The following is a 72,089-nucleotide window of genomic DNA, read 5'->3' on the forward strand; positions in this document are numbered from 1 at the left end:
GCTGATCTTTTCGTTACCAATTAACAATGTTCCAGCTGAGCATTTGTTCAGCGTCCCTAAACTGATCAAAACAGACATCCAGAATAGTTTCGAGAATGTCATCTTAGCCTCATTTATTCGAGTCAATTACTGGTTGGAAAAGGAAGATAAAATTTCACCAACTGCCAGGAAGCTGTCGTTGATATCAAGACATTGGCAAACACCACATGCAATGAAGTCTTGGAGATGACACTTATTTGAACTTTTTTTAAATCTATTCTCCTTAGTTTAAAAGTATATCTACTCTCTTCAAAGGAGTAACCGTGTATGTATTTGCTTGTAATTTTTTTTTGAAAACAGCTCCATATTTTTTTTTTTAAATTGGCTCCCTGTGATTTTCTGGCCTGAAAAAACGATTTGGGTAGGTCAAGGGTTTGAAAAAATCCGTTTAGAATCTTAATTTTGGAAAAAAAATCATTTGAGTGACATCACATTAATATACATTTGGCGCAAACGATATCTGCGGCTAGATAACGTGTGACAACAAACATCACAATGATCGACGGTTAGAAGAGAAACAACAGTGAGAATCACAGCGAATCCCAGAAGAAAACAAATCCTATAAAGTGGATGATTCTTTGATGCATTAACAGGAAGGTGGATTTAAATTCACGCTAGAATTCCTCAGCTCAATTGAAATTCTCTTCTCTCTTCGGTCTCCTCTCCTCTCTCTTTTATAGGATTTAAAGAAAACAAATCCTATAAAATGGATGATTCTTTAATGGATTAATAGGAAGGAGGAATTGAATTCAGTGCAGAATTTCTCAACTCAATTGAAATTATCTTCTCTCTCTATCTCTCTCTCTCCTCTCTCTCTATTCTTGGTGCCTTGTGGCTGTAGTTACAATTGCCATCAAACGGGAATAGTAGGCTTCTACTGTTGTGCTTTGGTTACTACTGCATTGCGAGATTTTGGACAAAAAACATTTTAGCTAAGACTTCTTCTCAAAATTTTTGATCTCCACACGTCCATTGTGCAATTCGTTTTTTAAACAATACTGTATCTAAATATAAACAATAAATTGATTTTTTCAAAAGAAATCATGACAAGGAGCTCTTGAGGGGGCGCCCACTTTAAAAAACCTTGAACAACGAGCGACAAACTCGACCTATAATGAAACTGGGTCAAAAGTGGCAAAAAACGTTCCGTGTGTAGTTCAAAGCCCCTAGGGGCTTTTATTTCACCAATTATTGATTTATAACCCAGTTTTTTTCTAACAGATTTGTTAAGATTATGAATATTAAATTAGAGAGAATTGAAATTGTTTATTTTATCTAATTATCATTTACGAACGAGTTATTCAACTAGTAAAAGAGCGTTTTCGTGAGATTGACTCAGAAACAGCAACAGACAAATAGAGGTACAATATGAAAGGAACGAGAGAAAATTGTATTGGCTAGACATGATTCTTGAACAGTCAAGTGATTCTGGGAACAAAGTTTTTCCATAATTTGATAAAAAAAAATCACATGATGTATTACGATATCGGCGGTTTGAGTTGTCCCAAGACGGGAGAATAATCACGTAAACAAGTATATCGTACTAGCCAAAGAGCCTGTTGGATAAAAGGCGTATAAAATTTTTTTTGTGAGTACCAGAGAAAAATTTTTGATCTCCATTCCCCCAAATACAAAATTTTTATTTGTCCCTTATGCTCACCCCTCCCCCTCACAAAAAAATTACTGAAATTTTCTATTCTATCCACCAGCCGTGAGGCAAAACATGGTATACTCTCTTGTAACGATCAGAAATATTCAGAAACCAACTGGACTATAAAAGTATTAACTGTAAACTGCCAGTAAAACTGTAAATGTATTCTGGAAAAAATTGCCTTCAGCTATCCGTCGTATAGCTTCACGTGATAGGCTAGCTAGATGTCACTAAGTAAGATTATCTTACTGTGTAAACATAGAATTTATGCTGATTCTAAATATTCAAAATTCATTAAGTTTAATATTGCCCATCAAAAGCTACGAGCCTGAGAAAATTGTCTGATTTTCTAAAAAGAGGTGAAACAACCTAAAAAAATCAAGGGAGCATAATAAAATTCACGGCATTTGCCCCCTCGACCCCCCCCCTCCCGCAGAAAATACCCCGCTCCACGGAAAATACCTACCTCTGGAAAATAAGGCTTTCCAAATTTGAGAATTTTATTTGAGTTTTATTTATTTTATTTCCGTAGGGGGAAGAAATTTTGATACTTGTGTATTATGCACCACTCACTCAAGTTTACGCTGTGTAAAACTCGAGAACAAACCGGTTTCTTCGTTAGTTTCTTTCATCTTAGCATGAGACAAGACAAAGACAAGTGACAGAATAGATGGGAAATATATAATTTGGGCTATATACTTGCACATCGGGGGCTGGGGGGGGTAAAGTATTTGGACAGTTTGAAGTCGGAAAACAAGTCCTTCTAGGTATGGCCACTAAAAAATTACAGAAGAATAGCGAGGTATCTGGAAATTTTGTTAACTAACTAAAAAAAAAAAACAGTATAAAGTAAATGTAATGCTACATTTAAGTGTTTTTTCTAAGTGTTAAATGTGTTTATTTTCTTTTTCAATGACCGTTTTTCCAAGTATTAAATACTATTATTAGGTTAAATGTAGTGTTTCATTTAAGTGTTTTATGGTGATCGCTGATAAAAGTTTATGGTATTTGTGCTTTTCATTTATGTTATTTTACTATGCTCAGGGCCATTTGGCTTTAAATACACTTCTCTATCTATCCATCTAATATGCAGAATAATTGTACCAAACGCATTTTGCATGCAGACTCGCTATACTTTACCCCCCCCCCCCCCCGCTAATTTGCAAATCTATAGCCCAAATTTATTTCTAAAGTAACGAAAAAACGGGTGTGTTCTCGGATTTTACACAGCGTAAACTTGAATGAATGGCGCATAATACACAGGTACCAAAATTCGTTCCCTCAAACGGAAAAAAACTCAAATAAAATTCTCAAATTGGAAAACCTGAATTTCCACGGGAGGGGGGTATTTAACGGGGGAGGGTATTTTTCGGGGAGGGGGGTATTTTCCACTGGGGGTAATCACCGGGGGGGGGGGGGTAAACGCCTAGAACCCCTAGAAGATCGGGAAAGAGCTCATTCGAACGGAAATCAAAAGTTCTAGTGAGCTTTATAAGTGACCAAAAAGATTGGAGGAGAATTAGACCCCCTCCCACGCCCCATTTTCCCTCAAAGACATCTAATTGAATTTTGAGATAGCCATATGATTCAGCATAGTTGAAAGGTCTAATAACTATGTTTCTTGGGACGACATGATCCAAAATAGACCCTGGGGTAGGGATAGGACTACAAGCTACATCATTTCTCCACTGTTCCCATATAGTAATTGCTATGGGAAACATACGAGAATTTACCAGGTGTAATTTTCTGAAGGGGGAGGATTTGCCATAGGAAGGATTTTCCTTGGAGAAGAAAATTCCCAGGAAGTTTTCGGGGGATATTTTACAAGAGGGAGGGAAGGGGATTTCCTGGCATTATTTTAAAAACGGTCAGAAATTAAATAAAACAACAAGTTTTTTTCAACTGAAAGTAAGGAGCAAAATTAAAACTTAAGGCAAATAGAAATTATAACGTATATAAAGGGGCTGCCACTTCCTCAACCCTCACTCTTCACGCTAAAATTTGACTTTCTGTCACAGCTCTTTTAAGAAAGCCTGCTCAAATACAAGAGCTGTCGAATCTTAGTCAGAAGTGTTTTTGAAGAATTTTAAAACTTTAGCGCAAAGAGCGAGGGCCGAGGAGAGGAGGAGGCAGCCACCTCATATACGGAATAATTTCTGCACGTGTTAAGTTTTAATGTTGCTCCTTACTTTAAGTTGAAAATACATTTTTTTTTATTTAATTCAAACTTGAAACGAACGGAAATTCCCACAAACAAAAGCAGGACTACCATCCTCTTAAACCTCCTAAGAACCAGAGGGTGATTTGCGGCTTACTCAAAAACGATATGTCTTGAACAGTGTCCTCGTTAGAATTAAAATGTTGAAAAGCAACTTCAATTTTGGTAAAAAAAAATTTGGAAGCTTCTATAAAATGTTCGAACAGTAGTGGCTTTGTGCAATAAATGTTAATAATATTTCTAATATACAATTTCAGATAAGTGAGAGGGGGGATCATTATTCATATGGATTGAAATACATAATTTTTGGTTTTCTATAGGTTGAGGACATCCTGACCCCCGTCCTTGAATTAACAAGCATCTTTTCAAATTATATTTGATTTTATAGTAAACGTTTATTCATTTAGAAAAATATGTGTATACGTGTATATATATATATATATATATATATATATATATATATATATATATATATATATATATATATATATATATATATATATATATATATATATATATATATATATATATATATATATATATGTATATATATATATATATGTATATATATATATATATATATATATATATATATATATATATATATATATATATATATATATATATATATATATATATATATATATATATATATATATATATATATATATATATATATATATATATATATATATATGTTCTAGGTCTATAATGAAAGAAAGGTTGAGGTGGCTAGGGCACGTTGTGCGGATGAAGGATGAGAGATTGCCAAAGATTGTTCTTTTCGGCCAACCATCTAGGGCTAAACGGAAAGCAGGTCGTCCCTGTCTGGGGTGGGAGGACGTCATAAAAAAAGATTTAAAGGAAATGGGAACTTCGTGGGCGGGTGTAAAAAGGGAGGCTTTGAATAGATTGGGGTGGAGGAGGAGCGTGCGTAGCTGTGTTGGCCTCAGGCGGCTTGGTGCTGCGATGAGTTGTTAGTAGTAGTAGTAGTAGTTAAATCCTTCGTTAAATCCACTTCAGCAGAATTTCTATCGTTTCCTGGAGCTCTTCCGTTCTTCAGCTTCTTTGACGCAGAAACTATCAGTTTCTGTAGGAGGATCGGTGTTAATTTCAAGAATAAGCAAAGGATTCTCTGGTATATTGGGGGGAATGATTGGTTCTGAACAGATTAAGACACTTCCTAGCTAAGTTTTCTATTATAGGCTACCTTCTCGTAGTAGTATAATATTTATAGGCACGAATATATAGTGAATCGGAGGTAATAGGCTTGAGATTGCTTGTGCAGAATTTCAGCTCTTCTGGATATAATAACATGGCTAAGTGTGGAAAACGCGTTGTGACCCCCAGGATTCATCAAGACTTTATACAACTGGACTCAAAAGGACTCCTTGGTGTATGATTCTAAGCCAGCTTAAGCGCTTCATGTGGGCTGGAGAAGATGTATTAGTCCCTGCTCTGCACTGGCTGAGACTCATTCTTTTTTCAGAGGCTAAAATAATTGTAATGATTAAAATAATATGAAAATTACAACTTGGAATGTTACAACGTTATAAAACAATTATCATAGTGGCATTTGACTGACGGATTCAGAAGTTTTGAACTGGACTTGTTAAGAATGTCAGAAATTCGTATCTCAGGGGTAGAAAGCATGAAAATAGGTGAAATAGTATTTATTTACTCATGCAGGAAGGATGGGGTCTATACGAATACGATGGGGTCTATAGGAATACGGCTTGTGATGAATAAAAAGATGCTTAGTCTTGCTTAGGTTTGGAAGGTAATAAGGTATTAATAATAGAATGCTAGTTGCACCTTTTAACCAAAAAGTGTAACCTATTAGTCATAGTAGTATAAACCAATGTAGAACCAACTGACAGAGATAGTAGTGACTCAGATGAATTTGACTTACAGCTACATGAATAAATAGATAGGATCCCAGGCGGAAATACAACATTTTTATCAGGGGATTTAACGTCTAGGTTGGTAGAAATGAGGATAGATGGTATCCTAGCCTATGTAAATTTGGTGTAGGAAAGGAAAATACTAACGGTTACTGGCTGCTGCGATTTTGTAGATTAATTAAAAAAACTTTTTCCACAAAATAAGTTTTTCAAAAAAAAGTAAAGAACTCCATTAAACAAAAAATGAGCCAAAATAAAATCAAATAATCTAAAAAGCGTGAAACTATCACAAATCGGCATCGATAAATAAATGAAACCCAAAACGAACAGAAATTACAACAAATAACCGATTCAAACTCAAAACAAGCAGAAATTAACATGAGTAGGGCTCAAAACCCCTATGCCTTCCCAAGGCCAGAACATAATTTGCACTTTACTGAAAAAATATAAATGTTTTTACTTTTTATAACTTTAATAAGTCAAATAATATTAACATTTTGATTACTAAATATGTATATTAAACTGAAAATGCACATTCGATTGTATTTTTTTTCAGTAAAGTGCAAATTATGTTCTGGCCTTGGGAATGCATAGGGGTTTTGAGCCCAACTTATTTTAATTTCTGCTCGTTTTGAGTTTGACTCGATTATTTATTGTAATTTCTGTTCGTTTTGGGTTTTAATTATTTGATTTTAATTTTGCTCATTTTTTCTTTATTGGAGTTCTTTTCTTTTCTTTGAAAAACTTATTTTGTGGAAAAAGTTTTTTTAAATTAATTTCTGTTCGTTTTATATTGACATTGTCTTTTCAGGAAAAAAAAAATAGTACTTTAAATCTTTTCGCTTTTTTAAGAATTTATAGTTTGGCCTGCTATGTATGCTGGAGAAAAATTTTCAGCAATTTTTAACAACATACACCCTTTGACCTAGTTGACCTGAAATGGAAAACTTGATACCATTCGCAAAAAAATCTGTTTACTTTCTTTGATAGCTTGGATACACTTATGCTATTTTGATTTGGTTAAATTTTAAGAGATGAAGTAGCCCCAAAAGTTGAACATAATACCCTTAGTCGTTCTTGGCTGAGATGCCTTATTGAAAATTAGCATTAACACTGTGCATTTTGATTTAATCTTATGGCAACATTTAGTTTTTAAACATAAAGGCAAATGGGAGGGAGGGTGGGCGTGGGAGGGGGATTAGTTTCCCTCCAATCAATTTTGACTATTAAAAGTGCACTAGCCCTTTCAATTTCCAATTGAATGAGCCTTTTTTGAAGTTTCGACAACATCGCACCTTATATACCCCCAGGACATAACTTACAACCCTTGCCCTGAGGGCTGTGGAGTGAAGGGGTTGTCATTCTTAAAGACCTAATTTCCAAAACTTTCAACTACGTTGAATAAATTGGCTATCTAAAAATTTTGATTGGATGTGTTTGGGGAAAAGGTGGGCTGAGAGGGGGGTTAGTTTCCCTCAAATCACTTTCGAGACTACTAAAAAGAGCATTACCCTTTAATTTCCAATGAAATGAGCCCTTTTTCAAGTTTCTACGACAAAGATTTCAATAAAAACTTATATGCCCCAAGGGCATAACTTATAACTTTTGCCCTGAAGACTGTGTGTTCTAATCAAAGGTATAATTTCCTGAACTTTAAACTGCGTGAAAAGAAATGGCTATATCAAAATTTTGATTGGATGTTTATGGGAAACGGTGGACGTGGAAGGGGTGTTAGTTGCCTTCCAATCGCTTTTGACTATTAAAAAGGGAACTAGCTATTTCAATTTCCAATCGAATGGGCCCTTTTGAAGTTGCTACGACAACGCGTTCTATAAAAACCTCATATACCCCAAGGGAATAACTTACAACCCTTACCCTGAGGGCTGTGGGGGGGGGGGGGGATGTAATCCTCAAAAACCTAATTTCCAGAACTTTAAACTACGTTGAACAAAATGGCTATCTTAAAATTTTGATTTGATGTGTTTGGGGAAAAGTTGGGCATGAGAGGGGGGTTAGTTGCCCTCCAATCACTTTCGACGATTTAAAAAGGGCACTAGCCCTTTGAATTTTCAATCAAATGAGCCTTTTTTGAAGTTTCTATGACAACACTTTCTATAAAAACCTTATATGCCCCCAGGGAATAACTTACAACCCTTGCCCTGAGGGTTTTGGGGGAGTTTTCTCCTCAAAAACATAATTTCTATCTTGAAATCAACTACGCTGAGCAAAATGGCTATCTCAAAAAATTGATTGGATGTGTTTGGGGAAAAGGTGGGCGTGAGAGGGCGGTTAGTTGTGCTCAAATCCCTTCCGACTATTAAAAAGGGCACTAGCCTTGCAATATGAATGAATTCAGTGTATGCCAGTTAATGAGGATAGGTCTGTGAAATGTCTGCTGCATCCCATTACCTGAGCCATGGTTTGGTCACCCAATCCTTGTTGATATTGGCTTTGAAGTTTTCAATGGATGGTGAAATGAGTACTTACTTACACTTGCTGCAGGACATATTTGTACACCACACCTGGCATCATGAAGACTCCATATGGCTGAATCCCATTTGTTGTAACCTTGTGCCAGGTCTTCAACAAACTGGAGCCAACAGCTCCCCAACTTTCTACCAAACTATCAAAATCCACCAACAGTACTGAGGTTCTTTTGACAGTTGCGCACCAAGTCTTTGATTGCCTGCCAGGATGTCTGCGGCAATCTCACAAAGGAACTGCTAGAAGCACTTGCTGAATAATGTGGTCATCGGGTCTTCTCAGGACAAAGCCAAGCCAATAAGTCTTTTCTGTTTGATAATCATGGCTGTGGGCTCAACATTACAGAAGCAACAATGCACATCAGTATTTGAGATTCTCTTCTGTTGGAATATTGAATCCTTAAGATTCTATATAAACAACAGTGGTCAAAGACTTCCGTACCATTGAGAAAAAGCACCTTCAGTGGTCAAGTCTCAACTACTTAGAAAGAGAACAGATCTAACAACTACTTTGTAGACACAAATTTGTGTCTTCATGCTGATCTCCTTTTGGTTCCACAAGTGACAGCAGAATTGAGAGAAGAGAAGAATAGTGAGCTCAGCCATCTCACTTAGACCATTCTACAGGCTTATGATATAGTTGGAGGAAGAATTATTCCGTTTTCCTTTTTCTTGCAGAACAGCTTTACTGGTTCTAGACAATTGAGCAGGCTAGAGCAGATTTTTGTGGTTGGACAAGAGTAAACTTGTAGCTAATTATCAAATTATTTTTTGTTGACAGTATGTTAAAGTTAACAGGTTGAGGTTCTGCAGTCAACATGCACATTCTTTATCTTTTAGCCCCTTTATACATTTTGTTACCTGTCTTTGGATATATTTGAGAGCCAGTTGGTTTGTTTTATTGATTATTTTGTCACCTCACATGTCTAACTCTTATCTTGGTCTCATCAGGCTCTTGGAAACTTTAGTTATAACTTAAGGGGATCTACCTGTAACTGTATGTTTGATAATACCAAGGGTTTGGTTCACCTTTACTACTGCACCTCAGACGTGGTGGTTGAAATTGTTAGCTTCATCTACATTGATTGTTGACATCAAGTATTGCAGTTGTGGGTTGTTCCTTTCAAAGTGGAGAACCCTCCTTTTTTCAAGATTAAACTTGAGCCTCTATATACCTTAAATTGCAGCTAGGAGCAATCTAAGGATTTCTCCTTATAGAACTTTGGAATCATGACTAGTTGTATGCAAGGTTCACTGGTGACCAGGTGCTGTTCCATTTTCAGTAGCATCCCAATTGAGTTTACACTCTCTGGAAGACCACTCAGCATCTAGCCTTCGTTTAAAAACATCAACGGATTCAGCAGTAACTGTTTCATTAAATAGCTTGTTCTAATTATTGACAATATATGTTGAGAAGAATTGATCACAGATTCTAGATGTTGTTGACTATTTGACGAGTTTTAGGTAATGCTTTCTATTCCTAAACCAGGCATTAGCAGTATAAAACTTTCCTGATGTAGTTTTTGCTCTTAGTAATTTAAAGATTAACACAACATCCCCTCTGTTTCTCCTCTAAACAAGTGTAAGGAGATTTAGCTTTGAGTCTTATAGGTTAGGAAAGCTCTTGCATGCCAGATATTACTTTAGTAGCACGTCTCTGCACATCTTCAAGAACTTTTATGTCTTTTTTAAAATATGGAGAGGCAAGAGACATTCCAACTTCAAGCTTAGGACGCATAAGTCCCTTATAAAGAAGTCTGATGACTTTAGGGGAACGAGAGGAAATAGTACACTTAATCAATCCCAAAGTCGAACTAGCCCCTGCAGCAGACCTCTCATTATGAGTGCAGAATTTTAATTCATTATCAATAGTGACATCAAGATTCTGCACATTATTCATAAAGGAATATAGGTAATCTAAGAAAAAATAAGAGTAAGAAGGATTCTTTTTACCAGAATGATTGGCATGACACCTGGCAACATTGAAATCAAAAAGCTAGGCCTCAGCCCATTGACCCAGCAGTTGAAGATTATTTTGTTGCAGGGCGTGATCTTCACAGAATAAAGCTGGTCCAAGAAGCTTCAGGTCATCTACATACATGGGCACCCATAATGGGGGGGGGGGCGCCCGCCCCCCCTGGCTGAATGATACTGCCTTAGTGTTATATTTTTGTTCTAAGATTTCTATTATATAGCATTAAAAGTGCCAATTAGACCAGGTTTGCCCCCCTGAATTCAGCTTATGGGCGCCCATGTCTGCATAAAGAGTTCATTTACTGCTGATAATGGAAGGAGCATCATTGACGAAGATATTAAAATAGTGTAGGACCCAAGACACTTCCCTGAGGAACTCCACTCAGAATATGCATTGAGGAAGGAAGAATACAATAACCAGAGTCGTCAAATAACTGAACACTTTGATAATGCAAATAAAGAAAATCAGGATCCAGAGCAGCGATTTCTCTTCAACCTTTACTACACATCATTTAATTGCAAGTTGATTGTGACACACTTTGTGAAAAGCTTTAGAATAGTCAAGCAGAATCATGTCAGCAGGCACCCCAATATCAAGCAACTTGGTGATGTGATCATTTGATTCAAGGAGATTGGTGTCAACAGATCTTGCAGAACAAAAGTCATGTTGTGAACTGTGTAAAACATTGTTTGCTTCAAGGTGTTTAACAACTGCAGAATTGATTATTCTTTCAAGAACCTTAACAACTACTGAAGTCATGCTGATGGGTCAATAATTTTCAGCAAGGTCCTTTCTATCTTTCTTAAAAATAGGACTGATATGTGCAGTTTTCCAGTCCTGAGGTAGTCTAGAAAGATTTAATGATAATTGGAACAATAGGGAAAGAGGTTGACACAAAACTGAACGATCTGCTGAAACAAATCTGATGGAGGTTGACACAAATCTGCTGGCCAGCAGATTTATTCAGTTTGAGGGATGTGACTTCCTTTAGAACCAAAGTATATGTAATCAGAATTGGTTCCATATCATGTAATACATCATACAAAGGAGGTTTAGGATATAAAATACTGGAGTTGGACAAAAAAACAGAAGAGAAATATTGGTTGAAAATCACAACTTTCAGTTCGGGATCAGCAACTGATTTACTATCGTGCAGGATATCAGGGATTGTGCGTCTGCTGCTAAATTTTTTAGTGGCATAACGCTAGAAAGATTTAGGGTTATCCTTAACTTCTTCAGCCCTTTTTTCTCAAACCTTCTCTTCAAATCCTTTATTTGGTTTGTTGTTTGATTCCAAAAGGATTTGAAGACTAGATAATTTTCTGTGGTCTTATTTTTTCTATAGCAATTCCATGCTCTGTGTTTTCTATTGATTAATTAAACAAAACTTTCTGAAAAATAAGTTTTTCAAAGAAAAGTAAAGGCCATTAAGTAAAGTAAAGGTCATAAACTTAAGCTCAGGAGAAACAAATACCTGGTAAAATTCAAACTCAAAAGGACCAGAAATTACTATTAAAGAATAAATGAAACCCAAAACGAACAGAAATTAAATAAACAATCATAGCAAAAAACATGCAACAAGTAATAATATAAATGATTAAATAAATCTTAAAGCGAGTAAAGCTTAAATTGAATAAGAAAATCAAGCTTAGAACGAAAAAAAAAACATTTTGTTATTAAAGTATAAATGAAACTTAAGACGAACAGAAATTATATAAACAATCAATGTGAACAAACATACAATATATATTAATGTAAATGAATAAATAAATCTTAAAACGAGTGAAACTTAAATTGAATATGCAAATCAAGATTGAATCGAATAAAAATAACCACAAACAAGAGTTTGGGTATCGCCTCACTGCAATTGACTAAAACCTACTGCGTCATTGGCGCCTTACTGGAAACTATATGAGTCTTGAACAGTTTAGGAAAGCATAAACAAAATCAAATTGAATATTAGATATATATTGATATTAACTGTTGAAAGATCCATCAGTTCAAGATTTTTTTCACTGTAATTTTTATTTTCATTTTCAATGCTGTAAGAACTGGAAAAGAATAAATTTGTAATATACGAGTAATTTGTTTTCAGAGTTGTGCCAATGACGCAGAAGGCTTTAGGTTTTTACAGTTAAAGAAGGGGGCAGTATCCAAATTTTGTTTGTAGTGAAACTATAGGCCTGTTTTTTCACTCATCAATGTGCTAAGATCTTACATCTTTTGTCAGAAAACGCTTAAAAGTGAAATCTTTAAACAAAGATCTTAAATCTTTGGTCGTTTTTGTGCAAACGTCTTTCATCATTCTGCTCTGATCAGCGGTCTGAGAACAATAGGCCTGTTTTTTCACTCATCAATGTGCTAAGATCTTACATCTTTTGTAAGAAAACGCTTAAAAGTGAAATTTTTGGACACAGATCTCACATCTTTGGTCGTTTTTGTGCAAACGTCTTTCATCATTCTGCTCTGATCAGCGGTCTGAGAACAATGATGAGTAGATCATCAAAGTCCTCTCATCATTCTTCTATATGGCGAAACAGTAGTGGTCTTCACACTTTTTGCTAACATCAGTGAGCCGCAAGATTTTAGAACAAAGATGAGTTGAGTAACTATAATCTTTGCAGAAAGATTAAACATCTTAGATGTAAGATTTTGGTGCTAAAAAATGGACCTATGATGATTTTATCATCAAAGTTCTTTGATCATTGTTCTCTATGGCAGAACAGTGGCGTTGTTCACACTTTCTGCTAACTTTAGTGAGCTGTAAGATCTTAGAAGAAAGATGAGTTAAAAAACGATAATCTTTGCAGAAAGATGTAAGATCTTATATGTAAGATCCTAGATCTAAAAAACGGGCCTTATATTTGTCTTGAACAATCTTGGAAAGAACTAATAAATTAAACTGAATATTTGATGTATAATGATATTAATTGCTAAAAGCTCATCAGCTGAAAATTTTACTGTAATTTCAATATTTATTTTCAATATTAAGTACAAAGAGAAACATTTGTAATATTATTAATTTTTAGCAATGCATCGATGACGCATAAGGTTTAGGCTTTTGAAGTAAGGTGATACACACACTCTTGTTTGTAGTTATTTTTATTCGATTAAGATTGGATTTGCATATGCAATTTAAGTTTCAATTTTTTTAAGATTTATTTATTCATTTAAGAGGAAGAGGAAGAAGGATTTATTGAAAAAAAACATATCAACAAAAAATTATTGCTGCCTCCCCTACAAAGCAAAGCTTGTCCGTGGGGGAGGTAGAAAAAACAAAATCCTTAAAACAAAGAACACTTGGCCACCGACACCACTAATACCATCACACTAAACAATAAATACAAAATAATATCATATATTATACATCCTCTGGGAACATCATATCAACAAAACCCCCACAATAAATAAATCAATTAATCAGTCAAAACTCATATTCAGCAAAAAGCAGTTCCTTAATGATTTTTCTAAAAATATTGGGGTCACCAATTGTCTTAATATCACTATTCAAACTATTCCATTTCCGCGTACCTCTATAAAGAACAGAAAAACATAAACTGGAAGATATACCGCTAGGTACACAGAAGTCCGCGCTACCCCTTGTATCATGAGAATGAACAGTAGACCTAATGGACAATAAATCACCAAAACAACGAGGCTGAACATCCTGCTGTAGTCCAAAAATAAACCACAATACATAGAATTCACGAAGGTCTGCAGCTGGCAAAATTTTTAAATTTGGGTAAATTTCTCGAACAGACATACGTGGTGATATACCGGCTAAAATTCTTACTGCATGATTTTGTAGAACTCTTATTGGTTTTAGGTTAGAAGAAAAAGTAGAGAGCCAAATACTTGAACAATAAAGTATATACGGGTGTATTAAAGAAAAATAAAGATGGCGAAGGACAGACTTGGGAAAACAATGTTGGAGTTTCTTCATTATACCGAGATTTCTTGCCAGAATTTTGCTAGTTAAAGTAACATGTTCCTTAAAAGATAGAGTTTCATCTATTACAATCCCAAGGTATTTAAAAGACGCAGTCCGTTTTATAATGCCATTGGGCATATCTAATTCCTTGATCCATGGGTAAAAGTTTGATGATCATGAGAAAATAATGAAGTTAGACTTAGCCATGTTAATCCTTAATTTATTTACCCTCAGCCATGCTGTAATTCTATTAACTGATTCCTTCATGGAAATCTGCAGCAGCTCCGCAATTATATTATTACTTGTTGTATGTTTTTTGCTATGATTGTTTATATAATTTCTGTTCGGTTTGGGTTTCATTTATTCTTTAATAGTAATTTCTGGTCGTTTTGAGTTTGAATTTTAGCAGGTATTTGTATCTCCTGAGCTTAAGTTTAAAATGGCCTTTACTTTTCTTTGAAAAACTATTTTAAGGAAAGTTTTTTTTTAGTTAATTTTTGTTCGTTTTTGATTGCAAAAAAATTCAAGTTTTTACGGCATGGGGGGGATGCTTACTGTCCGATTATTCTTGACTTTAAAAAACGGATCTAGAACTTTCAATTTAAATCAAATGAGGCTTTTTTCAAAGTCTAAACGATTACCTCTTTGATAATCGTTTAGACTTTGAAAAAAGCTAATATAAAAGCATAATATTGTTCATATCATGAACAATAGACAGCTTGCATAACTTGTGGACAGCGATTGACAACAATGAATGGATTGAAAAAATAGCTCCAATAAGGGGGTTTAGACCATTTCACTTGCTGACACAAAGGGATCACGACTGTTTGGAATTGACCTTAATAGGATTTTGTGTGCCAAAGCAATTTTGCATCTATCACAGAGTATGTATTTTAACCTTATAATTGGATAATTATAAGAGATTTACTTTGTGTTCTTCCCATACAAAATTTTACCGTATTAAAGTTTTTGGGGTGGGGGCGGCGTGCATGGGATAAAGAAGATAACTTTAGCTTAGACAGTAAGAAAGGGGAATGGTGATGTTTGAGACTCATCCAATACGGGACAGAACTTGACTTATCTCCTCCGCTCTTGGTTTAGGAGATTAGACAGATTCATCGTGCTGTATAACGTTGGACTGTTTGAGTTGTGGAAGACGTTAAAATACTCAAAAATACTTTACATTTTCAGTTATTGCAGGATTGATTTCATAGATTGTGGAATGGTGAGCCCCCTGGCCCATCATTTTGGTGAGCTTCAACTCAGAATATGCAATTTTGATTAATTGTTCCGTGTTCTGTGCATTTTTTATTCTATATAGGTTATTTTGAGTTATACTTTTGAGTTAAACTGAAACCTTAGTTTAGACAGTGGTGGGGGGGGGGGAAGTCTCCCCCTAACATGCATAATTGAGCAGCCACAGAGAAAGTAATACAAATGAAAATAATCTGTCTTTTCAAAATGTCTATTTTCAAAAGAAACGAACAAAATCGTCTAAAGGAACCTGAACTGCTATCTTTGACATTTTCGTTGATTTTTTATTCCTGTTACTTTCAAATGTAAAATATCGAATATTGTCGACTGAGTGTAGTTGATTCCTTTCTAAAAAATTCAAGTTGTCGAAACCCATCTCTAAGAAATTCCTCCCCCCTTAAAATACATGGTCTTTTCCTGTTGAAAATTCCCCTGCATAAAACTACCTTCAGCAGAAAGTTATTAGTTAATTTACATTAGTATAAGCCCTAAAATTATCTATTAATTTATATTAATATCTATTGTATGTTTGTTTGCATTGATTGTTTATTTAATAATTGTTTGATTGTTTATATGCCCCCAGGGCATAACTTAAAACGCCTACCCCCGGGCCCTGGTGGGCTGTGTCGACACCGGAGTTTTTTGTTATCAGAACTTTGAACTATTTTGAGGAAATGTCTATCTCAAAATTTTTATCTGATACATTTAGGGCGTGGAGGAGGGGGGTGGACTAGTTGCCCTCCAATCTCTTTTGACTCTTAACAAGTGAACAAGAACCTTCAATTTCCAATCAAATGAGCTCTCTCTAAAGTTTATACGAGCATCCCTTCCATAAGAAATAATGGGAAGGATTTGGAGAATCCTTAAATTACAAACTTTGCCCTGAGGGCTGTGGGGGAGTTGTCATCCTCAAAGACCTAATTTCCAGAACTAAAACTACGTTTAATAAAATGGCTGTCTCAAAATTTTGATTGGATGTGTTTGGAGGAATGATGGGCGTGGGGGGGGAGGCTAGTTGCCCTCCAATCATTTTCGACTATTAAAAAGGGCGCTAGAACTCTCGATTTCCAATCGAATGAGCCCCCTTTGAAGTTTCTACGACGACCCCTTCCATATGAAGTGCCTCTGGGAAAAAAAATAATAAAACATTGGAGCCGCGGGGGAGTGTTAAAAAGGGTACTGGCCCTTTGAATTTCCTATCGAATGAGCCTGTTTTGAAGTTTCTACGACAGCGCCTTCTATAAAAACGTTATATGCCCCCAGGGCATAACTTAAAACCCTTGCCTTGAGGGTTGTGGGGGATTGTCCTCCTCAAAAACATATTTTCTATCTGGAAATCAACTACGCTGAACAAAATTGCTATCTCAAAATTTTGACTGGATGTGTTAAGGGGAATAATAGGCGTGTGGGGGGGGAGGCTATTTGACCTCCAATCACTTTTGACTATTAAAAGGGCACTATCCCTTTGAATTTCCAATCGAATGAGCCTGTTTTTAAGTTTCTATGACAGCACCTTCTATAAAAACCTTATATGCCCCCAGGGCATAACTTAAAACCCTTACCCTGAGGGTTCTGGGGGAGTATCCTCCTCGAAAACATATTTTCTCTCTGGAAATCAACTACGCTGAACAAAATGGCTATCTCAAATTTTGATTGGATGTGTTTGGGGAAATGATGGGCGTGGGGGGGGGGGGGGCTAGTTGCCCTTCAATCACTTTCGAATATTAGAAAGAGCACTAACCCTTTGAATTTCCAATCGAATGAGCCTGTTTTTAAGTTTCACAACAACGGCTTCTACAAAAACCTTACCTGCCCCCAGGGCATAACTTAAATCCTTGCCCTGAGGGTTGTGGGGGAGTGTCCTTCTCAAAAATATATTTTCTATCTGGAAATCAACTACGCTGAACAAAATGGCAATCTCAAAATTTTGATTGGATGTGTTTGGGGGAATAATGGGCGTGGGGGGGGCTAGTTGCCCTCCAATCATTTTCGACTATTAAAAAGGGCACTAGAACTCTTGATTTCCAATCGAATGAGCCCCTTTGAAGTTTCTACGACGACCTCTTCCATATGAAGTGCCTCTGGAAAAAAAATAAAACATTGGAGCCGTATGGCCTTTACTATAGGCAACGCTACAGCGTTGCCTCTGAAAGAGGTACTGGCAAAGACAGGTTTTTCTTTCGCATGGAATGATGGCCTTGGACCAACTAGTCAACAATTACAGTTGGACAGTTTTATCTGATGCGTTTAGGGCGTGGAGGAGGAGGGGTGGGGCTAGTTGCCCTCCCATCTCTTTTGACTCTTAAAAAGTGAACAAGAACTTTCAATTTCCAATCAAATGAGCCCTCTCTAAAGTTTATACGAGCATCCCTTCCATAAGAAATAAAGGGAAGGATTAGGAGAAACCTGAAATTACAACCCTTGCCCTGAGGGCTGTGGGGGAGTTGTCATCCTCAAAGACTTAATTTCCAGAATTGAAACTACGTTTAATAAAATGGCTGTCTCGAAATTTTGATTGGATGTGTTTGGGGAAAAGGTGGCGTGAGAGGGGGGTTAGTTGCCCTCGAATCACTTTCGACTATTAAAAAGGCACTAGCCCTTTGAATTTCCAATTGAATGACCCTTTTTAGAAGTTTCTACGACACCGCCTTCTATAAAAACCTTATATGCCCCCAGGGTATAACTTAAAACCCTTGCCTTGAGGGTTGTTGGGGAGTGTCCTCCTCAAAAACATATTTTATATCTGAAAATCAACTACGTCGAACAAAATGGCTATCTTAAATTTTGATTGGATGTGTTTGGGAGAATGATGGGCGTGGGAGGGGAGGGGGGGGGGCTAGTTGCCCTCCAATCACCTTCGACTATTAAAAAGGGCACCAGCCGTTTGAGTTTCCAATCGAATGAGCCTTTTTTGAAGTTTCTACGGCAACACCTTCTATAAAAACCACAGTTTATAGAATTAGCAATATGATCATTCTCTGTCTCACCCATTATAGAAACCCAGACCGAGGTGCAAGTGCTCCGAAGAATGTAAAAACATAAGCGGCATTAGATCTTTTCACGGGTAGACAAGTCAGATCTCACTTGAACACGAAACTCGGCTTCAACGCTGGAACACTTATTTTGAAGAAACTAATTTTAAATTAATTTATTCCAATACATACATGAAAATCGGTAATTAGTAGTGCAATGTTATTATTAGATGTTTTTAGGAATTAAAAATAGGTTTCGAAGTCTCAAGTTGGTTTCAAAGGCATTTTGAGAAAGTTTCTGCCAAAATACGTGTTCCACGGTGATTGGACCGCTGATGGCAGGTCAAATGAGAGGAGCTGTTTGTACGCGCCGATATCAGTATATATATATATATATATACACACACACACACACACACACACACACACACACACACACACACACACACACACACACACACACACACACACACACACACACACACACACACACACATAAATATATATACATATATATATATATATATATATATATATATATATATATATATATATATATATATATATATATATATATATATATATATATATATATATATATATATATATATATATATATATAAATCTGCCCATTTCATGCGAAAACATTGATTGAAAACAAAAGTAGTCTTATCTAGAAAATAAATATCATAGAAAATAAACATCACGACGTAAAAAAAATTATAAACCATCCAGTGGCGGATCCAAACGGGGGGCGAGGGGTTGCCCCCTATAGTAGTCTAAAGTAGCGTAATTTACCTAATTAACGTAAGTTGGCATTAATTAAACTTTCTCCTAACGTAAGTTTATCGGATTAACCTATTTTGTGCCCCCCCCTAAAAAATCCTGGATCCGCCCTTGAAACCATCACACCTATTCCACCAGTTATTAGAAGAAAAAAAATTCCTTATTTTGACAAATTTCATCAACCCCCCGCCCCCTTTTTTTTTATAAAATCCTATAGAGGCTAAGCAGTTGAGTCCACTGTTTGTAAATAATAGATTAAGTCATATTTTGTATATAAATTGTCATACCTGTGAGATGGGACACTTGCAAAAGCACTTGGCTGGCTCACCAAGTTTTTTTCTGCTTTCACAATTATGAATGATACAATTTCGAACCATTTCTCATTGATTGGCGCATACAGACTAACCCGCTAATCCATGAATAAGTGGGAGGAGCTTTTTGTTCGCACCGAGAATGAAGACCAGAAAGGATCTGCGATAAACTTACTGGATAATTCTATAAACTGTGATAAAAAACCTTATATGCCCCCAGGGCATAATTTAAAACCCTTGCCCTAAGGGTTGTGGGTGAGTGTCCTCCTCAAAAACATATTTTCTATCTGAAAATCAACTACGCTGAACAAAATGGATATATAAAAATTTTGATTGGATGTGTTTCGGGGAATGATGGGCGTGGGGGGGGGCTAGTTGCCCTCCAATCACTTTCGACTATTAAAAAAGGCACTAGCCCTTTGAAGTTTTAATCAAATGAGCCTTTTTTGAAGTTTCTACGACAACACCTTCTATCAAAACATTATACGCCCCCAGGGCATAACTTAAAACCCTTGCCCTGAGGGTTGTGAGGGGATTGTCCCCTCAAAAAAATATTTTTCTATCTGGAAATCAATTACGCTGAACCATCTATTTGGACGTTGGACGAGGAAAAGTTACTTGCCAAATAGATGGCTAACAAAAGTGTTTACAAGGTAATTTTGTTTATAGCTAGTTGGATAAAGAAAGTATTGCTGGGGAAAGTTAATAGTGAACTGGTTCAAAAATAAAATTTTTTATGGGGCAATGTATGTTTCCAGCTAGTTGGCAAAATTAAGTGTTGCTGGGAAGAAGTTATTAGTCAACTAGTTGGAAAAATAAAGTTTTGCTGGGGAGAAGTGATTAGTCAACTAGTTGGAAAATGAATTGTTTTCTGGGGCAATGTTTCTTTCCAGCTAGTTGGATAAATTAAGTTTTGCTGTGGAGTATTTATTAGTCAACTAGTTGGAAAAATTAAGTTTTGCTGGGGAGAAGTTATTAGTCAACTAGTTGGAAAAGAAAAGTTTTGATGGGGCAACATTTGTTGTCAACTAGCTGGCAAATTTAAGTGTTGCTAGGGAGAAGTTATTAGTCAACTAGTTGGGAAAATTAGTTAAAAATTCTAAAAATGAGACAAAAATATTCCTCCAGAAAAGAAACAAAGACAGATAAATGAAGGAACATACACAATTTCAAGAGACAGAAGTTGTAACACAATAGTAACAATAGTGATAATTAAATTTGAAAGAACCCTATAATATTAACATATTTTATGCTATTCAGAATAAATTCTAACTATTATTAGTCAACTAGTTGGAAAATGAATTGTTTTCTGGGACAATTTTTTTCCAGCTAGTTGGCAAAATTAAGTTTTGCTGAGGAAAAATTATTAGACAACTAGTTGGAAAAATTAAGTTTTGCTGGGGAGAAGTTATTAGTCAACTAGTTGGAAAAGGTAAGTTTCGCTGGGGCAACATTTATTGTCAACTAGTTGGCAAATTTAAGTGTTGCTGGGGAGAAGTTATTAGTCAACTAGTTGGAAAAATTAAGTTTTGCTGGGGAGAAATTATTAGTCAACCAATTGGAAAAGTTAATTAAAAATTCTAAAAATGAGACAAAAATATTCCTCCAAAAAAGAAACAAAGACAGATAAATGAAGGAACATACACAATTTATGTCCATTAAATGCAAGATAGAAATGAACAAAACTTCAAATATGCATCCGTTTTCCTTAAACAGACAGGAGAAATAACCCTCCAAGCTTTGACAAATTCGATCTCACTATTGGGACCAGGTATAAGACTAATTATCCTGGGAATCAAAACAAAAAATCCCTGGCTTCAAAGCCCAATATATAACTCAAAATAAATCTCCCATTAAGAGGGAGACAGGGAGAGAGACAGAAGGTGTAACACAATAGTAACAATAGTGATAATTAAATTTGAAAGAACCCTATAATATTAACATATTTTATGCTATTCAGAATAAGTTCTAACTATTATTAGTCAACTAGTTGGAAAATGAATTTTTTACTGGGGCAATGCTTCTTTCCAGCTAGTTGGCAAAATTAAGTTTTGCTGGGGAAAAGTTATTAGTCAACTAGTTGGAAAAATTAAGTTTTGCTGGGGAGAAGTTATTAGTCAAATAGTTGGAAAAGGTAAGTTTCGCTGGAGCAACATTTATTGTCAACTAGTTGGCAAATTTAAGTGTTGCTGGGGAGAAGTTATTAGTCAACTGGTTGGAAAAATTAAGTTTTGCTGGGGAGAAGTTATTAGTCAACCAATTGGAAAAATTAATTAAAAATTCTAAAAATGAGACAAAAATATTCCTCCAAAAAGAAACAAAGACAGATAAATGGAGGAACATACACAATTTATGTCCATTAAATGCAAGATAGAAATAAGCAAAACCTCAAATATGCATCCGTTGTCTTTAAAAGTCAGGAGGAATAACCCTCCAAGCTTTAACAAGTTCATTCTCACTTTTAGGACCAGGTATAAGACTAATTATCCTGGGAATTAAAGCAAAAAATCTCTGGCTTCAAAGCCCAATATATAGCTCAAAGTATATCTCCCATTAAGAGGGAGACAGGGAGAGAGACAGAAGGTGTAACACAATAGTAACAATAGTGATAATTAAATTTGAAAGAACCCTATAATATTAACATATTTTATGCTATTCAGAATAAGTTCTAACTATTATTAGTCAACTAGTTGGAAAATGAACTGTTTTCTGGGGCAATGCTTCTTTCCAGCTAGTTGGCAAAATTGTTTTGCTGGGGAAAAGTTATTAGTCAACTAGTTGGAAAAATTAAGTTTTGCTGGGGCAACATTTATTGTTAACTAGTTGGCAAATTTAAGTGTTGCTGGGGAGAAGTTATTAGTCAACTGGTTGGAAAAATTATGTTTTGCTGGGGAGAAGTTATTAGTCAACCAATTGGAAAAATTAATTAAAAATTCTAAAAATGAGACAAAAATATTCCTCCAAAAAAGAAACAAAGACAGATAAATGAAGGAACATACACAATTTCTGTCCATTAAATGCAAGATAGAAATGAATAAAACTTCAAATATGCATCCGTTTTCCTTAAACAGACAAAAGGAATAACCCTCCAAGCTTTGCCAAATTCAATCTCACTTTTGGGACCAGGTAAAAGACTAATTATCCTGGGAATTAAAGCAAAAAATCTCTGGCTTCAAAGCCCAATATATAACTCAAATTATATCTCCCATTAAGAGGGAGACAGGGAGAGAGACAGAAGTTGTAACAACAATACTAACAACACGAGTAATTAAATTTAAAAAAAAACCTATATTATTCACATATTTTATGCTAGTCAGAACAAATTCTAACTATTATATGTCAACTAATTGATAAAGAAATTGTTTTCTTGGGCAAATGTTCCTTTCCAGCTAGTTGGCAAGATAAAGTTTTGCTGGGGAGAAATTATTAGTCAACTAGTTGGAAAATGAAAGTTTTGCTGGGGCAACATTTATTGTCAACTAGTTGGCAAATTTAGATTTTTCCTATACAGATGGGCCAAATTTTACAACTAGATGACTAAAATGTTTTTAATTATAAGGAGATTGGATAGTACCATTATATATAAGCTCTCTAAACTAATTTTTTCCAATAGTCAAAGAGTGGATATCCATTTCTTAGAACCTATATATTTACAGAGTATATACCCCCACCCCTCTAATGAGCAAATATATACCCAGAATTTGCATCCTCAATCTAAATATAACATCCATTTGCATCACAAATGAACTTTACTCCCATATTAGCCATGTGGTGGATGTCGCCTCAGGTCATTGCCCCTACAGAGTTTTGAATTCATAGGCCTTTCATAACAATTTGTTTACATCTTAAAATGCACTCACATAGAAATGTAGGCTATTCTGTATTGTCTACAAAATAAATACTATTTTTAGTACCTTAATTGACCTGCTTTGCTCATCAAACAATCAATAAAATTAACTTAAAAAAAACTAACATATGAAATATAGCCTAAATGACTGTAATAGACAAACTGGTTCTTGTCACTTGCAAAGTGAAGTTTGGTGAATTCTAATTAAATAAAACAAAATATGATGAAAATACAATACTCCAGTAACAAAATTATGAAAACTGCCACAAAGAAATATAGAAGAGGGGCCACCTAGAGTGGATTATATTAAATACATAACCTAAATTACCCTGACCAAAATACCAACTAATTATTTATTTAAAATTTAGCTATAATGTAGTTTCCCAACAAGTCAAAGGTTATAGATAGCATAAAAATGGGTATTGTCTCATAAAAATTCTTGAGTGTGTATTATATAATGGACAAGTACCAACAAACCTGTACAAGCACTTCTGACTTTTCAATTAGTAAATGAAAATCAGCTAAAAAAAATAATAGTCAAAACAAGTCTTTCCTTAGCTTGACCCAAGTCTTACACTGTTTCTAACAGTACTTTTTACCATAAATTGCAGCTTAGAGCAATATAAAGATTTTTCTAAATAGTTTTCAGTGTTGTTTTCAACCAAGTCTGCAGTAACTGTATCATCAGAGAGTTTATTTTCCAATCATTGACAATTCTTGAGGAAAAGTATTGAATGCAGACTCTGGTTATATAGACTGCTTTACAAGTTTCAGCGTTTGACCTCTTGCCCATATATAACAAAAGAGTATGCACTATGTTATTTATTTTTTTGTTTTTGTAGCGGAACAGTTCTTGAGGTAGTGCTGCATAACCATATAGTTCTACTGAATAAACTATGCACTAACTTTATTTTATTATGGACTGCATATATGTTACAGATTTATGTACTGCATAACTATTAGTTTAACTAGATCAAATATATGCTAACTGTATTTTCTTATGGACTGCATATATGTAGCACTTCATAACCATTATTTTTACTAGATAAACTAAATACTAACTTTATTTTCTTATGGACTGCATATATGTAGTACTGCATAACCATTAGTTTTACTAGATAAACTATATGCTAACTTTATTTTCTTATGGACTGCATATATGTTATAGACTTCTGGACCATATATGTAGTACTGAATAACCATTAGTTTAACTGGATAAACTATATGCTAACTTAATTTTCTTATGGATTGCGTATATGTTATGAACTTCAGGACAATATGACGTGTTTGTAGGGAGGGGGGGGGTAGCTGCCCACCGATCACTCTGACTCTTAAAAAGAGCACTAGAGTGTCTGATCGCAAATACAATGATCCCTCTCCGAATTTTATATAACCTTGCGTTCTATGAAAACCTAATATACTCCCAGGGCATAAATTACAACCCTTGTCCTGAGGGCTGGGGAGACTTCTTATCCTAAAAGACATAATTTTAATACCTTTCAAATACGTTGAACAAAATGGCTATCTCAAAATTTTGATTGAGAGTGTTTGGGGAAATGATGGGCGTGGGGAGGGGGTATTTGCCCTCTGATCATTTTTGACTAATCTAAAAGGCACTAGTCCTCTCCATTTTCAATCAGATGAGCCCTTTCTGAAGCTTCTACAACAAAACTTTCTATAAAAACCTTATATACCCCAAGGACATATTTTACAATCTTTGTACTGAGGGCTATGGAGGGAGGGTTGTCATCCTCAAAGACATAATTTCCAGACCTTTCAACTATGTTGGACAAAATGGCCATATAAAAATGTTGATCCGAAATGTTTAGAGAAATGATGGGCATGGGGGGGGGGGATTCTCCCTCCAATTACTTTTGACTCTTAAAAACGACAATAGCACTCTCAATTTCCAATCGAATGAGCCCTTTTTGAAGTTTTTACAACAACTTATTCTGCAAAAAACCTTATATGCCCCAGGGCATAACTTACAACGTTAGCCCTGAGGGCGGTGGGGGGGGGCGGGGGTGTTGTCATCCTCAAAGATCTAATTTTCAGAACTTTAAACTTCATTGAACAAAATGGCTATCTCAGAATTTTGATTGGATGTATTTGGGGAAATGGTGGGCGCGAGAGGGGTGTTAGTTGAGTTGTCATCCAATTACTTTTGACTATTAAAAAGGGCACTAGCCCTTTCAATTTCCAATCAGATGAGCACTTTTTGAACTTTCTACAACAACGCTTTCTATAAAAAACTTTATATGCCCCCAGGGCATAACTTACAGCCCTTGCCCTGAGGGCTGTGGGGGGGGGTGTTCTCATCCTCAAAGACATAATTTCCAGAACTTTCAACTACATTGGAAAAATAGCTATCTCAAAATTTTGATTGGATGTATTTGGGGAAATGGTGGGCGTGAGAGGGGGGTTAGTTGCCCTCCAATCACTTTCTACTATTAAAAAGGGCATTATCCGTTTCGATTTCCAATCAAATCAGCCCCTTTTCAAGTTTTTATGACAACCCTTTCTATAAAAAGCTTATATGCCCCCAGGGCATAATTTACAACCCTTACCCTAAGGGCTGGGGGAGGGGTTAATCCTAAAAGACTTAATATCTAGAACTTTCAAATACATTGAACACAATGGCTATCTCAAAATTTTGATTGGATGTGTTTGGGGAAATGGTGGGCATGAGAGAGGGGTTAGTTGCCGTCCAAGCACTATCGACTATTAAAAAGAGCACTAGCCCTTTCAGTTTCTAATTGAATGAGATCCTTTTGAAGGTTTTACAACAACGCTATCTATAAAAACCTTATATGCCACTAGCGCATAACTTACAACCTTTGCCATGAGGGGGTTGGGGGGTTTGTCATCCTCTAAGACATAATTTCTAGAACTTTAAACTACACCAAACAAAATGGATATCTCAAAATTTTGATTGGACATGTTAGGGGAAATGGTGGGGGTGAGAGGGGGTTAGTTGCTCTCCAATCACTTCTGACTATTAAAAAGGGCACTAGCCCTTTCAATTTCCAATCAAATGAGCCCTTTTTTACGAAACGCTTTCTATAAAAACCTTATATGTCCCCAGGACATTACTTAGAACCCCTGCCCTGAGGGCTCTGAGGGGGTTATCATCTTCAAAGACCTAATTTCCAGAACTTTCAACTACGTTGAACAAAATGGATATCTCAAAAATTTGATTGCTTGTGTTTGGGGAAATGGTGGACGCGAGAGAGGGTTTAGTTGCCTTCCAATCACTTTCAACTATTATAAATGGCACTAGCCCTTTCATTTTCCAATAGAATGACCCCTTTTTGAAGTTTTTACGACAATGCTTTCTATAAAAACCTTATATGCCCCCAGGGCATAACTTATTACCCTTGCCCTGAGGGCCGTGGGGGTTTTTCGTCCTCAAAGACCTAGTTTCCAGAACTTTCAGCTACGTTGAAAAAATGTCTATCTCAAAATTTTGATTGGATGTGTTTGGGGAAATGGTGGGCGTGAGAGGGGGGTTAGTTGCCCTCCAATCACTTTTGACTATTAAAAAGAACACTATCCCTTTCAATTTCCAAACAATTGAGCCCTTTTTGAAGTTTCTACAACAACACTTTCTATAAAAACCTTATATGCCCCCAGGGCATAACTTACAACCCTTGCCCTGAGGGCTGTGGGTGGTTTGTCCTCCTCAAAGACATAATTTCAAGAACTTTCAAATACGTTGAACAAATGGCTGTCTCAAAATCTTGATTGCTTGTGTTTGGGGAAATAGTGGGCGTGGAAGGGGTGTTTGTTGCCTTTCAATCATTTTCGGTTATTAAAAAAGGCACAAGCCCTTCCAATTTCCAATCGAATGAGCCCTACCACTGCAGTTACTATAACTAATGACGCTAAGGGTAATAAGGTGAAACTTTTAGGAATTGTTTAGGAGGAATTTCAGTTAAATCAAAAAACTCTAACTCAAAAAACTCATAGACAACATCACTCTATAATAGCCATAAATATCATTGAAACTTTTAAAGGAGCTAATTCGATTCAAAATATAAAAGTTCTGGTGCCCTTTTTAAGAGTAAAAAGGGATTGGTGGGCAACCATTCCTTCTCTCAAGCCCATTCTTTTTCCAAACGCATACAGTCAAAATTTTGAGTAACCTATTTTGTTCAGCATAGTAGAACGGTCCAGCATCTTTGTTTTTAGGGATATTGGGTATGTCCACTCCCCACAATTACGCAATTGGACCATTATGCTTTGAAACTAAATGTTGCTTTAAGCTAAATGAAAAGGCATTTTGTTTGTGGTTGCCAATAAGACACATCAGCAATATATCAAGAACTACTGGGGGCATTAAGTAGAAACTTTTAGGGCTACTACTATTGCTACCCCTACTCTTACAATTTAAATAAACAGAAAGAGTGTAAATGTATCTAGATTGTCAAAGAGCATTGATAGAATCTTTTGGAAATTATATTAAGGTCTATTTTCAGGTCAACTTAAGGAGTTATAAATTAAATTAACTTACATTAATTAGATTAAAAAGGAGCTATTGAATTAAAGATGCTGTTTGTGTCAGGATTACAAACTTTAGGAAAAGTTTCTAGAACAGGTAATTAGCAACCTAAACTATGGATTGCAATAGCAAAAAACCAAAAAGATGTAAAAAATGTGAAAAAGACTATGGCAATAAAAAACAAACAGAAATGAATTTAAAAAACTTTCTACAAAACAAGTTTTTCTAAGAAAAGTAAAGAGCTCCATTAAACCAAAATGTGCAGAAATAGAGTCAAATAATCGTCAAAGCGTTTAGAAATCACAACAAATAGCCGATTCGAACTCAAAACGAGCAAAAATTAGCATGAGTAGGGCTGATATCCCGCATGCCTTCTCAAGACCAGAACACAACTTGTGCGTTACTGAAATAAGTACGTTTTAAATGTTTTTAATTTTTTTACTTTCATAAATAACAAATTATCAAAAACTTTAAGGATTAAATATTAGTATATGTCAATTAAACTGACAATCCGGTCATTTGTTTTTTGTTTTTGTTTTTTTCAGTAAAGCGCAATGTATTTTCTGGTCTTAAGAAGGAGTGAGGTTATCAGCGTTACTCATGTTAATTTTTGCTCGCTTTGTGTTTAACTCGGCTATTTATTGTAATTTCTTGTCGTTTTGAGTTATATTTATTTATTGATAGTTATTTGTGGTAGTTTTAAGCTTGGAAGATTGTTTGACTTGGAAGATTATTTCTGGTAATTTTTGGCTTAATGGAGATTTTTCAAATTGATTTCAGTAAACACTGGACAAGAAGGTATTATTTTTAAGGAGCCACGTGTATAGAAATTTGTTCTGATGTGAGAGGAGGTACGGAACATTTTTAAAAAAATACTAGTTGACAATATATGTTTTTTTTACGCCGAATTTTGTTCTAGTAATTTGTTCTAGATTAGTGCATAATTTTTAGTGTTGTTCATGCTGAATTTCTTGAATTTTGGAGTCTGGTAGCTCACATAATTTTATTAGTTTCAGTATTGGATTTTTGGAAATACTTGCATTTCTTGAATTTCGGAGTCTAAAAGTTCACATATTTTTATTAGTTTCAGTATTGGATTTTTGGAAATACTTGCTTTAAAAGGTTTTAGGTCTTCCAATCATAATAGATACTCTTATTGATAGAAGCCCTAGCTGTTTTTATTTGAGTGTCCATCAATTTAAGATATTCGCCATGAAAATTCTCTCTTTTCTGCAGAAGCAAGGCTATTTTTGTGCATGTACGCTCTTAAAACGCTGAAACAAAATGCTGCGTCTATTTAAAATTGTAGTTTTACTGTGTTATTTTTAGGTGCCCAGGGCCAAAATGAATGAGCAGAGAAATCGCCGATTCAAATTTTCAAAGGAAGCGCTACTGGATAAAAACAATCCTCCAAACGAAAGATTTGATACATTTTGTTCCAAACCGAGAACAGTTTTTGCCGAAAAAATTGGCAAGTTTTTGCATTTTTTTTTCTAATAATTTTTTTTAGCTCTCCGTTAGATATGATGATGCCGTTAAGTAGACGCAAAGCAACCTTTAGCGGTATAATTTACGATATTTGTTATGCAATGATGTTGATTTACAGGTTTGTTTTATGTATCCATAATTGGTAATTAGAATGTTTCATATCTGCCACCTGTATTATTAAGATACGAGAAAAATTTAGTAGATCCATTGAGAGACAAGGATTACTCGTAAAGTAGATATATGTAAAGGATTACTCGCAAAGCAGATATCCGTAAAGGATTACTCGGTAAGTAGAACCTGGAAGAGAGTAATGAGACGTGGCAAGGTTGCAGAAATTGCGATAGCTAAAAACAGTATTAAGCTGTTTTTTTTTTCTATATTAAGTAAAAAAACTAGTTTTTTAACTGAAAGTAAGGAGCGACATTAAAACCTGAAACGAGCAGAAATTATTCTGTATATAACAGGGGTTGAACCCTCCTCAACTCCTTGCTCTTTACGCTAAAGATTTATTGTTTTAAAAAACAAAATTTTGTGATGGAGTCAAACTTTAGTGTAAAGAGGGGGGCGTTGAGGAGGGGATAGACCCTTTCATATAAAAAATAATTTCTGTTCGTTTTAAGTTTTAATGTCGATCCTTACTTTCAGTTGAGAAAACTTGTTTTTTAATTTAAATTCTATTCGTTTTCAAATAATACTTGGAAGTCCGGCGCCCCCTTCATAGAAATGTTCCTTCCCCTAAGGAAATATCCTCCATGGAAAGATCCTTCTCCGTAACCCCCTCTTCCGACCCCCCTCCCAACAGAAAAAAATCCCTCCTGAAACGTCTTTCTACTTCCCATTAACCAATACTATATGTAAACAATGGGCATAGTTAATAACTTGTAGACCTTCCCCCGGGAACTGTGGGGGATTAAATCATCCTCCAAGGTATATTTATTAGATTTTTGACTATGCAGAACAAAGCGGCTATCTCAAAATTTGTTTGGGTGACTTCGGGAAAAAAGAGCGTGGGAGGGGGCCAAGTTGCCCTCCAATTTTTTGGTCACTTAAAAAAGGCACTAGACTTTTAATTTCAATTTGGAGAAGCCCTCTCACGATATTATAGCACTACTGGATCGATATGATCCCCCCCTGGAGAAAAAAAAAAACAAATAAACACGCATCCGTGATCTTTCTTCTGGCAAAAAACACAAAATTCTACATTTTTGCAGACAGAAGCTTGAAATTTCTATAGTAGGGTCCTCTGATACGCTGAATCCAATGGTGTGATTATCATAAAAGCTCTAGGACTTTTATGGATTGTTTCCCTCTTTTTTCGAAAATAAGGCAAATTTTCTCAGGCGCTTAATTTTTGATAGGTTAGACTAAACTTAATGAAATATATACATATGTCTGAAATCAGTATAAAATCTTGATTCTATTGATGTATCTATTGATATCAAAATTCCGGTTTTTAGAGTTTCGGTTACTATTGAGCCGGGTCGCTACTTACTTAAAGTTCGTTACCACGAACTGTTTGATCCATTACCACAGGGTTTCTGGTGTTTTTCAATGCGTAAACATTTCAAATATGGACACTGAAAAATAAAACACTACAATTGAAAATGAAGCAAAAATATACGTACCTGGAAAAATGCGGAAAAGGTAGAATTGACCAGGAATATCCGTATAATATAAATTTTTCGCATTTATTATTTTTGTAAACACGAGCATAAATTCTAACTTTTTAGTAAAATTTGATATAATTTGATAACTTTCGTCTTGAAATATTTTTTTTTTCATTTTTACCGCACTTCTAAGAGTAAAAATCTTCCTTTGCCTATTATACCACGTTACTTTTGACCAGCAAAGTTTTAAATGGCCTGCAATAGTACCTAACTCATTCTGAGACTGTCTTTTATTAAAATATGACTTCAATGTATTCTTGGAACGACTTGTTAGTGACTATAGCAGAAAGCTAGGGAAGTTTATTAATTCTCTTGAAAGAATTGAAAAGGAATTACAGTCCTCGCTGTCGAAGTACTCAGCCCCTCAGACCCTCCCTCTCCTTCAACATCGTTTGATTGGTCTTCCCTCCCCTACAGGTCTGATTTAGTAGAGACTGTTATGATCGCCAAACCTCCAGCCTCTTTACGTGATTCTATTTCCAGGAAAAATGAATTAGGTAAGTTTGGTCCAAGCTGTATCAGGGGCTGTGGGGGGTCAAGATATCGCCAAAGGCATAGTTATTCAGCCTTTTAACTATGCTGAACAAAATGGCTATCTCAAACTTTTGAAATTGTGAGAAAAAAGGGACGTGGGAGAAGTCCTAGTTGCTCCAAATTTTCGGCCACTAGAACTTTTAATTTCCGTTCGAATCCGATCATTCCTGGGGGAAAACAGCAAAGGAAAAAAACAACCAAACAAATAAACACGCAACCGTGATCATTCTTTTTGCAAAAAATACAAAATTCCACATTTTTGTAGATGGGAGCTTGAAACCTCTACGGTAAGGTTCTCTGATACCCTGAATCTGATGGTGTCATAAAATTTTTATTACTTTTAGGAGGTGTTTCCCCCTTTTTTTCAGAAATCAGGTATATTTTTCTGGCTCATAACGTTTGATGAGTAAGACTGAACTTAATGAAACTTATATATTTTAAATTGGCATAGAAATCTGATTCTTTGGATATTTCTAATGGTATATAAATTCCTTTTTTTGAGTTTCGTTTACAATTGAGTTAGGTCGCTCCTTACTTACTGTTCGTTACCACGGACTGTGATATTTTCATTACATTGCTTAAAATATGGCTGAAAAGTGGAAAGTGCTAGAGAAACTTTTCGAGTAAAACGATGTAAACCGAATATAAAAAAAAACTTTTTGGTCGTTGAATCCGTCTATTTTACACGCTATTCATGGATCTAAATTGGCTTTCGGAAAAAGTGGAAAGTGTGGGTGTCGTCACTTGGTTTTTCTGTACCTGAAGGAAAAGAAAGCGATTTTTCAGTTGTAGCTTCGTCGTCGTAACCATATATGTGTCGACTCGCCCAGAAATGGCTCACGGATTAACATATTACGTGGCACTCTTCCGTCCACAATTTCAGCTAATAAAGCTTCCATATAAAATCTATGGAGTTTCAGAACATTTTCTGTTGCCAGAAATTTTTGTCGTGGCTGATTTTCCCCCTGGATGTCTCCTTTGCCGAAGTAAACAACAAAAAATCTTAGGTTGAGATCGTAAGACTTCAGCTTAATCTGAAATAGATACAAATCATCATAGTTCTTCTTTAAATGGACACTGTTTTTATTATCGAGGAAAACACCCTTATTTCTATTAAGCCTCTTTTTTATATTCTTTGGGTTCAGCCAGGACGCTATTTCTAAGATGTGGAATATGTTTGAAGATATACGAGAGGGTGGAGGGTTGAAGTTGCCGCAAGCTATGAATATATAAATAACTAAATTAAAAATAAATTTGTCGGTAATTTTGAAGTAAACCTTACCAGGGTTTTAACCTAACCTAAATAGAAAAAGTTCAATGATAAGGACAGCAAGAAACGTCGACATGATACACAGTAAAAACCTATTTAAGTATAAATTCACGAATTTTTAGTATTATTTTTTTACGTGCAGTACATAAAAGCTACTGCTGGAATACATCTTCTTTGAAGCAATGTATGCTGTTTTATTTATCCCTCGACTTGCCTAGAAATGGCTCACAAATTACCATATTACGTAGTATCCATCCATTATTTCGGGTAATAACGCTTCCAAGAAATTCTATCTTTGAAAATTTTCTTTGGCAATTAGATTTAACAGTCTGTTTTTCTTGGGTTCTAAAAAACTGAATTAAAAAGAAAAATTAACTGAAAGTAATGAGCAACATTAAAACTAAAAAAGAACAGAAATTATTCTGTATATGAAGAGGTTGCCCCCCTCCTCGATACCTTGCTCTTTACGCTAAAGTTTTAGCACATTTAAAAATGCTTCCTATTCTAATTAAACGGCCCTTGTGTTTCAGTAGCCGTTCCTTAAAAATTGGGACAACAGTCAAACTTTAGCGTATTAAATAAAAAAACAAGTTTTTTAAACTGAAAGTAAGGAGCGACATTAAAACTTAAAACGAACAGAAATTATTCCGTATATGAAAGGGGCTGTCCCCTCCTCAACGCCTCGCTCTTTATGCTAAAGTTTGACTCTGTCTCACAATTTTATTTTTTAAAATAATAAAAAACTTTAGCGTAAAGAGCGAGGCGTTGAGAGGGGACAGCCCCTTTCATATACGGAATAATTTCTGTTCGTTTTAAGTTTTAATGTCACTCCTTACTTTCAGTTTAAAAAACTTGTTTTTTTTATTTAATTTCTGATCGTTTTTAGTTAATGCAGCTTTTATTTTGGCTCGCCGTCATTGAATAAGTAAACAAAATTTGCAGAAAAATTTTAATTTTCTTTTGCTAAATAGCTGTCTCTAAATTTGCTTCTGACGTAATTTACAAATTAACTTACGTAACGAACTTCTATATTCGTATATTTTTCTTCTGGCAAAAAATATAAAGTTGCAGATTTTTGCAGATATGAGCTTGAGACCTATTTAGTAGGGTTTTCTGATACGCTGAATCTGACGGTGTGATTTTCATTAAAATTCTTTCACTTGTAGGGGACGTTTCCCCCCTCTTTAAAAAATCAGGTAAATTTTCTCAGGCTCGTAGCCTTTGATGAGTAATACTAAACATAATAAAATTTATATATTTAGAATCAGCATTATAAGCCCATTCTTTTGATACATTTTTTGACATCAAAATTCCGTTTTTAAAAGTTTCGATTACTATTGAGCCGTATCACTTCTTTTTTTTTATTGTTTTTTTTTTTAGTGCGTAAATGTTATTACGTATATAAGGGGGTTCTCCCCTTAGTCCCCTTATTCCGTATATGAAAGAGGCTGTCCCCTCCTCAACGCCTCATTCTTTACGGTGAAGTTTGATTTTCTCACGACTCTATTTTTTTAAACGATAAAAACTTTAGCGTAAAGAGCGAGTCGTTTAGGAGGGGACAGCCCCTGTCATATACGGGATAATTTCTGTTCGTTTTAAGTTTTAACGTCGTTCCGTACTTTCAGTTAAAAAAAACTTGTTTTTTATTTAAATGAAAGGGATTGTCCCCTCCTCAACGCCTCGCTCTTTACGCTAAAGTTTAACTCTGTCTCACAACTCTATTTTTTAAAACAATAAAAAGCTTTAGCGTAAAGAGCGAGGTGTTGAGGAGGGGACATCCCCTTTCATATACGGAATAATTTCTGTTCGTTTTAAGTTATAAGGTCGCTCCTTACTTTCAGTTTAAAAAACTCATTTTTTTTATTTAACTTCTGATCGTTTTTTAGTTAATGCAGCTTTTATTTTGGCTCACCGTCATTGAATAAGTAAAAAAAATTTGCAGAAAAATTTTACTTTTCTTTTGCTAAATGGCTGTCTCTAAGTTTGGTTCTGACGTAATTTACAAATTAACTTACGTAACGAACTTCTATATTCGTATATTTTTCTTCTGGCAAAAAGTACAAAGTTGCAGATTTTTGCAGATATGAGCTTGAAACCTATGTAATAGGGTTTTCTGATACGCTGAATCTAACGGTGTGATTTTCATTAAAATTGTTTCACTTGTAGGGAATGTTTCCCCCCTTTTTAAACAATCAGGTAAATTTTCTCAGGCTCGTTGCCTTTGATGAGTAATACTAAACCTAATAAAATTTATATATTTATAATCAGCATTATAAGCCCATTCTTTTGATACATTTATTGACTTCAAAATTCCGTTTTTAAAAGTTTCGATTACTATTGAGCCGTATCGCTTGTTTTTTTTAATTGTTTTTTTTATTGCGTTTATGTTATTACGTATATGAGGGGGTTCTCCCCTTAGTCCCCTTATTCCGTATATGAAAGGGGCTGTCCCCTCCTCAATGCCTCGTTCATTACGCTAAAGTTTGACTTTCTCACAACTGTATTTTTTTTAAACAATAAAAAACTTTAGCGTAAAGAGCAAGGCGTTGAGGAGGGGACAGCCTCTTTCATATACGGAATAATTTCTGTTCGTTTTAAGTTTTAACGTCTTTCTTTACTTTCAGTTAAAAAAACTTGTTTTTTTATTTAAATGAAAGGGGCTGTCCCCTCCTGAACGCCTCGCTCTTTACGCTAAAGTTTTTCATTGTTGAAAAAAAATAGAGTTGTGAGAAAGTCAAACTTAAGCGTAAAGAGCGAGGCGTTGAGGAGGGGACAGCCCCTTTCATATACGGAATAATTTCTGTTCGTTTTAAGTTTTAACGTTGTTCCTTACTTTCAGTTAGAAAAACTTGTTTTTCTATTTAATTTTTGAACGTTTTTGAATTAATACAGGTTTTGGTTTTGGATCACCGTACATGAATAATTAAAACAAAATTTGAATATTAATTTTACTTTTATTTGGGTAAATGGCTTTCTCGAAACATGTTTAATTTTTTTACGAATGTTTTTATTAGTAATAAATATACGTAACTGACGAATTAACTTACGTAACGAACTTCTATATTAATATATTTTTATTACGTATATTAGGGGGTTCGCCCCCTAGTCAATACCTTGCTCTTTAAGCTAAAGTTCGAATTTTGTTCCAATTCTTTAAAAATGACCGCTTAATCCCAAAGGCCGTTAATTTGAAAAAATAGCTCTTATGTAAGTACTAAAAAATCTTTGGCTTAAAGAGCGAGGTATTGACTAGGGGGGTGAACCCAATCATATACGCAATGTTTTCTGTCGTTTTAAGTTTTGATGTTGCTCCTTACTTTCAGTTGAAAACTTGTTTTTATATATATATATATATATATATATATATATATATATATATATATATATATATATATATATATATATATATATATATATATATAATTTCTGATCTTTTTTTAAATAATGCTGGGTAATCCGGCGCCCCCTTCATAGCAATGTCCCTTCCTCCATGAAATCTTCCGTCATGGAAAGATCCTCCCACATAACCCCCGACCCACCCCCCCCCACCCCCACTACCAGAAAAAATCCCCCCTGAAAACGACTGTATATTTCCCAATAACCAATGCTATATGTTGAAATTGGGTAAAGTTCATAACTTTCAGCCCTCCCCCCAGGGACTTCGGGGGATTAAATCATCCTAAAAGACATACTTATCATATTTTCGAGCATACTGAGTAAAATGGCTATCTCAAAATTTTGATCAGGTGGCTTTGGAAAAAAAATTAGCTTGGGAGGGGGCCTAGTTACCCTCCATTTTTTGGTCACTTAAAAAGGGCACTAGAACTTTTAATTTCCGTTCGAATGAGGCCTCCCGCGATATTCTAGAACCACTGGGTCAATACGATCACCCCTGGAAAAAAAAAACAAAACCAAATAAACACGCATCCGTGATCGTTCTTCTGGCAAAACAATGCAAAATTCCACATTTTGTATATAGGAGCTTGAAACATCTACATTAAAGTTTTCTGATACGCTGAATATGATGGTGTGATTTTCATTAAAGTTCTATAATTTTTAGGGGTCTTTCCCCCTTTTTTCGAAAATCAGCCAAATTTTCTCAGGCGCGTAACTTTTGACGGGTAAGATTAAACTTGATGAAACTTATATATTTGAAATCAGATTTAAAATCTGATCCTTTTGATGTATCTATTGGTATCAAAATTCTGTTTTTTAGAGTTTCGGTTACCATTGAGCCGGATCGCTCCTTGCTTACAGTTCGTTACCACGAACTGTTTGAAAGAGCAAGGTATTTAGAAGGGGAGCAACCCCTTCGTGTACGGAACGATTTCTATTCACTTTGAGTTTTGATGTTGCTCCTTACTTTCTGTTAGAAAAACTTCATCTTCTTCATCTAACTTCAGGACCGATATAGCTGTTTCACCCTCCATGAAAAATACATAGGGTACTTATGTATTATAGTGTCCCACTCAAGAAATGAAGTTAGGTGAAATATACCAAAATATAATGAAAATATAATGCTTTATTAACAAAATCATGGAAACTACAGAAGACAATTATGGAAAGCAATGGAATTTTACTGTCAGCAAACCAAGTGTTGACCCGCAAACCGACTTTTTTCAGCATGGCCTAGTTGTACACTTCCAAAAAGAGTCTTTATCAAAAGAGCATAATGTTATGTTGTGTCCATTGACGCACTGTTTTGTTTTGGGCAACAACCTCTTATCCTGGAAAAGTATAATTGCCTCTTCTTCAGTCCTTGGCGAATCCCAAATCTTCATTTTAACATCCGTGGTCAGACACCATTCTCTATCACTACATATCACAAACTAAATAAATTTCGTTGATGTTCAGAGAAACCGGTTTTACTCAGATCAAGAACTTGAGTGGGGTCGCTATAATACATAAGTACCAGACATAATTATTGGGTTTCTCAACTATGCTGAACAAAATGGCCATCTCAAAATTATTTCTAAAAAATATTTCTAAAAAAAACTAAAATATTCCTAAAAAAAAAACAAAAAATATTTCTACCTTGCTTGTAAAGTAACACAGCTATCATCGATTATCAATGCATACTCAAACAGTTCGTGGTAACGATGAGTTTCATCAAGTTTAATCCTACCCATCAAAAGTCACGCGCCTGAGAAAATTTGACTGACGTTTGAAAAAAGGAGGAAACACCACCCAAAAGTCATACAAGCTTCACGAAAATCACACCATCAAATTCAGCGTATCAGAAAACCCTTCTGTAGAGACTTCAAGCTCCTATCTGCAAAAATGTGGAATTTTGTTTTTTTTTTGCCAGAGGAAAGATCACGGATGCGTCTTTATTTATTTATTTTTTTCCCAGGGGTGACCGTATCGACCCAGTAGTCCTAGATTATTGCAGGAGGGCTAGTTAGAATGTAAATGAAAATTTCTAGTGCCCTTTTTAAGTGACAAAAAAATGGAGGGCAACTAGGCCTCCTCCCACGCTCATTTTTTCCCCAAAGTTACACGATCAAAATTTTGAGAAAGCCATTTTGTTCAACATGGTTGAAAAATATAATAAATATGTTTTTGAGGATGACATAATCGCCCACTGTCCCCGGGGGAACGGCTTCAAGTTATGAACTTTGCCCAATGTTAACATATAGCATTGGTTATTTGGAAATATACAGACGTTTTCAGAGGGAATTTTTGCTGGTAGTGGGGGCGTGGTTTGGGGACGTGGGAGAATCTTTCCATGGAGGAAGTTTTCATGGGGGAAGGGATATTGCTATGAAGGGGCGCCGGATTTCCTAGCATTATTTAAAAAACGATCAGAAATTAAATAAAAAAAACAAGTTCTTCAACTAAAAGTAAGGAGCAACATTAAAACTTAGAACGGACAGAAATTATTACGCATGTGAAAGGGGCTGTCCCCTCCTCAACGCCACGCTCCTTACGCTAAAGTTTGACTCTTTCTCGCAACTCTATTTTTCAAAACAATAAAAAACTTTAGCGTAAAGAGCGAGGCGTTGAGGAGGGGACAGCCCCTTTCATATAAGGAATAGTTTCTGTTCGTTTTAAGTTTTAATGTTGCTCCGTACTTTCAGTAAAAGAAACTTGTGTTTTATTTAATAATATTAAGAGACAAATTTCTTGCTTGTGGATATACCTATTATTAGCCTCATATGCATTTTAACAGCTTCGGAAGGCAAAAATCTTTATTTTTCTGACGAGGATTTTTTTTTTCTCTTGCTAGTGGTTGTATAAACACACCTCGTATTAATTCCTTCAACATTTTAAGTAATGGACAAAAATGGCTTAAGGCCCATTAACAGTGAGATTTTACCAGTACCAAGATTTAGCTGATGCTGATTTTCGCAATTCAGAATTTTCTTAGCAATTTCTGCAATGTTTTAATATTAGGAGAGTCTCGTTGTGAAAACTTGAAAATACAATTTTAGTAGTACATTCACGTGGTTATGCACACAGCCCATCATGTACATTAACGAAAACCTAAACTATCTCAGGGATTTAGATGTGATGCAACTAACGCAAGGAGTCTAGTAATTATGTGGTCTTTTTCCCTATCTAAGACAACACTGATGGTACGTTCTAGTGGATAGTACTCTAAGAAATCTTAGAGGTAAAAAAAAAGTCGAAAGCCGATGAAAGCTGGAGCTAATTTAGTTTTAATAAAATTTAAATACTTGTGGTACTCAATACAATACATCAGTACTGGAATAAATAAAATAGGAAGTGAGATGATTAATTGTATTGAATGACAGTCTATTGCATTCTTTTGATGTATTTATACTTTTTAAATTATTTTTTGCCTTTAAACTCAAGGCGAAAAAAGATGCCCAAAAAAAGGTTGAGGTAGTCGTTTTACTGTTATGCAGTTGCCTTCCTTGTGTGTATGGGGCGTCACACTATTGAGTGCTCCTAGTTTCATGAAAGACCAGATGCAACACTAGTGGGAGGTATCGGAAGAAAGTTGTCTGCTCTAAAGTTGTCTTGACTTAACTTGACTTAAGGCTCCTGCCGAGGGTTTGGCGTAGAAAACGATGATACTAGGTACCTCCAGGCTAACCTATTGCTTGCCAGGCTCACAGCTCCTTTCACCACTATGTGGGCTTGGATGAGGAATTCATTGGCTTTGTCTTTCCACCTAGTGGGTGGGCGTCCTCTGGGTCGTTTCCATCCGTGTAGGGTGGGGTCGAAGTCAAATGCAACCCGTGCTGGGGCGTCGCGTGGCATGCGAAGGAGGTGGCCGTACCACCGAACAGTACACTGGGCGAGCTGCGTCGAGAAAGGAGTTTGAGCCGTACGTGATAAGAGAGTCTGGTTGCTAACGAAGTCAGTCCAGTGAAGTCTTTCGATTCTTCGGAGATGTTTCGTCTGAGCGACATCGACGGTGCTGAGGATAGATTTGGCAGCTGGCCATGTCTCCGCTCCATACAGCAGGGCGGTGCTGACTGACGCATTGTAGATGCGCATTTTGGTAAAGCGGCTTATGTTTGGCTTCCGCCAGATGCTGCTAAGCCTCCCAACAAGTGCTGAAGCTTTGGCAATTCGAGATGTAAGCTCTTTTGTGATCAAGCCATCATTCGACAGAATAGATCCCAGGTAAGTGAAGTCTACAACCAGATCTACTCGGTTGCTTCCGATATTGACTTCCTTTACAGTAGAACGGGACGTGGGGGGCTCAAGGAGCATAACTTTAGTTTTCTGCCAGTTGATCTTCAGTCCAACTTTCGAGGCTTCTTCTGAAAGCAACTGGAGAGCTTTGGTCATCTTATCAACGGTGCTCGCAACTAGCGCTATGTCGTCGGAGGAGTCAGCATCAGAGAGTACCCGGTCTCCGAACTGAAGACCGAATTGAAGGCGATTCATCGTGCTGGCCATAACATGGTTTATGACGCAATTGAAAAGCTCGGGAGCGGCTTTTCGGAATGAGACAGACTATGTCTGCTGACCACATGCCTCTGGATATGGGGTTTGTCCTAACTAAACGCTCCATGTTAATGGGCAGCCTCAACCTCATGAGGTTGGTGGAGCCCACTCCAGGGACTTTCTGTATATAGGCAAGTCCTAGCTCTAATTAGATCCCTGGCCTAGGGCCGGTTAGGCCTGCAACCCTCCACCCGAAAACTTTAGCGCAACAAAAAACGATGATACTGCCTCGGATGACCTACCCCCTCTTTACCTTCCACGACCCCAGCATGTCCCTGGACCGATTTTAGACCATCGAATGAACCTTATTGACGAGGATGGAATACGACTTGCCACCTGGAACGTACTCACACTCAACTTTCTTGGAGCTAAATCAATGCTTGCCTATGAGCTAAAACGCTTCAATGTGGCTGGCCTTACGGAAACCCGCCTTGTCGGAAGAGAGTCCGAAGATATTGGTGAAGGATATTACCTGATCTGGTCTGGTGACCCAAAAAGCAAGAAAAATTGTATAGGCCTCGCACTGAACGCTAGAGCCAAGAGATGCCTTTTCTCCTATAAACAAATTTCAGATAGAACACTGATGGCTCATCTCAAGCACAAGCATGGAAAGTGGACAATTATTGTAAGCTATGCTCCCACCAATCCTAGTTCTGCGGAAGTGAAGGATCAGCTTTATGTAGAGCTCTCAGCATCCCAGTCAAGAGTATAACCCCACGATATTGTCACTCTTCTGGGAAACCTTAACTTGATGGTGAATGACAAGTAGGGCACGTGGAGAAGGTTTATCGAGCCTGTGACTTCTGACTCACTGAATGACAACGGAAAAAGGCTCATCCAGCTCTGCACTATGCATAATCTTGTTATTTCAAACACGCTCTTTCAGAGATGAGATATACACAAATACACGTGGTATAGTAACGACGGCCAGACAAAGAAGATGATCGATTATGTTATGATCTCGGGTTGCTGGCGCTCGTCGATAACAAATTGCCGGACTTATAGGTCGGCCGAGCTTGGAAACACAGACCATAGGATGGTAGTTGCCACACTCAGGCTACGCCTGAGAGCACAAGGAGAAGAAAGACGGCCTCCCAAGCTTGATCTGAGTAGTCTGGCTACATCTCAGATGCAACAGAAGTATGCTCTCGATATCTCTAACCGGTTTAGCTGCCTCCAAGTTCTGGACGACCCTGAAGTAGCCTGGAAGTCTTTCAAAGATAACATACTCGATTCTGCTGGCAGTACCATTGGCCGCAGTAGACACAAGAATAAACCCTGGATATCCTAGGAGGCTCTGTCTGTAATCGAGCTGCGCCGGAAGGCCCGTTTAGCAAAGAATATGCCAGAGTACAGACGACTCAATGGCCTGCGCAATACCCTACTGCTCAGTGACAGGAAGACCTTCGTCGACAAGAAAGCCAGCGATGTTGAAGATGCCTCGAGAACAAGAGACATATGTTTTTTCTACCAACACCTCCGCGAGCTGACGGAATGGAGGACTTCCACCGTGAGCCATGTTTTTTCCGCTGACAGAAGCATGCCGGATGACAATAGGGGCCAACTCTCTGACTGGAGCAGTCACTTCTCAACGCTTCTGAATGCCAATTCAGTTGCTCATCCCGACCGTGATCTGATTCAAGCAGCAAAGACCACACCTGAGGCTGCTTCCTACCTCGTATCGCAACCGTTTACCACCATTGAGATCCGAAATGCTGTAAAACGGTTAAATAATAATCGAGCCCCGGGCGTCTGTGGTATTTCTGCAGAACTCCTCAAGTACGGGGGTGCATCTATGATTCTGTGGCTCCAGATAATCTTCTCAGCTGTATGGACGACGGAAAGCATACCGAATGACTGGCGTGCTGGCATCATATTGCCGCTCTGGAAACGTAACGGCAGCCGTCAAATCTGCTCCAACTATCGCGGGATCACGCTTCTCTCCGTTCCTGTTAAACTCTTCGCCAGGTCACTCCTGGACAGGTGTCTCACCTTTTCGTGTAGAAAGAGAAGAGCCCAGCAAGCCAGATTTCTGCCCAGCAGGTTGACGACAGAACACATATTTGCTATGCACCAGTTCATCGAGAAGACGCAGGAGTTCCACCAAAAAGCGTACATCGCGTTCGTGGACTTTAAGGCTGCCTTCGATTCTGTTGATCGCCGTTCACTTTGGCTGATACTAAGAACTACGGGTCTACCCAAGAAATATTGCTCACTCTAAAGTTGTCGGCCCAAAACATTTGATCGCCAAATCCATTAAGAAGTTCTAGGTGTTCTGACAACGTATGCTGGGCTGTATGCCTGGGGACCGCTATAACCTAGTTTTAAGTTTCTAGACGGGACAAAATTCATTCTGAACTGGTATCAGCATCCTTTCTTACTAGTTGGGTGTATGCCAAAGATTCATCCTTGCAGAGCTTTTGTTTGCAACAACGTGTTTGAGGTAGAATTTTTTTTTTCAGAAGCTAGATGTAGCTTTGTTTCTTCTTTTTAGGTCAGCCCGAATATGGAACACAAACAAAACACGTCATATTTTCCCGCGATAGTGATGTTTCTCTATTAGGTCTTCTTACGGATACAGTTTTTTTACAATTATTTCTGGAGATGTAGGTAAGTTACACTAAAATTCAGTAAATTTTAGTGGCTAAATCTTTTATTCCAAGAGCAAGGATGCGTTCTTTATCCCTTAATGACTCGGAATTAAGATAAGATACAGGGCTTAATGCCATTTAACAAATTTATTAACAGTTATAGGCATTGATTGAGATTTGAAATATCGCTGCGTAGCGAGAGAGAAAAACATTTAACTGAAATACATGAGCTATGATGACATATGGAATAAGAAGGTGGCAAGTATTTTTTTTTCGACATATAATTGACAAATAGATAATCTATTTCATGCTTTAAAACCACAAGGCCCATGGCTAACAGGAACAGTTGAATACTAAACTAGAGAGTTTAAAATTTGACAGTGTAACAGATAGATGAAATAATTTAAGGAAAATAATTTGTGAAGTTGCTGGTAATGTCTCAGGGAGGAAAGTTTGGAACACAGCTAGGAATATTAGTGTAAAGCCTTTATGTTTAACATTGAACTATATTGTGAATTGTGGTTACAGTCATAGCTACAACCTTGTAAAAGACGAACACGGCCCACAGTAATCAGTAAAATTAGTCTTAAACCCTTGATAACGTTGTCATATTGAAACAAAAATACACCATTATAATGACCTTAGCCAAAAATACTGTACCGGAAACTTAACTTTCCTTCGCTTCTGCTTCTTAGATCCTTAGAATTTCGCCTTTTCTTCATGTGACTAAAGCCACAGGTCCTGACAACATACCAAATGTTGTCCTCTAATCCTGCAGTGCCGAACTAGCTGAACCATTGTCCGGGCTTTTCTGGATATGCTTTTGCCCCGGAACCTTCCCAGAAACATGGCAATCTACCCATATTATACCTTCTCTAAAGCCAGATGGCAATCCAACGAGCATGGGCTCCTATAGGCCTATTAGCCTCCTCTCTTGCATTGGCAAAGTCTATGAGAGTGTCTCCAAAAAAAAAAAAAAATTCAACAGTTCCTGGAATCAAATGACATTCTAGGCGATTGCCAACATAGATTCCGGTGGAAACGCTCAACATTAGACTGCCTGGTAGCCTACCATCAGGTGTAGATAGAACTCCAGGCAAGGCGGTACGAGATTAGGCTGTTGTCATTCGACATTGCCAAAGATTTCGATAGAGTATGGCACCGTGGTCTGCTGAAGAAACTTTATGCGCACGGTGTTCATGGATGTCTATTAAGAGGGATTAAGAGCTTTCTTTCCAACCGTTCACTGAAGGTTGTCCTCGACGGGTTTATTTCTCGACAATATTTAGTGAGAGCAAGGGTTCCTCAGGGCAGTGTCTTGGGACCTACAGTCTTCCTTATCTACCTAAATTACATGGGAGACAACTTTGCAAGCCTCTGCAGCACTTTAAGTCAAAAAGTGGTCTGATACATGGGTGATCAACTTCAATGCATCGAAAACAAAAGGCTTCTTATTATTCGATCAGAGCTGCCGTGTGAACAACCGAGTTTCAACTTAAAAAAAGAAACTGTAAACAGAGTCGACGAGATCCGTCTACTGGCGATTCATTTCTCCGCCAATCTTTCTTGGAATAACCACCTTGATCGGGTGAGAACCTCCTGCGCAAGAAAGTTCGGAGTCACTCTTTGGCGGAAAAGCCTTCCATCCAGCTCGATTATCCGACTCTACAAGTCCTGTATGAGACTCACAGCTGAATATGGATGCCCGCTATTTGCTGGTGTCCCGAAAACACTGGTAGCACTACTCCAAAAGATCCAGAATAGGAAAAACAGAGTGAGCTACGCCTCTTCACATGACTTCCTCTACTCTAAATGAAAGGTTTGATGTAGCGCTGTTGGCTGTTTTCTACAAGTACATGAATTCGCCTCCTTAAAACGAGCTCTCTCGCATTGTTCCTCCCTTTGTCCAATCGACAGAGCAGACGTGAAGGCGCACAGCTCGGTCCAATTATCTAAAGGAGGACACGCCAAGAACCGAGTACTTGAGGAAGAGCTTCATCCGGCGTTGCAGTTTTAACTGGAACGATCTTCCCGGGAACGTTATTCCTGCAAGTCCCTCTGTTGACCCCTTCACAAGAAGATTCAACAGACCCTTAAATCCTCAAGGTTTCAAAACAAGGTAATTGAATAGCGGCATATCAAAGACCTTTAAGTACCTTGAGCCGTGAATATAGGAATAAAAAAATTGAACAGCTAGGAAAACAAATTGGCTGATAAAACAAATTAGGAAAAAAGCACACAGTTGGAACCACATTGGCTCGAACCCCTATAAATAAAACTTACAGTCCCTTTGCTTTAACAACATGGAAAATGCATCGGCTTGAAAAACAAGAAAGGTGGCTGAAACCACGATATTCTGCATCGACAGCATGTTTTTTCTTTTTCGTTTTTCCACCACTGTCAGTGGGTCATTGGAATATCATAGGGAGCTGTTTAATGGGTCATTTTAAAAGAAATTGCAACATGTAGCGCTTTTTTTAATTAATGAAGGACAAATATTTTAAGTAGAGTCTTTTTTTTTCAACGGAAAACCACATTTTCGTATACAAGATGATGAATAACGTCATAACAGTAGGCTACAACCTATGCTAGACTATTTTATGATCTACATATTTCAGAGAGTATATTCGACGAAAAATGCCTCGTTTGTGCCGAGTTCAGTAAAATAATAGTTGCAGCTGCAGCTGCAACGAAGTAAGAACACAAACACTTCCCATAGTATCAAAAAAAATAGTCTCAAACCCCTAAGGTAAACCCCCAGTAAGTGTACCAACACTTTCTATTGTTTAAAAAAATAGTATGAAACCCCTAAAACTAGTTTCAGATCAAAACATGAAATAATTTATAGGCTCAAAAAACATGGAGAGGGGTTGCAATCACGATATGCTGCTTCGACATCATGTAATTTTTTTTTCTTTACAGTCCATAGTAACTGAGGTATCAATTTTAGGATTTATTTCAGGAAGTAGAACGCGTTCAAAACTTTACTTAGAGAGTAAGCTGCTGTCATGACGCTATATAAGTATGCTAAAGAACGATAAAAGATTTGCATTTTACTATTTTCGCCAAAAAAAACGGACACAAGAAAAGTAACATTGTGTGACAATTGTAGAATTTATAAATACAGCAATCATAGCATACTATACTGTATTCCAAAATCCAAAACTGATCCTATACTGTATTCCAAAATCCTTGTGGAAATCCAAAACTTCTGAATATTGATCTACTTAATGTGCACAAACTCAAGGAGCTTTTGAACAAGAAATTGCAGAAGAAAAATTATGAAATTGATTACAACACCGGAAGAGCAATTCAGGATTGGGTAAGTAGTTTCAATTGTCTTTGCTCTTTTTGCTGAAAATAAAGATTTTCCATTGATAGACATGAGTTTTCCTTGGAGACACACCCCCTCCCTCTCTATACACACAAATGAGCTTGTAAATAGTGTTGGAGCTTGGTTTTATTGTCAGCCGTATATATTAAAGTATTGGGAGGAAGGAGGGGGGTCGCTCTAGACTCGAAACAGAAAACTTAGAAAACTCATGCTACAAACCCTGAATTATACTTATCCTGCATTGTAGTTTATCAGTAAACGCTCTTAAAAATTATCCCGTCCATCTTCCACCTTATCAAATTTTAAACTCTTCAGTTTTGTATTCAACTGTTCTTGAAAAGTATTCAACTGTTCTTGAAAAGTATTCAACTGTTCTTGAAAAGTATTCAACTGTTCCTGGAAACCCACACCCGATCTTCTAGGACTTAATTTCAGTACAAACCCTCCTTATTAAAAAAAAAAAAAACGAAAAAATAACAGCAAAAACAAATAAACACGCATCCATGCCAAACATTTTAGCCAGAAATAGCAAAATTCCACCTTTTTACAGATAGGAGCTTGAAACTTCTACAACAGTTTTATCTGGTACACAGAATCTGATGGTGGGATGTTCATTGAGATTCCTTGAATTTTAGGGGGTACCCCCACCTGTATTTCAAAAATCAGGTAAATGTTCTCATGCCCGTAACTTTTAATAAGTAATACTAAACTTTATGAATCTTATTTATTTGAAATCAGCATAATAATTTGATTTTCTGTGTATTTATTGATATAAAAATCCATTTTTAGAGTTTTGGCTACTATTGAGCTGAGTCGCTCCTTACTTCCAGTTCGTTACCACGAACTGTTTGACTGTTGTCGTTGCTAATTTTTTTTTTTTTTCAATTTAAATACCATTCTTGTGAATTCGGTTTCTTTACATAATGGTGATCAGATCCTTAAAAAAATCTCTAAATAGTACAGTAAATAATTAATGTCTACATAATAGTATAAATATAATAATATTATATGTGATGATAATGCAATAATATTATTATAATAGATAATAACATAATATAAATATTATTAGAATATGAATATCAAAACAATATTAATAAATTAAGGTGTAAATAAATGATTAATAACAGTTAATGATTTTACAGTAAGCAGGCAACATTTTTAAAAACTTATATTCATGCATTAACATTTAGCGCTTGAGCCTGTTTGTCCGTTTAGCAGAACTGCAGTGAGAACGAAGGTTGACTTCACTGCAGTTAAGGGTCGGAACGCACTCATAGTGTTTCTCCATACATCCAAACTATCCTACATCTAGAGAAGAAATAATAGTTTAAAATTTTAATGGATTCTACAATAAAAACAGAAAGTGCAGAGTAATACTTGCATATATGATGCAATAAACATATTAAAATAAACATATATGGCAACCAGAGCTCATTGAATTTGAAGCCATCCGTTATCTTGCACCTTATCTCCTTTTCAGTCTTTTAAATAAGAGCAAATCTCCAATCTGGTTGTCCCCCAAGTCAAAGGAATCGGACTTAAATCCATAGTCCTGAGGATCAAGAGTATCAGGGTGGGCGAGATTTACGTCATGCCAAACCTGAATGCTGTACTTATCCCTAAGGAATTTTTGGAAAGTACATGCTTCTGAAGGTAGCCACTTTTCCTGATCCAAATTCATCCACAGTCTGTATTGTTTTTCCTCACGTGGAAGAAGGCGGATATCGCGAATCTTTTCAAGGTCATAGTTTTCCTCCGTGACAAATTCTTTGACTTGCTGCACTTCAGTGTCCTTGTTCACTCCTCCGGCTTTTTCTTTTGGTTTGATAATATTATTGATAAATTTGTCTAGGTCCCGGACTTTCCATTTTCTAATATCTGCATCAGGCTTTATGGAAAAATCTGGGAATAAGTGTTGATTGTGGGCTATATGCAACATGTTAAGGAACTCGTCGTAAGCGTCCTTATTAAAAGGGATTTCCCTGGTCGGGTCTCTAGTTACCAAATCCTTTCGAAAGTGCTCGATGAGGGTTTTGAAAGAGTGTTCTATTCCAAATCTCCAAAAACCGTTCGTATAATCTGTAGCTCCACCTATCACCAAACTGGTTACAACAGACTCCGGTGCAAACTGAAGCGAAGAAAGTCGATCGTCAAGGACGATTTTTTCAAATATTTCAGGTATTGCGTAAACATTCTTGACGCATAGGGGTTTCCGAGAGTTTTCAAGGAAATCGATAGAAATGTTGATGCAAGGACACTTTTCATTAAAATTTCTGAAAACCAGAAGCGAAGAAAGCAAGACATCTGTATCATTAGTGACGACACGGAAACGCTTCATATCTGAAATGGAACCAATCTTCCACATGCAGAAAAGAATGGTCTGCTTCTGCATGAAAGTTAGCAAACTTGATTTTTTATAATCGACGGAGATTTCTCCTTCATTTGAGACATGAAAAACAATTGGATTGGCTCTAATTGATGGTTCAGTTTCTTGCCTATAGCCATCCACGATGACTTGCACGTTCTTTATCTTGTGGCGTTTGAAAATAGCGTTTTTCCTCTTCTGAAGATGGTCACACATAGCGTAGATCAGGCCATACCAAAAGTCACGAGAAGCCATTATTGTCTTGATTGGAGAGGATTTTAAGAGAAAAAATCGTTAATGTCTCTATCAATAACCTTCAAGAACTGAGAAAATTCATCCTTAGAAGAACACTTTCCTTGAATAAACGCCTTTCCTCCGATTGGTAGCAATGCTTGTCGAACACATGTTCTTATACCACCCTTAGCTAGCGGAAAGATGAATCTATTAAGGAAATTATCGCAGTATTCCTCTAAGGTCTTAGTTCCTGCACCAGAATTCCTGAAAAGGAGTTGCAACCCGTAACAAATCACAACCTCAGGCTCACTTTCACGAGAAATGAACTCCCAACTGCTGTTCAATATTTTCCGGCAAACATGCTTCTTCCGAATTACTGGCTTATCTTTTGCAGACGTAAATGTTTTGGGAAGGTAGTCGGGATACAAAACTGATGGCTCTCTATTTGAACTATCCTTCCGCAATTCCGCTGTAAAGTCTCGTTTTTCCTTTTTGCTAAGCTTTGTAAAGCTAACAGTTCTCTTGAAAGAATTGTCCGTTTTACGTGGAAGGACTGGGAGTACGTTGTGAACTGGGTGAATTTTGGTTATAACTTCCTTCTCAAGCAAAGAAATGTTTCCAAGTTCGTTTTTCTGGACTATTTGCTCTTCCTAAGTTCTCACAGCTGAAAGTCCCATTTCTTCAGCTTCGAGAAACTTAGGATTCAACGGCTCAAGCGTAAACCAGTTATAAAAACCATCAGTATTTTCTGAATCTATCGATACAAGGACCAAATGCTTGCGGATGACGTACCGGTAGTTATTGATGTTGGTGGTATCATACTTATGTCGTTCATACGTCGTGCTGTCTTCTAGTTCCAAATTTTGAAGAACGGAGGATCGTGTTGATGAAACAAAGGGTAGTGTGTCTTTGGTTCGCTCCCAATCTGCGTGGCTTAAGAGTCGTGTAGTGCCGTGCTTTAGGTCCTTATTTAGCATTTCGAGTAGATACCCCACGGACAATTTAGCTCCATCATTGACAGATCGGTTTCGAAAGCCAACTCCTTGCCTACACTTTTCTTTCATGTAAGACACAAAAGAAACGATGTCACGCAGCTGCTCAAGAACGGATTCTTGGTAGTTAGGGCGTTTCAAACTGTAAAATTTCGGCAAAAATCCAGGGATTCCGGTCTCAGATGTTTTCATGCTAGCCATGTACAGATGCCAGTTCTCCGTTCGTATTGTTCGCCATCCTTCAGACTTTCTGTAAAATTCGTCAAAGTTATCTTGATCTGCTGATTGTTGTCGGCTACCACTGTGCAATCAGCTTCTGTTAGCGAGCGTTTGACCGTTTTTACATTTTCCACTGCAATGTTCAGTGACTCAACCCTTGCTCGAGAGGGCAGAATAGGAAGCCTACTCAGAACTCCCTGTTCTCGTTGACATTCCTCTATGTCTGTTCTGTTAGCAAGCGTTTCACCTTTTTCCCCTTTTCCACTGCAGTGTTCAGTGACTCGACCCTTGCTTGAGAGGGCAGAATACGAAGTCTACTCAGAACTTTCATAGTCTTATTGATGTTCCTCGATATCTTGATATATTAACCGAAAAGCTGGATTTCCCAAGACTTGCGCATCTGATTTATGTTGTTTCGCGAGACTGCTAGCAGAAACAGCTTTCTAAATGTCGCAACAGTCGTCTTACTGTTATTGGTGCAGCTTTCTATCATTTCTCTAAGTGGCAAGCAAAGATGTGAATATGCATTAGATTTACTCCTTTCTCTTAATGCTACTTTGTTAGAGAGTCTGTCAACTGCATACTGAGTCAAAAGGAGCTGTTTAAAGCTGGCCATGGCAATTAGTCTATACAAATATATTTCTAAAAAGTTATCCTCGGTGTACATTGACAAACTAGAATCTGTTTCCTTGCATAGACTGCTGTGATTTTCGTGTAGAAAAGTCGCAAGATTTTTGTATTCTTCATACTCTGATCCATATTTCTCCCTCATCATTTCTATTGAAACAGGTTTAAATAGGCATGACCCCCGAAATGAGGCAATGCTACAAATATTGTCCGCCTTAGACGGCAGTAGCCTGCGTCGAGCAGCAAATATTCCTGGGCTTGCTTGCAGGATTCTTATATTTCTCACAGCAAGTCCGATTTTATTCTTCAATGGTGTTCTCTTTTTCCTCTTTCCTGATTTATCCTCTCTGTATGATTCGTTGAAGGATGATTCTAAACAATGAGTAGCGGCTTGCTTGTGTTCGACTGCCTTTTCTAATGAATAGCCTGGGCTCGTTTTCTCAAATGGTACTTGACTTGGTATCGATTTAAGCCTTTTCGCGCCAGTAGAAGTCTGATAGAACCCTTTTTTAAGGCTAGCTGCAGCAATCTTTAATAACTCATCATCCGTGACAAATAAAGACATCCATTTTGTTTCGTGCAAAAACTATGTCAAGTTTAGCAAATTGTTCTTCGCAGAAGAAATTAGTATGCCAAGAGCCACTGAAGGAAGTTCAGACAGCTTCACATAAGTCCGCTTAAAGGGCTGCCTTTCAAATGGGTTATGAAAGCGAGCTTTCGCAGAGCTATCGAGCTGCTTGCCAATTGATGCTACCTTCTCTGCATTATTTTTGAACCGACACTCATTAGCCACAACATTCACCAAGTCTGTTAGGAGAAAGTACCACTCATTCTGACTTTTTAAACAAGCTAAGGAAAACGTGCTTCCATGGCGAGTAAAATATTCTTGTAACTTGCAAGATGTTGGTGTAATATCACTCAACTCGAATCTCAGACGCACTTGCGATATAGCTGTTTAATCTTGATACCTGATGTCCAGCATCATAACTCATGCTCTATGAAGAAAAAAAACCGGCATGAATTTACTTTGCTTGGTCAAAAAACTCTAGACACTTGGTTTCTAATGTCAGGATTTTTTTTTAATGCCAGGATAGTTTTTCTTATCTTCCAAGTGTAAATTTACCACAAATCACCCTTAATAAATAAATGAAACCCAAAACAAACAGAAATTACAATAGATAACCTAGTCTAATACAAAACGAGAAAAAGTTAAAAGTAGTAGGGCTGACAGCCCCCGTGTCTTCTCTAGACCAGAAAGTAATTTGCACTTTACAAAAAACTGTGGATTGTCAGTTTAATATACATATTCTGATAGTTACTCCTCCAATACCTCTTTATTTATTAAATTCAAAAAGTGAAAATTTTTAGAACATATTTTGTTTTCAGTAAACTGCAAATTATGTTCTGGTCTTGAGAAGGCGTGGGGGTCGTTGGCCCTACTCATGTTAATTTTTTGTCGTTTTGAGTTTTAGTCAGTTACCTATTGTATTTTCTGTTCGTTTTGGGTTGAATTTGGTTATTGATGGTGATTTGTGGTAGTTTTACACTTAAATAAATTATTTGAATGTATTTCTCCTCCTTTTGGGTTTAATAGAGCTCTTTACTCTTCTTTGACAAACTTGCTGTGTAGAAAAACTTTTTTAAATGACTTTCTGTTTGTCTTTATGAAGTCTTCCATGTAAAAAAAATATTTATATTTTTTTATTTTGTTTTTATTAGACTCCATGGTTTTTGACTTTGAAGATTATTTGACTTTATTTCTGCTCATTTTTGACTTTATGAAGCTCTTTATATTTCTTTAAAAAACATGTTTTGTGGACAAGGTTTTTTTTTTTTAAATTAATCGTTACAAAAAAAAACATACGTGATTGTCGTTAAGAATTTCTTTTTAAGGGATATGTCGTTGAAAGATTCCACCTCCCCTGGGCTTCATCTGCCATATTAGTCAAACAGTTCGTGGTAACCGAAACTCTAAAAAACAGAATTTTGATACCAATAGATACATCAAAAGAATCAGATTTTAATGCTGATTTCAAATTTATAAGTTTCATCAAGTTTAGCCTTACCCATCAAAAGTTCCGCACCTGAGAAAATTCGGCTGATTTTAGGAAAAAGGGGGAAAGACCCCCTAAAAGCTATAGAACCTTAAGAAAATCACACCATCATATTCAGCGTATCAGAGAACCCTACTGTAGATGTTTCAAGCACCTATCTACAAAAATATGGGATTTTGCATTTTTTTTGCCAGAAGAAAGATCACGGATGCGTGTTTATTTGTTTTTTTTTGTGTTTTTTTTTCCAGGGGTGATCGTATTGATCCAGTGGTCCTAGAATATCGTGGGAGGGCTCATTCGAACGGAAATTAAAAGCTCTAGTGCCCTTTTTAAGTGACAAAAAAGGAGGGCAACTAGGCCCCCTCCCACGCTCATTTTTTCCAAAAGTCACCCGATCAAAATTTTGAGACAGCCATTTTGTTCAGCATGATCGAAAATCTGATAACAAAGTCTTTGGATGACTTAATCCCCCAAAGTCAACGGAAGGAGGGCTGAAAGTTATGAACTTTACCCAATGTTAACATATAGTATTGGTTATTGGGAAGTATACAGACCTTTTCAGGGGGAATTTTTTCTGGTATGTGGGGGGGGGGGTGGGTCGGGGTTTGTATGGGAGGATCTTTCCATGAAGGAAGTTTTCATGGGGGAAGGGACATTGCTATGAAGGGGGTGCCGGATTTCCCAGCATTATTAAAGAAAAAGATCAGAAATAAAATTAAAAAAAAACAACAAGTTTTTCAACTGATTTCAACTGATCAACTGATTGTTGATCAGTTTTTAATTAACCAAATAAAAGTGAAATTAATGTGAACTTTTTGTTGTAATTATTCATGTACGGTAAAAAAACAAGTTTTTTTTAACTGAAAGTAAGGAACGATGTTAAAACTTAAAACGAACAGAAATTATTCCGTATATGAAGGGGGCTGTCCCCTCCTCAACGCCTCGCTCTTTACGCTAAAGTTTTTTAATTGTAAAAAAATAGAGTTGTGAGAAAGTCAAACTTTAGCGTAAAGAGCGAGGCGTTGAGGAGGGGACAGCCCCTTCATATACGGAATAATTTCTGTTCGTTTTAAGTTTTAACGTCGTTCCTTACTTTCAGTTAAAAAACTTGTTTTTTTTATTTAATTTTTGAACGTTTTTGAATTAATGCAGGTTTTGATTTTGGCTCACCGCACATGAATTATTAAAACAAAATTTGCATGCTAATTTTACTTTTATTTGGTTAAATAGCTTTCTCGAAACTTGTTTAATTTTATTTACGAACGTTTTTATTAGTAATAAATATACGTAAATTACGAATTAACTTACATAACGAACTTCTATATTCATAGATTTTTAATACGTATATTAGGGGGTTTGCCCCCTAGTAAATACCTTGCTCATTAAGCTAAAGTTCGAATCTTGTTCCAATTCTTACAAAATGACCTCTTAGTCAGAAAGACCTTTAATTAGAATAAATAGCCCTTATGAGAGTACTAAAAAAAATTTGGCTTAAAGAGCGAGGTATTGACTAGCGGGCGAACCCAATCATATTCGTCATAGTTTCTGTTCGTTTTAAGTTTTGATGTTGCTCCTTACTTTCAGTTGAAAAACTTTTTTTTATTTATTTAATTTCTGATCGTTTTTTTTAAATAATGCTGGGAAATCCGGCGCCCTCTTCATAGCAATGTCCCTTCCCCCATGAAAACTTCCTTCATGGAAAGATCCTCCCACATAAACCCCGACCCAGCCCCATCCTCCACTACCAGAAAACTCCCCCGTGAAAATCATCTGTATACTTCCCAATAACCAATACTATATGTTAACATTGGGTAAAGTTCATAACTTTCAGTCCTCCCCCCGAGGACTTCGGGGGGTTAGGTCATCTTAAAAGACATAGATATCATATTTTCGATCATGCTGAACAAAACGGCTATCTCAAAAATTTGATCGGGTGACTTTAGGAAAAAAATGTGCGTGGGAGGGGGCCTAGTTGACCTCCATTTTTTGTCACTTAAAAAGGGCACTAGAACTTTTAATTTCCGTTCCAATGAGCCCTCCTACAATATTCTAGGACCACTGGGTCGATACGATCACCCCTGGGAAAAAACAAAAACAAATAAACACGCATCCGGGATCTTTCTTCTGGTAAAAAATGCAAAATTCCACATTTTTGTAGATAGGAGTTTGAAACCTCTACAGTAGGGTTCTCTGATACGCTGAATATGATGGTGTGATTTTCATAAGGGTTCTATAACTTCTAGGGGGTCTTTCCGCCTTTTTTCGAAAATCAGCCAAATTTTCGCAGGCGCGTAACTTTTGATGGGTAGAACTAAACTTGATAAAACTTATATATTTGAAATCAGCATTGAAATCTGATCCTTTTGATGTATCTATTGGTATCAAAATTCTGTTTTTAGAGTTTCGGTTACCATTTGGTAACCCGGGTCACTTCTTACTTACAGTTCGTTACCACGAACTGTTTGATAAAAAACAATTTTACTTTTTCAATTTTATTTATTTAAATATAATTAAACATGTAGCCTCCTTATAGTATATTAAACGCTAAATGCATATTAAATGCGTACAATACCTTGTGGTAATTAAATGCCCCTCCTTGCACTAAAAAAATATTACATTCAGATGCATACTGATACAGAAATTTTAGCACACTCCGCCACTACGGGTATTGGTGGTTATAGCAGACAACAAGCTCAACGTAATTGTTGAAATCAGGTTTCAATTCTGGTATTTAGCCTGTTGATAAAGTATGTTCTTACTATAACTGACAGAGGGGAAGTGTAGGAATTTAGTATATGCAAACAATTTGAGAAGAGGCTAAACTAGGAATTTCAGCGCTCAGAGACAATTTAAGTCCCCATTCCCCCTTGGACGACTTCAGAATATCATAAATTTTACCAAAAAGACTCAGTTTGATATTTGATAGCGGTTTGGATGGAAGCCGTTTTGCTGCTCGCGTAGGTGTCCGTCAAGATGTGGCTTTATTCTTTTTAGGATTATGAGAGCGAAAGACTTTCATGGGATTGAAAGAAGGCAGATACCATACCGGTTTTCACACTGTGACATCTCCTTTTTTGAAAAGTTTTACCACGGTGCTTCTAGTCCAATCTTTAGGCACTTTTTCTGAATCCCACGTTGTCTTCGAGTCCCCTCTTCTTGCAACTTCTTCAGCTAGTTTCGCTTTCTTTTCAAGGTGGTAACGTTTGTCTTTCCTAGCACTCTTTTTCCCCATCTTGTCATGATATTGTGTGTCAAGTTGCTGAACGCGCGATTCTCATAACTGCGGTTAGGAAGAAGAAGTTTTGCCTGCTTTCGTTTTTCAATATACTCCCATGTTTCATCCGACAACCATTGGTCTTTTGGTCTTTTCTTGAAACCGAGGACTAGCTTAGCAGCATCATTATAATTGTCCTCTATTTTTTCCCACATACATTCTTCATCTACTTCTGATTGTAGGACTTCAAATCTGTTAGACAGCTCTGTGATAAATTCTGGCAGTTTGTCCAAGTCAAATTGTGGTTCTGGCGCCGAGATCTTCTTATTCGGGATATTAAACTTGATTTTGATCGTTGCTATCATAAGTGAATGATCAGAGTTGATATCTGTCCCTCTGAATGAGCGAACATCTTAGAGACTCGTTCGCCATTTTCTGCTTATAAGTATATGGTCAATCTGGTTTGATAGCCTAAAGCTTATGAAACATAGCAAGAAAAGTCTATTCACTGCTCAAAATGTTTTAAGCTTGGTCACACATCTAAGTAATGCTCTTCTTCTGACACAATCTTTCCAATTGTCTTGATAATCACCCTATTTTTAGTTAAATTAGATGCTTTACAGCTTGTAAATGCATCAGCTGTGACCGTGATCACTAGTCAACAGATCATAACCTATGTCCTAAATATATCCAACAGGCCGAAGTTTGAAGGACAGCCCATCACAAAAATGTCCCATTTTCTATAGCTGCAATCGAGCTTGTTAAAGTTTCCAAAGGAACATCATTTCCAAGAATTAATGAGGCTAAGCCAAAAGAGAAAAGAGTGATAAGAGGTACAATACTCCACGTATTGTACCTCTGTATAGTGTGGGTTAGAAATAAATAATAATAATAATAATAAGGAAGCAATCTCACCCACTCATATCATCTATCATAGGCAGCGCTATCGCGCTGCCTATGATAGATGTTTGAGTCTTCAGATGATTTCCATACTGCCCTCTTAAGTCTTTATATAATCTTATTTGTACAAGTCAAAAGTTCCCAGATGCTTGGAAGATTGCCCCGGTATCTGCAGCTTTAAAACCTTCTTACCCATCTAGTGACTCCAAGTCTTACCGACATATATTTGTTTTACCTGCCTTCCGTAAAGCCCTTGAAGAGGTTATCCTATCAAGAATCGAGTGGTTCACAGAAATTAATAATCTCTTTCCAAGTGAATAAACAGGCTTCAGAAAAGGTAATAGCTCTGTGGATAACATCACCCGCCTTGAAATTGATGTTTGTAACTCTCTTAAAACTAAACAGGCCACAATGGCAGTCCTGTTTGATTGGTCAGATGCCTATGGAAATGTAGTCCATGATCAACTGATTGATCTTTTAATTATCTGGATTTCTCATACTCCTTCATAATTTTTAGTGATAGAAACTTTTATGTTCAAGTTAATGAGCATAGGGAAGAGAGTAGTCCCATTACTAGAGGTCTTCCTCTAGGAGCAATCTTGAGTCCCCTTCTCTTCAATTTGTACGTTTCAGAATTTCAATTATCTCATTCATTGTGTGGCCTTTATGGAGATGATTTGATTACCCAACGTCACCTTTTCATCTTCACTTATTCCTAGCCTTAGTGACTTAGTCCTTTTAACATTAAGTTTCAGACCTCTTCTAGCACCCTGAGCTTGCAAAGCCACTAAAAGTTCATTCACTTGACTCACACTTTTAAATAGGATCTTTAAATCATCAGCATAATCTGAGTTCAGGAAGGTTTTCTTCCCCGTTTGATTCCATGTTCTCCCATAGACTTTCCTGTGCTCCTTAAAAAAAGTTTATCGAAATTATTCATATAAATTGGTATAGAATACTGCTAAACTTCTGATTTAATGCAAAATCAGTTATTCGTCACCTTCCTTATACAGGGCGTTTGATTAGGGTTTCCTGAAAATCGCTAGGTACTTCCCCTTTTTCAAAAGTCATATTAGCAATATTCACTAACTTATTTCTAACCTCATAACCACATATTTAAGAAATTCATTTACCACACTATTAGAACCTCGAGCCCTATTATTATTAATCCATTTAGTATTGTCACTAATTCTTTCTCATAGATATAGTTCCCTTCACATCCAAGATGTTACAAACTTTTTCATTTTCGTCTTTATCTTTTTCTGTAACTCTATCCTGGTGTTAATTGTGCGTCTCTCTTTAACTTTTTCCTTAGCTTTAATTGTGGCCCAGTTCCTACCTTTAACTCAGACAATTCCAAATTGACTACTCCCTCTCATATTATTAACGTGCCAGTACAATATCATATTATTATGCCGTCTAGCTGCATCTTTCAGATCCTCGTCAATTTTATCCAAAAAGGAAAAAAGAGGATATAAAAGATCAATCTTTAAAGTTAAGAGAGTTTAGATGTTGAATAAAACTGAACTTTATTAACCAAATTTCAAACGAATCCAGTTCAGTTTAAAATTGGAATGGTTTTCACAAAACTAACACCCCTAAAGTATCTTATAAAAGGGTAGGATTTTGCTTATTTTCTCTTACCGTTTTTTCAGGTCTTTCTCTGTATGTTCTTTGGTAATGATTTTCTTCCCCCTTTATCTTATTTGGCAATTGGCAACTTGTATGGCAAAGATGATGCTGATGATGCCAATGCCAAAGATGATGCCATGGACAAGCTTGTTGAATTTCACAGAATCTCTGTTAGTGAGAACAAGGTAAGTAATTTATTTATTGGCTAGTGTGGGTGGGTGTAAATATAAGGGTTGTATTTTATTGAAGCATTTGTTTTTCGTTTATGTCAGCCTTCAGGAAAAAGAAAGGTTTTTGTTCCTGTTGATTTTAGATGGTCATTATATAAGCGTTTGCTTGTATGCCTTGTCATACGTGGATGGTAAAAATGTGTTGTGTCTAACTTTTTCCATTACCTATTTGAGATAAAAAAAGAAATAGCTCATGGTCGATTTCAAACGTTAACCATACGATTTTTTTTTTTTTTGTAGATCAGGGCACTCCGTATAGAAGGAGTTGTCTTAGAAACTTCGGAAAGGGCTAATTTGATTGGAAATTGAAAGTTCTAGTGCCCTTTTTAATATGCGGAACTGATTGGAGGGTAACCATCCTCCCACCTATTATTTTACCAATATCCATTTTGCCCAGCATGGTTGAAATGTCCAGCAATTAGGTCTGTGAGGATGACGACCCCACAGCCCTTAGGGCAAGGGTTGTAAGTTATGCTTCAGGGTCATATAATGTTTTTATTGAAAGGGTGATTGTATGAAGTTCGGAGAGGGCTCATTGGCTTAGAAATCAGGGCTCTAGTGTCTTTTTTAAGAGTAAAGTTGAACAGAGTGCATATAGCCCCCCCCCCCCCTTCATCATCTCCTTTTTTTCTCCAGATACATCCGTAGAAATTTTGGGGTAGCTATTTGTTCCAATAAACTCCAAATATCACATAACAAGGTTCTTGGGGTTGACACAACCCTCCAAAATCTGAGGGCAAGGGTTTTGCCTTGGGGCATAATAGTTGTGCCCTGGGAGCATATAAGACTCTTATAGAAAGGGTGGTTGTGCAAACTTTAGAGGAGACTCATTTGATTTGAAATTTAAAGTTTTACTCCCCTTTTAAGATTCAAAATTGAGGGAGGGCAATTAGCTCCCCCCCCCTTCCTGACAGCTTCTTTCCCAAACTTATCGGATCGTATTTGTAAGATAGCCATTTTGCTCGTAATCACAATAGTCCAGAGAGCAAATAACAGTTCCCTCAGGATTGACACAAGCTTCAGAGCCCAGGGGAAAGGGTTGTGAAGTATGCCCTGGGATATATAAGGTTTTTATGGAACGAGTGGCTGCATAAACTTTGGGTTGGACGAGGCTCATGTTATTGGAAGTCGAAAGTTCTTGTGCCCTTTTCAAAAGTCAAAAGTGAATTGAGGGCATCCCTCCCACAAGTTTCTCATTCCCCAAAACATATCAAATCAAAATTTTAAGATAGCTATTTTGTTCAGCATTGTTGAAAAGTCCAGTAATTATGCCTTTGGGAATGTCAACCTCCCCACAATCGTCAAGACAAGAGCCGTAAGTTAGGCAATTTGTTCATTGTTTTCACATAGTATATGTAGTTGAAAAAGGTAAGAATTTTGGAACTTTACTTTCCAAAAAGACGAAGGGTACTCAAGCCAGTCTTTCTGAGAATGTTGAGGAGAGTGTTGAACTAAATCTAAAGACTTTATTTGTATGCGGAATGTCAAAAGGGCGTAACTCAGGAATGACTGAGCATATTAATTTAGAACTTGATAAGGTACTGAACGGTATTTGGAAGAAATGATGAAGTACATCATTAAAATAAGGCAATATTTGCATTCTACTACAACTACCGCCACTACTACTGCTATTAATACACTCACTACTACCACACTTCTCTATTTATTATATTGAGGGGGAAAACCAATTAAATTAAAAGACACTATGTGCATGTACATTGTAAAAAGAGCGCATCTCAAGAGTTGATTTGGGTATTAAGTTGGAACTGTCAAAGATTGCTAAAAGGGGAAGATTATCTGAAAAAAAGCATTATGTGAGCGTTACTACTAATACTACTGTCAGTACTACATTTATTACTACTACTACTAATTCAACTATTACTACTACTTCTAAAGGCAATACGTTAATACTACTGTTGCTACTAGTACTACTGCTATTACTATTAACATTACAACTAGTAATACCAATATTACTACCTTGACCACTATTACAACTATGCCTAAGAGTATGAAGGTGAAATTTTCAAAGATTTTTTTCGGGGGGGGGGATCTAAATCACAGCGCACTGTTTGTACACAGGCTTTCAAAAGGGCATAATAGCAATATCTTAGGTTTTGTGTCTGAAGTTGAAACTAACAGGGCTTGTTTTGGGGGATATTTAACTAACCAAAAGAAAATATTTGGATTCCTATTCTAATGCTTCTCCTCATGCTACTACTACTGCTACTAAAGCTAAAGTTAATACTATCAATTCTGATGCTACTACTGCTACTGCTGCTACTAAAACTAAGAGTATCAAGGCAAACAATGTGGAATATATTGAAACTGTATGGAACCAAATCAAAACACACTATGCTCACACAGGTTGTAAAAACGAAATGTCAAAAATACTTCAGGAAGGGTTAATGGAATTGAGTTTAAACTTTCAGCGTGTGTTGAAAAGTAAAGAGCTCCATTATACCAAAAATGAGCAAAAATAAAGTCAAATTATCTGCCAAGATTAAAACTACCACAAATATGACAGCCCTACTGTCAGATTAGGGCTGACAATTTCCATGTCTCCTATACACCAGCACATAATTTACACTTAACTGAAAAACTTATTTTGAAGGTTTTCACTTTTTGACTTTATTAAATATTTTTTTTTTAACTTTAAGGAATAGATATCGGTTTATGTATTTTAAATTGACAATCTATGATCATTTTTTTTTTTTCAGCAAATTTCAAATTGTGTTCTAGTCTTGAGAAGGCATGAATGTTTGTAGCCTTGAGCAACATTTATTTATTGATAGTAATTTGTGGTAGTTTTACGCTTTGAAGATTATTTGACTATGTTAGCTCGTTTTTAGTTTAATGGAGCCCTATTTTTGTTTAAAAAAGTTTTTTCAAAGAAATTTAAGCAATACAAATTGCTTTCACTAAAGTTTTAATCACGATTTTGCCTTTCGGAAGTCTTGGAGGGGAGTAGTCCTACACTTATTCGTGGTAATTTCGGTTTGTTTTAAGTGTATACTGATTATTTGTTTTAATTTCTGTTTTTTTAGAATTTGTCTAGTCATCAATATGCAGTGGCATCAATTCACGAAAATTAAGGCGGTGGAGGATGTTTGTTTGATGAAAAGATACAAAAAAGCCACTATTTCAATGAAAATACCAAAAAAGTGTATTTTCAAATTGAATAGGGAGGGGGGCTGCCCTCCTTCCAAATGATTGTCTTTGTCTATGCTTAATATTAACAGTAAAGTACTTTCCTGAAAAAAGTGGTTTTTCAAAGAGAATCAAATGCCATATTAAGCTTGAGATCAGAAAAATTAAAAACCTACAATAATTCTATCTCAAAACGACCAGAAAAACTATTAAAGAAAGAATGAAATCCAAAACGAACAGAAATTAAAATAAACAGTCACAGCGAAAAACATACAACAGGTACTAACATAAATGAATAAACAATTCATAAAACGAGTAAAGCTTAATTGAATATGGATATCAAGCTTAAAACGAACAAAAATAGGTTTTTATTAAAGCATAAATGAAACCCAAAACGAATACAAAATTAAATAAACAATCATAGCAAACAAACAAACAACACGTACTAATATAAATGAATAAGTAAATCTTAAAACGAGGGAAATAAATTGAACATGCAAATCAACCTTAAATGAACTAATACCATGACAAACTCAAACTCAATGGCTATCTCAAAACTTTATCGGATGTATTTGGGGATAAGAGGGCTCGGAAGGCTAGCCGCCCTCAGTTCATTTTTGACTCTTAAACAAAACACTAGAACTTCCGATTTCCAATGGAATGATCCCCATCCGAAGTTTATACGGCCATCCATTCCATATGGAATTCCTCGGGGAAAAACACGTCAGTAGTTATCTAAGTACCATTTCTACCAGACATATAGCAAATACCATGTTATTCTAACAGACATATAGGAAATATCATGTTATTCTACGACGCCCCCGTACAAACAGGTTTTTCTGGTAGGTAATTCTAATCTAGAGGTCAATACATCTTTCAAAGAGGAACGAGTACGCAATACCGGTCCTAGTGTGATTGATTTTTTAGACAATTGCCTTTAGTCAAGACTAGTTTGTTAAGAATGTGTCGTTGCTAAAGCTAACTCTCATTGGAAAAAAGGGTATAAAGCTTTTTGTTTTTGATAAGAATTGCACAATGAATGTATCGTTTGACGTGGGCATTTTTTATGAGCCAATCAGAGGTTGTTCAATATACTATAACTTGATTTGCGGTTGGGATTTGAATAAAATAAATGTTTATGTTATTTGCTTGCGTGTATAGGAATTCCCATGTTATTTGCTTGCATGTATAGAAAGTACCATGTTTTGTTATTTAATTTATATGAAGTAACACTTTCTTTGCTTTAATTTAGTTTTATTAACTAGTTTAGATAGTTCATGTAGCTTAATTCCCATTTGCATATCGTTCATTAATATTAAATCACTTGATCTATTATTGAAGGTCCAGGACCTACCATGTTCTTAGAATCAGAATAACTGACTACCCCTGTGAATTTCTTGCAGGTATCGTTCTTTCCATATTATTTGCTTGCGTGTATAGGAATTCCATTGTTATTTGATTGCGTGTATAGGAATTCCCTTCTTATTTGCTTGCATGTATAAGAATTCCTTAGTTATTTGTTTGCATGTATAGGAATTTCCATGTTATTTGCTTACATGTATAGGAATTGTCAAGTTATTTGCTTGCATGTCTGTGAATTCCCAAGTTATAATCGTGCTTATATAGGAATTCCCATGTTATTTGCTTGCGTGTATAGGAATTCCCATTTTATTTTCTTGCTTGTATAGGAAATACCATGTATTTTTCTATCATTTATTTGAAGTCACACTTTTTTTTGCTTGATTGTATCGGAACACATATGTTATTTGCTTGCTTGTATAGGAATTCACATGTTATTTTCTTGCTTGTATAGGAATTCCCATGTTATTTGCTTGCATGTATAGGAACTCCCATGTTATTTGCTTGCATTTATAGGAATTGCCACGGTATTTTGATTGCGTGTATAGGAATTCTCCTGTTATTTGCTTGCGTGTATAGGAATTCCCATGTTATTTGCGTGCATGTATAGGAATTCCCATGTTATTTTGCTTGCATATATAGGAATTCTCGTGCTATTTTAAGGGCTTATGTCCCCCCATGCCATTATAAGAGTTTATGCTCCCTTCCTATGCTATTCCAGGAGCTTATGTTCCTTCCTTTACTATTATAAAGGCTTGTCCGTGTGGTTTTTCTTTACTTGGTACTCAAGAAAAAAAAATTTTTTGTGTTAAATAAGTAGTTTTTGTATCTTTCAACAGAGCTTTACGATGTTTGAGACTCTCTGTTGATTGATTCAGTTTGATTGTAGGTTACTTAGTGCTCATTGAAAACGAAATTTTTTTGTTAAATAAGTAATTATTGTATCTTTTAAAATAGCTTTACGTGGTTTGAAAGACTCGGTTGTCTGATTCCGTGTGATTTTTCTTTACTTGGTGCCCATTAAAAAAGTTGCTAGCGAAAACCCCGTGTGGATGAGTTGAAATAAAAAATTTTAACAAGAAATGGCTGAAAAGTGTTTTGGGGGAGATGGGTTGATTGGCAGAAGGATGTATTAGCGAATTTAAAGTGGAGGGCGAGTTGCTAGCGAAAAAAATCTAAACTAATAGGGGTTTTTGACCGTAAACTCTAGTGTTTTGTAAGAAAATTATGGAAAATACAATTCGTTGGTTCATAGTTGAAACTTAAGTCCATGTATGGATCGAAAAATAAACTATTTCTGTAGAATCTGAGCTAATATGGGTTTTTGACCATAAACTCTAGTTTCCTGTAAGAAAATTATGCAAAATACAATTCTCTCGTTCAAATGTGAAACTTAGGTCCATTCTCTGGTTCAAATGTGGAAAAACCCGTGTGAATGAGTTAAAATAGAAATTTTTTAACAAGAAATGACTGAAAAGTGTTTTGGAGGAGATGGGTTAATTGGCAGAAGGATGTATTAGCGTAGTTATAGTGGAGGGCGAGTTGCGAGCGAAAAACCCGTTGTGACTAGTTGAAATTAAAATATTTAACAAGAAATGGCTGAAAAGTATTTTTGAGAAAATGGGTTGATTGACAGAAGGACGTATTATTGTAGTTATAACGGATTGCACGTTGATAGTGAAAACTATAAGCTTAGAAGGATTTTTGACCGTTAACTCTAGTTTTTTGTAAAAAAAGTACGGACAATAAAATTTGTTGGTTCATAGGTAAAACTTCAGTCCAGATAGAGATTGAAAAATAAACTATTTATATAGAATCTGAGCTAATAAGGGTTTTTTACCATGAACTCTAGTTTCCTGTAAGGAAATTATGGAAAATACAATTCTCTCGATCAAAAGTGAAACTTAGGTCTATTCTCTGATTCAGATGTGAAACTTAAGTCCATTTTCTGATACTCGTAATAATGAGTACTAATGTTTATAATTCAATATTTTTTTTTTCCTAAAAAAAAACTATTTTTTTTTAAGTTTTTAATTATTCAACTTTTTTTTTTGTTAATATATTAAAATTACAAAAAATTATTAAGGATCTAAAAATTTTAATATGTGATTGTCAAGTCACACAATTTGGCTTTGCCACTGGTATTCAATGTCCAGATATCGACACTACATTATCTATTTCATGTATTAAATCAGTATTTTTACGCAGTAGTACGATAAACACATAAGTCATATCTTTAAAAAAAGTGAAGATGGAGCATTTTAATAAAGTGTGGTCACATGCCAATGTTATTGTAGCATTGAATGCTGACAAGGAGAAGTATTTAAACTATGAAACAATTAAAAACGGTATCACTGCTGGAAATGTATGTGTGCATTATCATGAACGTAATAAATTTAATTTCTTTGGAGAGTCACAAAAATTCAACTGTTGTTATGGTGGATATACAAGAGTGAGATTCCAGAGAAGGTAGCATTCAAAGAAAATGCCAACATAAAAATAATAGTTGATGAAGAAGGAAAACTTCTTTCCAGTGCTTGTGGTAAAATGCTACCTATTGTTACATCCCATCGTCAACTTTCGGGTATTAGCATTCAACGGAAGATCAAAAGAAGACATGCATACTCTTCTACTAATATCATAAACCATATCTTGTCGACGTGCCGAAACTGTTACCTTTATAAAAATAATGTTGTAATAGACAGCGAAATTGTCGGAAAAATGAAAAGGGCATTTGCAGAAAATATCACTGAGGAATATAAAGATGAATCGACGAAAAATAAAGTGCCAGCAAACTTCACTACTATTAATCAAACAATTAATGAACCAAATAATAGCAAAGATGAAGTGTATATTGAACATGTGAATGACCCTCCATTAGAAATGTGTTAACATGTTAGTGTCATTGTAGCATTAAATGCTGACAAGGAGAAGTATTTGAACTATGAAACAAGTACAAGTGGTAGCACTATCGAAAACGTAGGCGTGCGTTGTCATGACACTGTAGAATTAAATTTCTATGGAGTACCAAAAAAATTCAATTATAGAAATGGTGGATATGCGAAAGTATCATTTCCAGAGATGTTAGTACTCAAAGAGAATGCCAGCATAGAAATAATAGTTGATGAAGAGGGGTATCGTCATGATAGTTCTATAGGTAACACGCGACATGTTGATTAAACCTTTCGTCGGCTCTTCTGTATTATCATTCAAATAACAGCAAAGAGGAAAAAGTAAGGCTAACTATGCTAATAAAAATATTAAACCGCTAGTTTCCATAAGTATTAGCTATTCACGGTTTTCACAATTTGATATAAGATAAGTATACAGCTACAGAAGAATAAAAAGTGTCCTGTCAGAAAAATATCACTCTTTACAATAAAGATTAAAATAGTAAAAAAAAAGCACCATCACACTTTACGGGATTTGACAAAACAGGCAATGAGTCAAATATTACCACATATTATAAGCATATTGAATCTGTTCATGAGACACCAGTAAAAATTGTGTATGATTCAAAATGGAATAATGATTATTCAGTTCCCTCAGGATTGAGGGAACCCCCCACAACCCCCCACAACCTGAGGGAAGGACTGTAAGTTATCCTGTTGTCTGCGTATTGTATTTTTTATTTGTAAGGAAACAGACATTTTTTGGGAAGGGGGGATTTTCAAGGGGGAGGATTTTCCATGTGCAGGGAAGTTTCTAGGGATGAACTTACAAGTGGAATTTTACATGGGAGAATTTTCCAGAACTATACAAAATTTTCCCTACTTTCTCTTTGCCGATTCAATTTTTCGTCTGAAAATGTTAGTAGTAAGTTATATAAAGCTTAAAAAGGGACATGAAAAGGGACAAGAAAAACCCTCTATATATTGAGAAGGGACATTGAATTGCACAAGAAAACCCATGCCTGAGACATTAAACTTACGCGTGAATATTTTAAAAGTTGGCACACTATAATGCATGTTATGAAACTAAAGTCACGGTTTTTTAAACTTGGCAAGGTATAATGTGGTCAAACGTGTTTTGAGAGTATGGTCGTAATAATATAATTTAAGCAGACAGGTTTTTTTCTGTTATTGTTGTCAATTGCACAATGAATGTACATCATGAGTTCACGTGCACATTCTTAAAAAACTGGTATGTTATAAAGTAGTATGTTATAGCGGTACCATAAGTAGGTATGTTATAGCGGAACCAGAGAAAAATGTTATAGGGTGAAGCCCTCACCCTAAAACATGAAATTACAAGTCCCCCCCCCCCGAATGAAAATAATTCCTTGGAAGTTTCAGCTTGGCCCCCCCCCATCCCTTATGTTATACTTACCAAACTAAGTATAAAATTTGTCAAGTTTTAGGGAAAATTTTGGTTCTGAGCAAACTGTAGATTGTGTTTAATACTCGATTACCTTCAGGCAGGAAGTAAACAATCAAAATATGTCCCCTCTGATCCTTGAAAACCAATTGACTCAGCAAATTGAAAAGCATATCTGGAGTTTATACTTACCTTTAAGATTCAGCTTCCCGTTTTACACGGATATTAATTAAGACTTTAAGATTCAGCTCCTCGCAATATACAGACATTAATTAATTACAAATATCAATTATATAGGTAGATAGATAAAGAAAAAAACATTTCGGATAAAATTGAGTCCTTTCCCCTAATTTTCACTTCTTTAAAATTTTGATATTTTCACTTTCATTGATCAATCTAGTTCGTTGGGTTGCATTATGTTTAAAATTTAGTTTTCTTGTCGAAGCATATTAAGAATTGTTTGATTTATTTTATGATTATTTAGTTAGGTTTATAAAACTTTTCGATAATATGTGTCTTGTGATTCTATTAAAAATGGAAACCAACTGACGAACGGTGACAGAAACAGATAAAAAGAAATAAGTTTATAAATAGAACCAGCAGGATCGAGGTCACCTATACGAAAACAACCGACAACAAACAGTTCTACCCAATATTCCTGAACGGTATACAGGAACCAAAATATGAAAAACTGCAGTTAGGTGAAAGAAGTATAACTTTTTTATTGAACGTACACTATATTTTCGATTCTTATGCTTCATACCGATAGCTAAATTATAGATTCAAAGGGATCAAATGGTAAAATTAATGGTATACAACACAATATAGATAAAAACAATATTATAAATAATTATCAAATAAGGACAAATAATATAAAATAATCTAATAAACATTTCATCCACATTTTCTCAAGCTCGTGTTGAATGTTTTTTTGTTCTAGAAGCTTTTGCCCTAGAGGTTATTCTTTGCTGAAAATCTATGGCTTATCCAAAGTTCACAAAAATGGTGCCCCGCTATGCCCCATTGTATTAACTCTTCAGTCAACTGTTTCTAAATGGGGAAAACGGTTGCATGTGGTGTTCCGTCCACTTTTAGGAACTCAAAAATCGTCCTCTGACCTCACTGAAAAATCAAATAACTTTGCATAGGAGGAGAATTCGATTCTTTGCAGTTTCGGTGTTATTTCCAAATATTCCTTGGCAACTTTGGATGTTGATGCTATAATAAAATTGGTTACTTTGGTTAATCTATACTCTTTTTACTCTTTCGCTTTTAGAGGAGTCTTATAAACAAGTGTTAGGTTTACCGACGGGAGCCCCTTTTAGTTCTCTGTTGACTAGCCTTTTATTGGATTTTATTGAATCGTCCGTTATACTGAGTTTTAGACTTTCCCCTTGTTTCTGGGGTAGATTCATTGATGACGTAATCTGTGTTTGCAAGCATGGATTTGAATCATTACATTTTTTTTTAACATTTTAATAACTTCGATAAAAAAAACATAACAGTTTATTTTGAAGAAAAAACATGCAACCATTTCCGTACATTATGTTAATTAAACGAGATAACTATTTGCTTTTCTCAATATATAGAAAACCTACACGCAGTTACCGATATTTAAATTGTCACTCATGCTGCCTGGTTTCAATGAAAAGAGGAGTTTTTATTTCATTAGATGGCAAGGTTTTTAGACTTTGTTTCCGGAAATTTTGTGATTCAGAATTATTGTATTTAAAAAAACTTTAATTTTCTAATGGCTTTCCAATTAAATTCATAAATGAAATAATAGAAAGCAGACCCATTTTTTTCAACAAATGGATCATACAAAAAAAAAAAAAAAAAAAAATATTGAAATCTCCATATAATACTAACAAAACTAAACATTACCTGTTACTATCAAAATAGGTCCCGACGCATACTAGTGTGTTTGAGACGACCCCCCCCCCACGGGTGGGCCACCCACCCGTGGCCCATATTTAAGACGCTACTCGTTGTCAGGGTGGTCATGAAATACCATTGAAAAAGAGTGACGGGAACATTCCGATAGTGCCAATGAGGATGAAGCAGTAACTCTGACAGCCGTGGATTACTGGAAATCGGCTTTGAGTGCGAGGGACCTCCGTTGAAACCACCGTAGAAACCAAACATAGCTAAGTTTGTACAATACTTGCTTTCCTTGCCATTTTCGAACGTAGCTTCAGAAAGACTGCACAGCTTACTCAAGGATGTAAAGACAGGCAGAAGGAATCGTTTGGTAACAGTAACTTTGGTTTCCACAATTCAAACGAAACTTGGAATGAAACGAGCTGGAGTTACAGTAGACACACTGACGGTTGACCAGCCCCTGAGAAAGAGGCTAAAAGAAGTAGTAGCGTCTGCCAGCAAAGCTGAGTTACTGCATGATCAGAGTGGGCTGCTCACAAAAAAAGCCATGCGATAGGCACATATTATGAATGGGATGCGGTATATGTGTCTGAAAGTTGTGCTAATTTTTTTTTTCAGTTGTATAAATACTACTGAGCTGCGACTTTGCGTTTTCTCTTTATCATTTGTGAATAACTCTGGGGATGGTGCTAAAAAAATTATCCGCTTAACTGAGACTCAATGGTCAAAGGCCTGGTGTTCGTAATTCGTTCAGATTTTCTGTTCCCGTCCTGAACTTAGCGGGCTGTCGTGTGGAGCCTGAAAGGGTGAAAAAAAGTATAGGTTGCTGAAGAAAAATGTCTTAATTAAACAGCTTTAGAGTCTGAATGAAATATGACTGCACTTAGTTTCCAAATTAAATACATTTCAAGCTTTTAGCTGCTTCCTTTTGTCATTTTTGACAAAGTTGATCGACAAATTTTCCATCCGGAATTGCTGCTGGCTCTAGTAAATCTGCACTCTGAACTTTTACAATGTGGTACTTTATTCGCAAATCTCTTGAACAGCTTCAAAAACTTTATACAAAATAAGAAAAAAAAATTACTGAAAATTCTATCGAATCCTGAGATCCATCTCCCGATTTTCTCCCGAAAATTGTCAAGATTTTACAGATTTTTTGAAAAGATAAGTGGAAACACTGATTACCACTATTGCATTTCAGCGCTTGGTGAACACGTTAACAGCATAGTCTACTATGGAGAATTGGTCGGTTTGTTCGTCGTAAATGGTGAGATAAGTAGGTTTATGCATCGTACCTACTTAGTGGGGAGGGGGGGTTGCATGCTCAGTTTTGACCGATGCCAAGTTTTTTATTTTAATTTTGTGTCATTTGTTATCCAATTGCCAAGACTAGAGCCACTGCGGGCGCCATCCTCCGCGGCCACTTTGGGTACATAGGGCGTCGAATCGATGTTTCATTTACTAATTTACCAAAGGAAAAGGGAATAATTTGAACTATATGTATAATTCTAAACATTACCACATTCCAAAACTTCGTTCTGACGCTAGTCAGGGCCAATCGAGGATTTTTGTTTGGGTTTGGAGGGGGGAGTGTTTAAAAAACTTTAAAATGCACATCGATGATTCTTTGTTTTCTTTGTAGCCCTCTGAGAAAAAAAACCTCTGGAGGACGCATTTAAAGAAAGATGTTATGTGGAAAAATTTGCATGCGGATGCAGAAGACACAAACTTTGGAGAATGTATTGGCCAGGAATATTTTCGGGGACTTACATGGGTCGTACAGTATTATTTGAAGGTAGAATTGAAAAAAAAGAATAATAATTTACAGCCTACTCGCATCAATTTTGGTGAATTCGGCTCATCATGGGATTTTCCTATAGACACTTCACTGACCAAAATACTTGTGGGGAGGGGTTGAATGCTGAGGTTTTTTCTGGGTGGCTAGTAAAATTCATTTTTCGTTTTACCGATAGAGATAGGTGTTTTTGTTAAATTGGGTGAAGTTGTGGTTTGAAAGATTTTATATCAAGATGTTAAAATGTCTGGTTATGGTGTTACTTAGAGAGCATATTTTTCTTGAAATTCTTGAAATCTTTTTCTTGGAAACGAACTTTGTCTTGAAAAATTAGGCAGGCCAAAGTTTCGTATGGGGGTTTAAATTTACAAAATCTTAACTTCCCTATAGTAATTTTTACTTTGCAAATCATTTGTCATTTTTGCATTTTCCAAAACTAGA

The 72,089-nt window shown here is 36.1% G+C and overlaps 1 long non-coding RNA gene across 1 annotated transcript; it reads left to right on the plus strand.

Annotated features, from left to right (window-relative positions):
• Window positions 1-29,561: 29,561 nt before the first annotated feature.
• LOC148938756 (uncharacterized) lies at window positions 29,562-59,054 on the plus strand. Its single transcript, XR_016143631.1, has 3 exons — window positions 29,562-29,646; window positions 43,252-43,367; window positions 58,943-59,054. It is a non-coding gene; the product is annotated as an uncharacterized LOC148938756 (long non-coding RNA).
• The last annotated feature ends 13,035 nt before the right edge of the window (window positions 59,055-72,089 follow it).

Source organism: Artemia sp. Qi Xiang Cuo, unplaced genomic scaffold, assembly GCF_049724085.1.
Source record: "Artemia sp. Qi Xiang Cuo unplaced genomic scaffold, ASM4972408v1 HiC_scaffold_2970, whole genome shotgun sequence".
In the NCBI taxonomy this organism is placed as follows: Eukaryota; Metazoa; Arthropoda; class Branchiopoda; order Anostraca; family Artemiidae; genus Artemia; species Artemia sp. Qi Xiang Cuo.